This window comes from Ictalurus punctatus, chromosome 4 (assembly GCF_001660625.3).
Source record: "Ictalurus punctatus breed USDA103 chromosome 4, Coco_2.0, whole genome shotgun sequence".
In the NCBI taxonomy this organism is placed as follows: domain Eukaryota; kingdom Metazoa; phylum Chordata; class Actinopteri; order Siluriformes; family Ictaluridae; genus Ictalurus; species Ictalurus punctatus.
Window position 1 is genome coordinate 32,155,125 of NC_071284.1, and position 60,948 is coordinate 32,216,072.

At 39.2% G+C, this 60,948-nt stretch overlaps 6 protein-coding genes across 6 annotated transcripts in view; all 6 read left to right on the forward strand.

Annotated features, from left to right (window-relative positions):
- LOC108264093 (extracellular calcium-sensing receptor-like) overlaps window positions 1–663 on the forward strand; it is a 3,421-nt gene extending 2,758 nt beyond the window's left edge. Inside the window, exon 7 of the mRNA XM_053678317.1 lies at window positions 1–663. This exon is cut by the window's left edge and continues 251 nt beyond it. Coding sequence (XP_053534292.1) covers window positions 1–663 — 663 coding nt within the window.
- A 12,863-nt stretch (window positions 664–13,526) lies between these two features.
- On the forward strand, window positions 13,527–17,460 carry LOC124627821 (extracellular calcium-sensing receptor-like). Its single transcript, XM_047154570.2, has 6 exons — window positions 13,527–13,591; window positions 13,694–13,982; window positions 14,876–15,631; window positions 15,718–15,945; window positions 16,257–16,380; window positions 16,547–17,460. The coding sequence occupies exons 1-6, from the start codon at window positions 13,542–13,544 to the stop codon at window positions 17,458–17,460; spliced, it is 2,361 nt and encodes a 786-aa protein (XP_047010526.2). The 5' UTR covers window positions 13,527–13,541.
- A 2,039-nt stretch (window positions 17,461–19,499) lies between these two features.
- Window positions 19,500–24,645, forward strand: LOC124627822 (extracellular calcium-sensing receptor-like). The gene is made up of 7 exons (XM_053678318.1): window positions 19,500–19,699; window positions 20,468–20,629; window positions 20,731–21,019; window positions 21,952–22,707; window positions 22,794–23,021; window positions 23,425–23,545; window positions 23,732–24,645. The coding sequence occupies exons 1-7, from the start codon at window positions 19,500–19,502 to the stop codon at window positions 24,643–24,645; spliced, it is 2,670 nt and encodes an 889-aa protein (XP_053534293.1).
- Window positions 24,646–28,223: 3,578 nt separating this feature from the next.
- LOC108264208 (extracellular calcium-sensing receptor-like) lies at window positions 28,224–36,875 on the forward strand. The gene is made up of 9 exons (XM_017465541.3): window positions 28,224–28,794; window positions 28,976–29,106; window positions 29,170–29,366; window positions 33,270–33,431; window positions 33,561–33,849; window positions 34,234–34,989; window positions 35,075–35,302; window positions 35,652–35,775; window positions 35,962–36,875. Exons 1-9 carry the CDS (start codon window positions 28,224–28,226, stop codon window positions 36,873–36,875), a joined length of 3,372 nt encoding a protein of 1,123 aa, XP_017321030.3.
- A 1,933-nt stretch (window positions 36,876–38,808) lies between these two features.
- LOC124627823 (extracellular calcium-sensing receptor) lies at window positions 38,809–44,106 on the forward strand. The gene is made up of 7 exons (XM_047154572.2): window positions 38,809–38,897; window positions 40,081–40,242; window positions 40,468–40,756; window positions 41,429–42,184; window positions 42,269–42,496; window positions 42,864–42,987; window positions 43,193–44,106. The coding sequence occupies exons 1-7, from the start codon at window positions 38,809–38,811 to the stop codon at window positions 44,104–44,106; spliced, it is 2,562 nt and encodes an 853-aa protein (XP_047010528.2).
- A 1,775-nt stretch (window positions 44,107–45,881) lies between these two features.
- Window positions 45,882–58,785, forward strand: LOC124627824 (extracellular calcium-sensing receptor-like). Its single transcript, XM_047154573.2, has 9 exons — window positions 45,882–45,974; window positions 51,981–52,140; window positions 53,541–53,650; window positions 54,907–55,058; window positions 55,218–55,506; window positions 55,976–56,731; window positions 56,819–57,046; window positions 57,593–57,716; window positions 57,878–58,785. Exons 1-9 carry the CDS (start codon window positions 45,882–45,884, stop codon window positions 58,783–58,785), a joined length of 2,820 nt encoding a protein of 939 aa, XP_047010529.2.
- The last annotated feature ends 2,163 nt before the right edge of the window (window positions 58,786–60,948 follow it).

Here is a 60,948-nt window from a genome sequence, read left to right on the forward strand (position 1 = left end):
TTCCTCTGTTCAATTACATTCATTGGACAGCCCTCTCACTGGTCCTGTATGCTGCGCCACACAGCGTTTGGGATCACCTTCGTCCTCTGTATATCCTGTGTACTGGGGAAAACAGTGGTTGTACTAATGGCCTTCAGGGCTACACTTCCAGGCAGTAATGTCATGAAATGGTTTGGGCCTCTACAGCAGAGACTCAGTGTACTTGCATTCACTCTCATACAGGTTCTTATTTGTGTGCTTTGGCTAACAGTTTCTCCTCCTTTCCCTTACAAAAATATGAACTACTTCAAGGAAAAGATCATATTAGAATGTAACTTGGGTTCAGCTATAGGTTTCTGGGCCGTGCTGGGTTATATAGGAGTTCTTGCTTTCTTGTGCTTTCTTTTAGCTTTCCTAGCTAGAAAGCTGCCAGATAATTTTAATGAAGCTAAATTCATCACATTCAGCATACTCATATTCTGTGCTGTGTGGATCACCTTTATTCCAGCTTATGTCAGCTCTCCTGGAAAATTTACTGTAGCTGTGGAGATATTTGCTATTCTGGCCTCCAGTTTTGCTCTACTATTCTGTATATTTACACCTAAATGTTACATTATTCTGTTTAAACCAGAACTAAACACAAAGAAAAATATGATGGGTAAAATGGCATCTAAATCATTTTAAGATATTTAAATCCATACATATTTTTTCAAGTAATATGGATATAAGAACCGATGTGGATGAGTCGATATGGAAACAATGATATGATTAACCTTTACATTAAAAAAAATAAAAATAAAAACTGTTCCTTATCTCTGTTTATAGTTCTATATTTCATATTTGTAGCGCACAATATATTATAGTATAACGCAAAAGCTTAGCAAATAAACTATAAAAATGCTTGGACTAGGTGATGGATGGTCGATTCTCTACATGTATCTGCTATGGTTTCAGTCAGATTACCAGAGGGTACTGAAGACTGAAATTTAAGTCTTAAGTACACCAGCCATAATGTCTTCCACAATTTAAACAATATGCTTATTTGAAAACTCCATGTGTACCTTACACACATATTGTAATTATAGCTGAAGTATTTAATTTACAACGTATTTAATGTTGAAAATTTCACAATTTTCACAGTTAATTGTGGAGAAATATAAAGAAACATGGACAACAGAGGTTGTGCTTTAGGTGAGGACTAGCGGTACAGGTGGGAGCATGCAATAGGAACTGGTGGGCAGTTGGCTAGGGATTTAGAAGGGACAAAACCGGCACCTGTGAGAAATCTGGCAGGCAATCGGATAGATGACCCTACAATTAATTAATTAAATAATGTACATTCATAAACACTAGCATGGGTGACTTTGCTCTGAACAACAAAAACACAGCATCAGCCGTATATGATGTAATGCACGATTAAATCAGGAGTAAATGATAAATTGTTTATTTTCTTTTAACATTTTAACCATACTAACAGGCTTGAATGATCTTATGTTCAGACATGTTCCCTAATCAGAGTTGCCAAATAGTTGTCAACAAAAACATTATTATAATTGTCATTAATTCTGTCAAACAGTGAATATAATATAAATCAGTCTAATATAAACAAATCATAGGTTACAGCAGAAGGATCCATAATTCATAGTATTCACATATTTCTAATAACTATACAGGCCTATGAAACTCCTTCTTCATTTCTGAATGTACAACATGGCCACCACCAACAAAGGAAAGGAAAAAGAGACACGAAAGAAAAAAACAACAACAACAAATCATACAAACACAAAACCAGGAAGAGAAATTGAGTTCGCGTTCACAGGGAACTCAATGTTGCGTGAGCTTCATGCTGTGAGGAACGCCTCCACGTGTGACCGGTATCCGTGTGTGAAGTCTGTGTAAAATCAGGCCAATTTATGGCTTGCTGTGATCAGGTGAATTGGCATTTTGCATGTCTCATGACATAAAATGGCGTCATCAGCTTCTTTGTCTTCAGCGAAAACATTACAATCCCAATTCTAAAAAAAGTTGGGACGCTGTGTAAAATGTAAATAAAAGCAGAATGCAATGATTTCCAAATCTCATAAACCCATATGCTACTCACAATAGAACATATAAAACATATCAAATATTTAAACTTATGAAATGTATCATATTAAGGGAAAAAAAGGGAAATTTTTTAATTTGATGGCCGTAACACATCTCAAAAAAGTTGGAACGGGGAACCAAAGGCTGGAAAAGTAAGTGTTACTAAAAATAAACAGCCGGAGGAACATTTTGCAACTAATTAGGTTAATTGGCAACAGGTCAGTAACATGATTGATTAATGAGCTTTGGCCCAGAGAAGACAGTGGTGTTTCTGGACCATATTAACATATGGCTTCTTCTTTGCATGATAGATTTTTAACCAGTGTTTGTGGATGGCACGGCGAACTGTGTACACAGAAAATGAGTTCTGGAGGTGTTTCTGAGCCCATACAGTGATTTCCATGACAGAATCATGCCTGTTTTTAATGCAGGGCCCGAAGATACACAGGCACGCAATATTGATATTCACCCTTGTCCCTTGTGCACAGTGATTTCTCCAGATTCTCTGAATCTTTTGATGATATTATGTACTGTAGATGATAAGATATTCATTGTCCTCGCAATTTTATGCTGCAGAACATTATTCTGAAATTGTTCCACACAGTTTTTTGCAGATTGGTTTATCTCTGCCCATCTTTACTTCTGAAAGACTCTCTGAGATACTCTTTTTATACCCAATCATGTTAGTGACCTGTTGCAAATTAACTTCCGGCTGTTTCATTTTAGTAACTCTTACTTTTCCTGCCTTTTGTTGCCCCTGTCCAAACTTTTTTCAGACATGTTGCGGCCATCAAATTCAAAATAACCTCATTTTTTCCTTAAAATGGTACATTTCCACAGTTTAAACATTTGGCATGTTTTCTATGTTCTATTGTGAATAACATATGGGTTTATGAGATTTGCAAATCTTTGCATTCTGTTTTTATTTACACAGTGTGTACATAGTCTACAATGTTTTTTTTTTTTTTTTTTTTTTTTTTTTTTTTTTTTTCATTCAAATGTTGGTGTTAGCAATAGCTGGACTGCTTTAATATTTGTTTAATTAATTGAGCTGGCTAAGAGAGTGGCCATGGATCACTTCTGGAAATCCCCAGAATTGTGAAAAGGTGCACAGAAGCCAATGGACAAGGCACATCACCTAGAACTGACACTGTCAAGGAAGCGATATCAACTTATCTGATCTTTTTCAGCAAATGTATTCTTCACCTGGGAACATAAAACAACTACTTTCTGGTGTCAAGCCAACAGGTGGAGGCACCTGAGAACATACCTGTAAGCCTCCATCAACTTTGTTCAAGTATGTTTCCCTTCAAGTGTGTTTGAATAGATATTGTAGGTCTGCAATACAATGTTGATAATGGTCAACTTTGCCACATGCATGGGGATGAATGATGCTGGGACCTTTTGCCAGTTAATTATTTGTTCTCTAGGATTTCCCGCAGGCATCAAAGGGCTTCTCCCTTATTGAATTACTATTTGACCGATGACCCCATAGACTTCTACTGTCGCTGTAGCCAAAGAAGACTAGGAGCACCATCTATTCCCCTATTGGTCAGTAAACACATGGAAGAAATACAACATTGCAAATGGATTGGTTGCACAGTCTGAAAGCACATGCAGGCCCAGCATGCATAAGCCTACAAAAGTGGTTGAAAATAATTTGAATAATAATCTGTCCCTTAATGACATCACAAAGCTCATCGCCTCTCTGATTTGTCCAAACAGAATGATCATACCCAGAAGACACAGAACATAATTCTATAAATATCTGAAGACTATATCTGTTGAGGAGTGATGCAGCAAAAGCATCTGACAAAATCTGTGATGTTATTCCTTGTACTATTCCTTTCTCTTAGCCTGGCAAAGAGAGACAATTGCGATATTCTGAAAAACTCAGAATATCCTCAGCTGTCTAAAGATGGAGATGTGATAACTGGAGCTGTCTTTTCGATATATAGTGATAAACACATGTGGTCATTGCTTCATACTGAAAAACCTCAACCTTTAATCTGCATTAGGTTTGTTATAATGAAAAAATTGACATTGTAGTCATTTTTAGGAAATCTTTTAAGTTTCAACTTTATATCAGATGTCATTTGTATATTTCTGTGATTTTTATGTATATTTGTGGTTTTATCCTCAGAGAAGTACAATTTGCTCAGACCATGACATTTGCAATGGATGAAATCAACAGAAGCAACAGCTTAATCCCAGTTATCTCAATTGGCTACAGAATTAATGACAATTGCTGTTCAAGAGTGTTACATGTGAAGGCAGCCACAGCTTTGATGAATGGTAAGGGCATATCTGCAGATGATATCCGCTCTGGCAGTTTGGAAAACTGGTAGTTTTTCTGACAATGTTGTAAATCAATTTGGCAAACAGTGTTCCCTTGTTTGCACACAGAGGGAAATATGTCTCACACTGAAAACAACTGCAACAAACATGACGATGTGATTCCACATAAAAACTGCAATGAAGATATATCAGAATTGAGATATGCAAAAAAAATCTACAGTGCAGGTTCTGCTGTGGCACATTCTCTACACATCCTGTTGATATGCACAGAAAACCAGAGTTGGGAGAAAGACAAAACAATACAACCATGGCAGGTAGCCCAAGAGAAGTAAAGCAAGCTATGTACATAAATGGCATTGTCATGAAAATAATACTTGTTTTCTTTTCCCTATGAATATAGAACCATATAATTTGAAGGTTCCAAATAATACAACAGTCAAAATTAAAATAGATTATTACATTTTATTTTATTATATATTATATTACATGTGGATTCATTGTTACAATTGTGCCTCAAACAACTGATATTTTCTGAATTATATGTTGAAAAGTACTGATTGTAACCACAATATATTGTTCACATTAGAAGCCAAGGTCTGTGTGCAGTGAGAGCTGTCCTCCAGGAACCAGGAAAGCTGCACAGAAGGGAAGGCCTGTCTGCTGTTATGACTGTATACCATGTGCAGAGAGAAAGATCAGTAACCAGACAGGTAATTTCAGCATTACCAAGGTTGAAAGACAAGTTATTAATTGGGCATTTTGTATACTCCTTTTATTATTTAGGATACAATTCCTGAACAATGGCATTAATAAATAAAACCATAAGATACAGTTTATTTTCCTTCCTAATCAGAACCATGATTATTTTTCAGATTCAAATAACTGCGAGCAGTGTCCAGGAGAATATTGGTCTAATGCTGAGAGAGATAAATGTGTGTTAAAGGTCATAGAGTTTCTTTCATTTACAGAGGTTATGGGGATAGTACTAGTATTTTTGTCTTTGTTTGGAGTTGCATTAATTATCTTAGTAGCTATTTTGTTTCTAATAGAAAAGGACAGTCCCATTTGTAAGGCCAACAACTCTGAGCTGAGCTTCCTGCTGCTGTTCTCCCTGACTCTGTGTTTCCTCTATTCACTAACTTTCATTGGACGACCCTCTCAGTGGTCCTGTATGCTGCGCCACACAGCTTTTGGGATCACCTTTGTCCTCTGTATATCCTGTGTACTGGGGAAAACAGTGGTTGTACTAATAGCCTTCAGGGCTACACTTCCAGGCAGTAATGCACACCACTCTAAGAAACGAGTTATTCCCATTTTCAAACATAAAAATCATCATTTTAGCTGAAGAATGATAACTTGGACGGAAACACACACACACACACACACACACACACACACACACACACACACACACACACACACACACACAATGTCGAATATAATCAAGTAAATGATATGATAATTATGTCATATCATCACAGTCAATGCTAATTAATTACACTTAATGTGCATATGGATAAGAACATATTAAACTTCATTAAAAAATCACAATTGTTTCTTATCTCTGTCCATAGAAAGATATTTTGTATTCAGCAACGTGTTTGTATATTAAGAATATAGGAAAAGTATCTTATTTGCACGAAGAATCTATGATATATCAATTTTCATCAAAAAAATAAAGGTAAGAGTTATTTTCTCATATTAATAGGCCCCAATACATATGGCTATAAACCAAAAAACAAACAAACAAACAAACAAATAAAAATCTGTCATGAGAGAATAAAGAATAATACAAACAAAATATTTAAAAATGCTTGTATGAGTTGAAGCATGGTCAATTCTCGACCAAAACAAACAAACAAACAAACAAACAACAATAACAGCAAAAAACATCTGTTATGGCCTCCTTCTGACCAGCAGAGGACACTGAAGACTGGCTAAAAACAAAATCTCCTGCTCTCTCTCTCTCTCTCTCTCTCTCTCTCTCTCTCTCTCTCTCTATATATATATATATATATATATATATATATATATATATATATATATATATAAACACATCATGAGTACCTTACTTGCAGATAATAAATATTGTAGCATAAAGAGTTTCATGTATTATACATTTAATATTGAAAATCACTATTTTGCACTATTAACTATAGAAATAAAAAGAAACAAAGGCAACAGAGGTTGTGCTTTGGGTAAGGACTTTGTGTATGGGGTACTGATGACTTTAGGTAAGGCAGTACAGATAGATACCTGTTAGGGGGTTGCTAAAACAACTCACTTTTATTTAGACCTCTTTAGGTATATGTAAATAAACTTATACTGTTCTTATAAATATTGTTCATCATAATTAGACATACTGCCTGTGGGTAAACAAGAACTGTCAAACTTCTCAAAACCTTGAAGGGTGAAAGAGCATTAGAATTTTGAGAGATTAACGAAAACCTCAGTCAAAAAACTATTAATAATAATAAAAATAAAATAATAATATTAATAGCTTTTATTGGATTACAGTCACTTTTTAAATACTTTAGCCATAGCTGAAGGACTTATGGTGTATTAAAGGTGAAGCTGCATCTTGTAATTCCTGCCTACACCCAGTAAAATCCATCTCAAAAATACAAAAAGTTTATTTTAAGCATTATTATTAAGCATTTAGTAGATGCCCTTATCCAGAATACATCCTACACAAACCCATAAATTATGCCAAATAACTCTTGACAAAAGAAATTTAGACAAAAAAAAATTATGCCAAATAAACGGAGGATGGACCAGTCTGTCTATGAATAGCGGTCACGTCAAGAGAGGTGGCGTTGGATGCAAATACAGATAAGAGCTTTATTATACAAGAAACAGACAGAAAAGTCCAAATCATGAACATAGACATGGTCATACACAGGCAAAGGTCAGGTAATTGGCAAAAGAACAACATCAAAACTATGACACATGAAACGAGGAACAAAGGCTTGGTATTCAGAAAACTCACGTAATACTTTGATGAACAAAGAGACACGAGAGGTTTAAATACTAAACATAATCAGGGGTGAAACATGAAACAGCTGAGACTAATGACCCATACGGGAAACAACCAATGACAATAGAGGGGCGGAGACATCACAGAAATCACAACAAAACACATGTGTCAGAAGTAAACAAAGTCAGTGTCACTGACAAATCCGGAAGCGCATGCTAACACTGCGAGCTCATGCTTCGGGTTTCAGAGCACGTGCTCCAGCGCTAGCATGAGGTGAAATCGTGACAATAGCCATAAGCCATGAACAAATGCCAGCTGATGGAAGATTTAGTGCTTACTTATTATTATTATTATTAATATTATAGTGTATTATTAAATATTTGTATTGGCAAAGTAGTGAGTCAAAAATAATTTCCACTTCTGTTTTTCAGGCTTTACCATGATCATTTATTTCAAGTAAAAAATGGTCTGTGTTACACATTTTACTCTGTTCCCTGAGAAGGGTATGTGATGTTGCTTGAACTTCATGCTGTGAGAAGTATCTGAAGACCGGCATCTGAAGTCTGTGTAAAATCATGGCTATTTATATGCCTGCCATGGTCAGGTGATGTGGCATTCGCGCGTCACGTGACTATAAAACAGTGCCTGCAAACCATGTCATCAGGCTCTATTATCTGAAACAAAGATACAATTCACAGGCATGCCCCAGTATGACAAATCTATGCAACTTCGACGTTGCATTTAGCATAACAGTATGGGAACGGGAATACCCACTCTGTCATACCGACAATATGGCCTTTTCAAAAAGACCCACGCCCGAGGGTCACTGCAAGACACTTGAGCCCGGGGTGGAATGAATATCCAGGCTGTAATAATGAATGAATGTGTGTGGTGTAGACCATTCTGCAGCATAAAAGATACCCCTTTGGACAAAGCCTTCAAGGAGGCGACCGCCCTAGTGGAATGAGCTCTTATGCCCAGAGTCGTGGCGAGACCGCGCGCCTCATAAGCCATAGAGATTGCTTCCACTATCCAATTAGAGATGTGCTGCTTTGACACAGCATCACCTTTACTGTCGCTGCCAAAGCAGATCAGCAGCTGCTCCGACTTACGCCACAGGCCGGAGCGGTGATCGTAAGTACAGAGAGCCCTTACTGGACACAGCAGGCGCATCCTCTCTTGTTCTGGTGTGAGGAACGGAGGAGGGCAGAAAGTCTGCAACACCACAGGGTGGGCAGCCGATGTAGGCACTTTAGGAATATAATCCGGCCTAGGATACAGGAAGGCCTTGGCTAATCCAGGGGCAAAGTCAAAGCAGGAAGGGGCAACAAAGATTGCTTGTAGATCTCCTACTCGCTTGAGAGATGTCAGGACCAGTAGAAGAGTCAGAAGCTTCTCAGAGGCTGACTCTAAGGGCTCAAATGGGGCCCCTGACAGACCTTCCAAGACCACAGAAAGGTCCCAGGAAGGTATGTACAGTCTGCAGATGGGCCTCAGCCGTCTGACACCACGCATGAACCTCGAAGTTAGAGGATGTTGCCCCACAGAGGCTCCATCAACAGGGGCGTGGCTGGCCGAAACTGCGGCCACGTAAACCCTGATTGTAGAAGGAGCCAACCCTGCTGAGAAACGTTCTTGTAAGAACTCCAGGACTGTAGCTAGCTAGACTGTTGTGCAGTTCACTGGGTCTAGCTAATGTTCCTCACACCACAAGACAAAAAGCTGCCACAACTCTGGACTTCAGTTCCCATCAGCCACTGCACTGCACTACATGTCACATGACCACCCGCACCTTATTCACATTTGTTAATGAGCACACTTGTGTATATATAGCCATTGTCTGCACTGTCTTTCGTTTGTATTAGACTTCCGTCTTCCATGTTCCCGTGTTTTTATTGCATGCCACAGTGTTTTGCCTAGTTGTCGTTGTGTCTTTGTTTCGATTGTTTGTTTGTTTATATAAAACCTGTTAGAAAATCTGTGATTGCTTCCGAACCCCTACCTTGAAATGTGACAGAACGAAAGACCTACAATCGGAAGCAGCAGATCGCCAGGATGGAGAACTGGGGCGTCAGGATCCCACCGATGTTTGTGGAGTACTTTGCTACGCTACACCAACAGGCGGAGGATAAACAAGCTGCACTACGCAAGCAGCAGGTCGCCAGGAATTACCCGGGCTTCAACTTACCTCCTATGTTCACAGAGGACTATGCCATGCCACGCCAACAGGAGGAGGAGTCTGGGTACAAGTGGGAGTCTGTGGTCGGGGCTAGTACCATTTCCCACCCTCCCTCCCCTGGAATGGATCTAGCTCAGCAAACTGAGTTGGCGGTTAACGAAGGTCAGCCTCCCTGCTCGTTGGAGGATGCCGCTCAGCTTTTCGGGTCAGCTGAGGACGTCGCTCTGCTTTCCTGCACCGCTGAGTATGGCGCTCTGTTTACCTGCTCCGCTGAGGAGGTCGCTCCACTTACCTGCTCTGCCGAGGATGTCGCTCTGCTTTCCAGCACTGCTGAGTACGTCACTCTGTTTCCCTGTTCCGCCGGGGACATTGCTCTACTCTCCTGCTCCGCTGAGGACGGCGCTATGCTTTCCTGCTCCGCCGAGGGCATCACTATGCTTCCCTGCTCAGCCGAGGACATCGCTCCGCTTTCCGTTTCCGTAAAGACCGCCGCACGGTCTCCTGGTTCAGCTGGGGACATTTTGCCCAGGGGGCCGGGGCTGCCGATGGAGATGGATGTTTCATGCACTCCGGGAGGAGAACCCTTGGTGGTGGGTTATGTCATGGTTTCCCCTTTAAGCAGTGCGCTGGAGAGCATGTGGGCGCGCATGCACGAGCAAGGTGCGCGAGCACCTGCTTTTCGTATGTTGACAATCGTGACATTGTGTACATTGGACATGTGCTTTTGTTATGTTTCTGTTATGTCTCCCCCTTGTTCTGTCATTGGCTGTTATTTCACGTGTGTCTAGATTGGGGTTAGCTGTCAGCAACTGACGCTGCTTATGTTTGTATATATACCGCGTGCCTCCCATCACACAGCGCGGAATATTAGATTGGAATAGATAAGTTACTTACATATTATTAGATTAGTTTAGCTTCCATACGATAGTTAATCACAGTCACAGTCATAGTCTTAGTTATTGTCCTTGTTATGTTCCATGTTTAGATTAGTGCATTTAGTTCATGCTGGTTTCTCCGCTCCCAGTTCCTCGTTATAGTTTATGTTTCATGTTTTGAATATTGACCCTGTATTTCGTGACCGCGACCTTGATTCCTGCTTTGCCCCGTGTATGCCTGTTTGCCTGTTTGCCTGACCTTTGCATGTTTGTGGATTACGTTTCTGATCACGATTTGGATTTACTTGCCTGTGTCTCACATTAAATAAACTGTTAAACTGCATTTGCATCCGTCCTATCTTTGTTACGTCTCGAGAGGTGACAGATTGCTAAAAATAACCTAAACTTCAACTATGCTCCTAAAATTTTGATTTTCTCTTAGGTTTTTGTAATTAGGAGCACAAGTGCTACTTTAAAAAAAAATTGTAAGTGTAGCATCTACCGTAATGTGTAGGTAATTTCTGTAAAGCTAAAATATACTTTTCATTTTCAGCAACAAGACCAGAGACACAGCTGCAACAGCATGGTAACAGTGATGATGGGACAGTTCAGGCTTTTGAAGAATAAGGCTTTTTTTTTCAATACTTTGGTTACATTCATTTACAGTATCTCACAAAAGTGAGTACACCCATTTGCAGTATCTCACATTTGTGTAAATATTTGATGATATCTTTTCATGTGGCAACACTGAAGAAATGACACTTTGCTACAATGTAAAGTAGTGAGTGTACAGCTTGTGTAACAGAGTAAATTTGCTGTCCCCTCAAAATAACTCAACACACAGCCATTAATGTCTAAACCACTGGCAACAAAAGTGAGTACACCCCTAAGTGAAAATGTCCAAATTGGGCCCAAAGTGTCAATATTTTGTGTGGCCACCATTATTTTCCAGCACTGCCTTAACCCTCTTGGTCATGGAGTTCACCAGAGCTTCACAGGTTGCCACTGGTGTCCTCTTCCACTCCTCCATGATGACATCACGGAGCTGGTGGATGTTAGAGACCTTGTGCTCCTCCACCTTCCGTTTGAGGATGCCCCACAGATGCTCAATAGGGTTTAGTCCATCACCTTCACCCTCAGCTTCTTTAGCAAGGCAGTGGTCGTCTTGGAGGTGTGTTTGGGATTGTTATCATGCTGGAATACTGCCCTACGGCCCAGTCTCCGAAGCAATGCTGGAAGCACTCATATGTCTATTCATTGATGGAACCATGAATGCCAACATGTACTGTGACATACAGAAGCAGATCATGATCAGTATGCAGTATTCCAGCATGATAATGACCCCAAACACACCTCCAAGGCAACCACTGAGGGTGAAGGTGATGGACTGGCCAAGCATGTCTCCAGACTTAAACCCTATTGAGCATCTGTTGGGCATCCTCAAATGGAAGGTGGAGGAGCACACTGTCTCTAACATCCACCAGCTCAGTGATGTCATCACGGAGGAGAGGAAGAGGACGCCAGTGGCAACCTGTGAAGCTCTGGTGAACTCCATGACCAAGAGGGTTAAGGCAGTGCTGAAAAATAATATATTGACACAAAATATTGACACTTTGGGCCCAATTTGGACATTTTTACTTAGGGGTGTACTCACTTTTGCTGCCAGTGGTTTAGACATTAATGGCTGTGTGTTGAGTTATTTTGAGGGGACAGCAAATTTACACTGTTACACAAGCTGTACACTCACTACTTTACATTGTAGCAAAGTGTCATTTCTTCAGTGTTGTCACATGAAAAGATATCATCAAATATTTACAAAAATGTGAGGGGTGTACTCACTTTTGTGAGATACTGTATATGTTTAATTATTTATCAATTGATAACATTTATGAAGTTCATTTTTTGTTCTGAATTTATTTTTTATTACATTTATTTATTTAGCTTAATGTATTATCTCAGTACGTTTAGAAAAAAAAATGACAAAATGCTGATGAATAAATGGGATAAATGTGTTGCTGATTGCGGCTAATTGTGGCACAGGTGTGTCTTATGAGTACATTTTGAGATGATGGGTTGATTAGAAATTCCACAACAAATACCATTATAATTGCATTGTTTTAATTTCTTCCATGAAAACCAATACAATTTCCCTTAAAAACATTTGAATGGCAGGGAATGATAGTCAGTTCTATATGGGTTTCAAAGTAAACAAATTCGCTTGCTGTCCTTAAAGGAATGGCTCGAGAATCGCATATCCACCCCTGACCAAAGGAGTGAGACATGTTAGAAATAAAGGAGTTGAGGCTGACGAATTGTCATGGGAGACAGGTAGGCAGCCACAGCATATATTATTGAGTTGTGCTTGAAAGTATTAAATGATCAGACTCCTGGCCACGGTCGTTGGGGTCTGCTCGCTATGATACAGCAATGTACTATAAGCTATAACATCACAATGACGAATATGGGGTATCACAAGGTTATGTGGCTGGAACATTATTTTGTACATCGCTGTGATTAATATGGTCCGGTCATGTCACGTCTTCACAACATAACTGTGTTAGCTGGGGTGGTACTCATGCTGCACTTCAGATGATCAAATGAAAACACCTAACTCTAATTTCACCTTCAAATGGACTGATAATCCTAGAAGTTCACATAATTTTGCCACTCACTATATATATATATATATATATATATATATATATATATATATATATATATATATATATACACACACACACACACACACACACACACACACACACACATATGCGCACATACATGCACATACAGGCCCAACAGACACACGCCAACAATAACGGCTGTAAATAATTTGTGTGTTCTTTCTAGCATTCTGCCCCATGATGACATCACAAAGCTCACCACCTCTCTGATTTGTCCAAACTGAATGGTCCTACCCAGAACACCCAGAGCATGTCTACAAATATATGAAGACAATATCTGTTCAGGACCAATCCAGCAAAAGTGCTAGACAAAATTTGTGATGTTGTTCCTTGTACTACTCGTTTCTCTCAGATTGGCAAAGGGAGAAAATTGCCATATTCTGGACAACCCAGAATATCCTCTGTTATCTAAGGATGGAGATGTGATAATTGGAGCCATCTTTTCAATACATCGTGGTACACAGATGCAGTCAATGGCATATACTGAAAAACCTCAACCTTTAATCTGCACTAGGTTTGTTGTCGTGGAAACTTTGATACTGTAGCCATTTTGGGGACTCTGTAATTTTCATTTTATATCAAATAATCTGAAATATTTTTTTATGTATATTTGTAGCAGTGATCTCAGTGAATTCCGCCTTGCTCAGACCATGATTTTTACAATTGATGAAATCAACAGAAGCAACAGCTTGCTGCCAAATATCTCAATTGGTTACAAGATTTATGACAATTGTCTCTCAAGATTGTTATCTATGAAGGCAGCCATGGCTTTGATGAATGGTATGGACATAACAGTGGACTATGCCTGCTCTGGACAAGCAGTAGTACAAGCCATCATAGGGGAGTCAGAGTCTACTCCTACTATAGCACTTACAAAAACTACAGGACCTTTTATGATCCCAGTGGTAAGGATAAATGATTTGAATAATTATGTAATAACAATTTAATTATTAGTTATACAACACACTTGAAATATGCAAGGGATGATTATCTTTATATATATATATATATATATATATATATATATATATATATATATATATATATATATATATATATATATATATATATATACACACTATTTACTATTTACTAATCATCAATCTGCTGATTTGAGTCTCTTTGCCTCAAAAGCTAAGCGAAGCTGAAGTTTACTTTGAGACACAGTTCTAGGTTAATTATAGTAATTATGGTTAATATTTCAGAAAATGTGCATGTTTATCTTAGATACCTATTTGTTTTTGAGCAATGTATGTTATATTTATGGGAGGCACCATGGTGCAGTGGGTACCATTGGCACTTCACAGCCCCACATCACAGTCCTGTTTCAGTCATGTGCTCGGGTTACTGTCTGTGTTTTGCATGTTCTCTGCGTGTTTGCGTGGGTTTCATCTGGGTTTCCATCAACTGTCCATGAACATGCAGATGAGCAGACTACCTACATTAAATTATCCCTATGTGAAAGAGTGCATGAACAAATCGCGTGTTCACCTTATGCCCAGTGTTTCCAGGATTAGCTCTGTGTCCACTGCAAATCTGACCAGGATAGAGCAGTAAAGTTGAATGAATGATGCTTGTTCTTAATACCAGCACCATTTACATGAGTATACTTTTGAATTTATAGTGTAAATAATCCATCATCTTTGTATTCACAGATTATAATTATCTTTTGTGTAGTTGTTATTTTCCCTGTTAAACAGGCTCCTGTCTCTTCATAGGATGAAGTAAACACCTAAAAATCTTTGGTGTAAAATGCACCCAAACAGGCTTTAGTTATTTTTTTTCTTTCTTTCCTCAGATAAGTCACACTGCCACATGTGAATGTTTGAGTAACAAAAAAGAGTACCCCTCCTTCTTCAGAACCATAGCAAGTGACTTCTATCAGAGTAGAGCATTGGCATATTTGGTCAAGCACTTTGGCTGGTCTTGGGTTGGAGCTCTGTACAGTGATAATGACTATGGTAACAATGGAATGGCCATTTTTCTAAATGCAGCCAAAGAGGAGGGAATATGTGTTGAGTACTCTGAGAAGTTTGACCGGTCAGATCCTGCCAAAATAATAAAAGTGGCTGACATTATTAAGACAGGCACAGCCAAAGTAATCATTGTATTTCTGGCCTACTTTGATATGAATATTCTAATAGAGCAGCTTATTCGAAGGAATGTCACTGGCTACCAGATGATTGGTGTTGAGGCATGGATTTCTGCTGTCGATCTAGTAACACCAGCAAGTTACAACATACTGGCTGGAGCCATTGGTTTTGATGTGGGAAAATTGAACATTGATAACTTTGCTGACTATGCTGTCAATGAGTTTTGGCAAACAGCTTTCCCTTGCTTGCACTCAAAGGGAAATATTTCTCAAACTGAAAACAACTGCAGAAAATATGAAGATATGATTCACTTTAAAAACTACAATGAAGATATATCAGAACTGAGGTATGCAAATAACCTGTACAATGCAGTTTATGCTGTGGCACATTCTCTACACAGCCTGTTGAGATGCACAGAAAACCAGAGTTGTGAGAAATACAAAACAATACAACCATGGCAGGTAACACAAAGAAGAGAAGCAAAGCAGGCTATGTCCATGACTGATATTGTAATGAAATAAATACTACTTTTCTTTTCAATTTAAAGGTTGTTAAATCTCTAAAAAAGGTTAATTTTACCACCAAATTAGGAGATCAGGTGTGGTTTGACAGCACTGGGGCAACAGCTGCAAAGTTTGAAGTGGTGAACTGGCAACGGGGTTTCAATGGAGAAGTGCAGTTTAAGGTTGTGGGCTATTATGATGCCTCTTTGCCAAATGGACAACAATTTGTCCTAAATGCTGAAGATATAGTGTGGGCTGGAGAAAAACGAGAGGTACATGCATTGCTTGCTAATGAAAAATTTAAATGAAATATTATAAAAACGGTCATAAATAATAATAATAATTATTATTATATTTTCATGAATCGGGCAGTTTATGGCCCTTTAAATTGTTCTCAGAAATGTTCTACAGAAGATACTGTACATGAAACATTCCCAATGAATATACATGAAACATTTTACACCAACATACTGCCTCAAAGTAAAAAGTACAAAGCTGTAAAGCTTCTTAAATTTTTATTAGTAAACAAACAATTATATCTTATAATTCAAAGGTTGTAGCCATAATATTTTGTTCATATTAGAAGCCCAGGTCTGTGTGCAGTGAGAGCTGTCCTCCAGGAACCAGGAAAGCTGCACAGAAAGGAAGACCTGTCTGCTGTTATGACTGTATACCATGTGCCGAGGGAGAGATCAGTAACCAGACAGGTAATTTCAGCATTACCAAGTTTCAAAGACAAGTTGTTAATTGTACACTGTGTATCCTCTTTTTATTATTTAGGATACGGTTCCTGAAAAACAGTATTAATAAATAAAACCATGAGATAAAGTATATTTTTCTTTCCTAATAATAATAATGATGATTATGTTGCAGATTCAAATAACTGTGAGCAGTGTCCAGGGGAATACTGGTCTAATGCTGAGAGAGATAAATGTATCTTAAAGGTCATAGAGTTTCTTTCATTTACAGAAGTTATGGGGATAGTACTGGTAGCATTTTCTTTAGTTGGAGCGGTATTAACTGTGTTAGTCGCTATTTTATTTCTAACAGCAAAGGACACTCCCATTGTTAAGGCCAACAACTCTGAGCTGAGCTTCCTGTTGCTGTTCTCCCTGACTCTATGTTTCCTCTGTTCACTTACATTCATTGGACAGCCCTCTCACTGGTCCTGTATGTTGCGCCACACAGTGTTTGGGATCACCTTTGTCCTCTGTATCTCCTGTGTACTGGGGAAAACAGTAGTTGTGCTAATGGCATTCAAGGCTACACTTCCAAGCAGTAATGTAATGAAATGGTTTGGGCCTCTACAGCAGAGACTCAGTGTTCTTGCTTTCACTCTCATACAGGTTCTTATTTGTGTGCTTTGGTTAACAGTTTCTCCTCCTTTCCCCTACAAGAACATGAACTACTACAAGGAAAAGATCATATTAGAATGTAACTTGGGCTCATCTATAGGTTTCTGGGCCGTGCTGGGTTATATTGGAATTCTTGCTTTCTTGTGCTTTCTTTTAGCTTTCCTAGCTAGAAAGCTGCCAGATAATTTTAATGAAGCTAAATTCATCACATTCAGCATACTCATATTCTGTGCTGTGTGGATCACCTTTATTCCAGCTTATGTCAGCTCTCCTGGAAAATTTACTGTAGCTGTGGAGATATTTGCTATTTTGGCCTCCAGTTTTGCTCTACTATTCTGTATATTTACACCTAAATGTTATATTATTCTGTTTAAACCTGAACTAAATACAAAGAAAAATATGATGGGTAAAATGGCTTCTAAGTCAATTTAAAAAAAAAAAAAAACAACAACAGGTTATTCAAATCTGTAACATATACCCAGGGTTCGGAGGCTTAAGTCAAGAGAAAAGCAATATGATCTAAAATACTTTTATTTAGAGCTTATTTTAGAGCTTGTTGTTCAATTGTTCAATGTTTGGATTTGTTTAAAGAAAATAAATAAATAAAATATTACTGTCCCTGATGCAGGTAACATTACATCACAAAAGTTAGGGTGATCATATTCTGGTTTTCCAAAAAGAGGACACTTTTTTTTTTTTTTTTTTTTTTTTTTTTTCCATGTTTGAATACTGTTCAAAACTGTGTTACTTTGAATGCAGATTTTATTACACTGAAAAAAGACATGATATGAGCACTATTAGCATCACATAAAAATACATAAATTCCTACATTCTTTTGAATGTCCATGGAATAAAATAAAATATTAGATGGCATGATGTACCTTCTGCCATCATTTACACATTTGAATGACCATGTAATACAAAGCAATGTGATAACATGAAATTAAAAATGACCTTATATGGCCATGGCCATTGTTTCAACTCAGGAAAACTGTCATTTTCTGCTATTGTAAAGTAACTGTTTGATCATGTACACAACAGCACTTCACCTTCCCACATTCACTGAGAGTAGGCTAATGGTTGAGAGACAGAATTTGGCCAATAGTTGCTGCAAGCCTTTTATAATCGACCAATTGGTGTGCAAGAAGGCGGGAATTACAGAGAGGAATTAAAGCAATACAATCATGGGCACACATGCTGCCATATTAGGCCATAAGCACATCATAATGAAACTAAAGCCGAATCCCACATTTTCTCAACTTTAGAAATACTGGCCGGACCAAAAGTACCTGTAATCTGATTATTTTGTTATTTGACGTAACTGTAACGGATTACAGTTACCAGTTTTTGTATCCTAATTATGTAACACTAATACATGTATAACGTTACTCTCCAAGCCTGTTTATACATCATTTTAAGTGAACAATGTTGAACTTGGACATACGTATAATGTCAAATATAATGAACTACATAATATTTAGAAAACTTACATCTGATTAAATATTAAATCGATATGCATGAGAACTGATTAAACTAATCCTAAAAAAATAAGAACAGAATAGTGTCTTATCTTTGTCCATAGAAAGATATTTTGTATTCAGCAATATGCATGTTTGTAATCAGGAATATATGACAATTATCTTATTGGCATTTAGAATTCATGATATGTTAATTTTCATGAAGATGGATGTAAGCATAAACCAACCAAGCAATAAGACAAGTGGCTCATGCACCAGGCAAAATGTCCCCCACAATTTACACAATATGCTTATATGGAAAAAACTCCGAGTACCTTACATGCACATAATCAATATTATATCACAACATTGGAAACTTGCAGTACATTTAATGTTGAAAATCAGTATTGTGCACTGTTGACTGTGTAAAAAATATTAACAAAAAAAACCCAAAAACAAAACAAGGGCAACAGTCCTTTAGAATTAACTTGTTTGAATTTTATTTCTGCATAAATTTGAATAAATATAAAAAATATTTTTATTTTTATAAAATAAAATTTTTAAATATAAATCTAAAATTGGCTGCATACTCCCATCTTTTTTGCAGACCAGGAAATAACGTTTGTAAGAACCTCCCTCCCTCAGCGAACAGGGTGCATATTCTATGTCTCCTTTGTCCAAGAGGGATCCTACTTCCTGCACGAATGTTGGGCTCTGCTCTGTGCTGACTATTGTGGTGAGAACACCTCTGAACCAGAGGGGTCGAGCTCTGAACTGGACGCGGTGACCCTTTTCTACGGTAGACAGAACCCATGGAGACACATTTTCAGTAGTTTCCATGCTGCCAGATGGTCTCTCAGTGACGTTAATGTTTCCACATTCTATTGGAAGGAAAGCATCAGATTTTCGTTGGCTTGTGACAGCTCACAGACCAGAAAACATTGAAAACATGGGACAGTCTTGGCTAAGCGTGGCCCTACAGTAGTACGGGGGGCTAACTGCCCTAACAACCTCATGTCTGCTGATACGTCCCTCTGCAGCCCCTCAGGATCACTCCTCCTTTGTCTGCTTGGCCTTTATGACCATTCTCAGGCCTGGTCAGGCCTATTAGCAGGCTGTGACTTTGGCCAACCGGTTCCCCTGGCTTTCCGCAGGAGGAGGCAGGCTGCCACACTCGCCTTTTCTGCCTCCGTCGCACTAGCGAGGAATGAGATGTTAGAAATAAAGGAGTTGAGGCTGACGAATTGTCATGGGAGACAGGTAGACAGCCACAGCATATATTATTGAGTTGTGCTTGAAAGTATTAAATAATCAGACTCCTGGCCACGGTCGTTGGGGTCTACTCGCTGCGTTTTAGCAATGTACTATAAGCTAGAACATCACCACTACGAATATGGGGAATCACAAGGTTATGTGGCTGGAACGTTATTTGGTAGATCGCTGTGATTAATATGGTCCGGTCATGTCATGTCTTCACAACGTAACTGTGTTAGCTGGGGTGGTACTCATGCTGCACTTCAGATGATCAGATGAAAACACCTGACTCTAATTTCACCTTCAAATGAACTGACAATCCTAGAAGTTCACATAATTTTGCCACTCACTATATTTTATATATATGTATGTATGTGTATATATATATATATACATACACACGCACACACACACACACACACACACATACATACATACATGCACATACAGGCCCAACAGACACACGCCAACAATAACGGCTGTAAATAATTTGTGTGTTCTTTCTTGAATGAAGTGAACCTGAAATAACTGTGTGCAGGTAGCATTCTGCCCCATGATGACATCACAAAGCTCACCACCTCTCTGATTTGTCCAAACTGAATGGTCCTACCCAGAACACCCAGAGCATGTCTACAAATATATGAAGACAATATCTGTTCAGGACCAATCCAGCAAAAGTGCTAGACAAAATTTGTGATGTTGTTCCTTGTACTACTCGTTTCTCTCAGATTGGCAAGGGGAGAAAATTGCCATATTCTGGACAACCCAGAATATCCTCTGTTATCTAAGGATGGAGATGTGATAATTGGAGCCATCTTTTCAATACATCGTGGTACACAGATGCAGTCAATGGCATATACTGAAAAACCTCAACCTTTAATATGCACTAGGTTTGTTGTTGTGGAAACTTTGATACTGTAGCCATTTTGGGGACTCTGTAATTTTCATTTTATATCAAATAATCTGAAATATTTTTTATGTATATTTGTAGCAGTGATCTCGGTGAATTCCGCCTTGCTCAGACCATGATTTTTACAATTGATGAAATCAACAGAAGCAACAGCTTGCTGCCAAATATCTCAATTGGTTACAAGATTTATGACAATTGTCTCTCAAGATTGTTATCTATGAAGGCAGCCATGGCTTTGATGAATGGTATGGACATAACAGTGGACTATGCCTGCTCTGGACAAGCAGTAGTACAAGCCATCATAGGGGAGTCAGAGTCTTCACCTACTATAGCACTTACAAAAACTACAGGACCTTTTATGATCCCAGTGGTAAGGATAAATGATTTGAATAATTATTTAATAACAATTTAATTATTAGTTATACAACACACTTGAAATATGCACGAGATGATTATCTTAATGTCTACAATTAAGCCACACACACACACACACACACACACACACACACACACATTTTATATATATATATATATATATATATATATATATATATATATATATATATATATATATATATTTACTAATCATCAATCCTCTGATATGAGTCTCTTTAGCCTCAAATGCTGAGAGAAGCTCAAGTTTACTTTGAGACACAGTTCTAGGTTAATTATATTAATTATGGTTAATATTTCATAAAATGTGCATGTTTATCTTAGGTACCTATTTGTTTTTGAGCAATGTATGTTATACTTATGGGAGGCACCATGGTGCAGTGGCACATCACCGCCCCACATCACAGTCCTGTTTCAGTCATGTGCTCGGGTTACTGTCTGTGTTTTGCATGTTCTCTGCGTGTTTGCGTGGGTTTCATCTGGGTTTTCTGGTTTCCATCAACTGTCCATGAACATGCAGATGAGCAGACTACCTACATTAAATTATCCCTATGTGAAAGAGTGCATGAACAAATCGCGTGTTCACCTTATGCCCAGTGTTTCCAGGATTAGCTCTGTGTCCACTGCAAATCTGACCAGGATAGAGCAGTAAAGTTGAATGAATGATGCTTGTTCTTAATATCAGCACCATTTACATGAGTATACTTTTGAATTTATAGTGTACATTATCCATCATCTTTGTATTCACAGATTATAATTATCTTTTGTGTTCTTTAGTTGGATGGTAGTTGTTATTTTCCCTGTTAAACAGGCTCCTGTCTCTTCATAGGATGAAGTAAACACCTAAAAATCTTTGGTGTAAAATGCACCCAAACAGGCTTTAATAATTTTTTTTCTTTCTTTCCTCAGATAAGTCATAAAGCCACATGTGAATGTTTGAGCAACAGAAAAGAGTACCCCTCCTTCTTCAGGACCATAGCAAGTGACTTCTATCAGAGTAGAGCATTGGCATATTTGGTCAAGCACTTTGGCTGGTCTTGGGTAGGAGCAGTGAACAGTGATAATGATTATGGAAACAGTGGAATGGCCATTTTTCTAAATGCAGCCAAAGAGGAGGGAATATGTGTTGAGTACTCTGAGAAGTTTGACCGGTCAGATCCTGCCAAAATAATAAAAGTGGCTGACATTATTAAGACAGGCACAGCCAAAGTAATCATTGTATTTCTGGCCTACATTGATATGAATATTCTAATAGAGCAACTTATTCGAAGGAATGTCACTGGCTACCAGATGATTGGTGTTGAGGCATGGATTTCTGCTGTCGATCTAGTAACACCAGCAAGTTACAACATACTGGCTGGAGCCATTGGTTTTGATGTGGGAAAATTGAACATTGATAACTTTGCTGACTATGCTGTCAATGAGTTTTGGCAAACAGCATTCCCTTGCTTGCACTCAAAGGGAAATATTTCTCAAACTGAAAACAACTGCAGAAAATATGAAGATATGATTCACTTTAAAAACTACAATGAAGATATATCTGAACTGAGGTATGCAAATAACATGTACAATGCAGTTTATGCTGTGGCACATTCTCTACACAGCCTGTTGAGATGCACAGAAAACCAGAGTTGTGAGAAATACAAAACAATACAACCATGGCAGGTAACACAAAGAAGAGAAGCAAAGCAGGCTATGTCCATGACTGATATTGTAATGAAATAAATACTACTTTTCTTTTCAATTTAAAGGTTGTTAAATCTCTAAAAAAGGTTAATTTTACCACCAAATTAGGAGATCAGGTGTGGTTTGACAGCACTGGGGCAACAGCTGCAAAGTTTGAAGTGGTGAACTGGCAACGGGGTTTCAATGGAGAAGTGCAGTTTAAGGTTGTGGGCTATTATGATGCCTCTTTGCCAAATGGACAACAATTTGTCCTAAATGCTGAAGATATAGTGTGGGCTGGAGAAAAACGAGAGGTACATGCATTGCTTGCTAATGACATTTTTTATGAAATATTATAAAAACTGTCAGAAATTATTAAAAAAATAAAAATAAATCAGGCAGTTTATGGCCCTTTAAATTGTTCTCAAAAATGTTCTACAGAAGATACTGTACATAAAACATTCACAATGAATATACATGACACATTTTACACCAACATACTGCCTCAAAGTAAAAAGTACAAAGCTGTAAAGCTTCTTAAATTTTATTATTAAACAAACAATTATATCTTATAATTCACACAATTATAAAAACCTTATATTTTTTGTGTAATCACTAATATGAACAATTTATCCATAAATCTCAGACAAGCTATATTTGCTGAACTTTATGTGAAAAGTACTGATTGTAGCCATAATATTTTGTTCCTATTAGAAGCCCAGGTCTGTATGCAGTGAGAGCTGTCCTCCAGGAACCAGGAAAGCTGCACAGAAAGGAAGACCTGTCTGCTGTTATGACTGTATACCATGTGCCGAGGGAGAGATCAGTAACCAGACAGGTAATTTCAGCATTACCAAGTTTCAAAGACAAGTTGTTAATTGTACATTGTGCATCCTCTTTTTATTATTTAGGATACGGTTCCTGAAAAATGGTATTAATAAATAAAACCATGAGATAAAGTATATTTTCCTTCATAATAATAATAATAATAATAATAATAATAATAATCATGATTATTTTGCAGATTCAAATAACTGTGAGCAGTGTCCAGGGGAATACTGGTCTAATGCTGAGAGAGATAAATGTGTGTTAAAGGTCATAGAGTTTCTTTCATTTACAGAGGTTATGGGGATAGTACTGGTACTGTTCTCTTTGTTTGGAGCGGCATTAACTGTGTTAATAGCTATTTTATTTATAATAAAAAAAGACACTCCTATTGTTAAAGCCAACAACTCTGAGCTGAGCTTCCTGCTGCTGTTCTCCCTGACTCTGTGTTTCCTCTGTTCACTTACATTCATTGGACGGCCCTCTCAGTGGTCCTGTATGTTGCGCCACACAGTGTTTGGGATCACCTTTGTCCTCTGTATCGCCTGTGTACTGGGGAAAACAGTAGTTGTACTAATGGCCTTCAGGGCTACACTTCCAGGCAGTAATGTCATGAAATGGTTTGGGCCTCTACAGCAGAGACTCAGTGTACTTGCGTTCACTCTCATACAGGTCCTTATTTGTGTGCTTTGGTTAACAGTTTCTCCTCCTTTCCCTTATAAGAACATGAATTACTACAAGGAAAAGATCATATTAGAATGTAACTTGGGTTCAGCTATAGGTTTCTGGGCCGTGCTGGGTTATATTGGAGTTCTTGCTTTCTTGTGCTTTCTTTTAGCTTTCCTAGCTAGAAACCTGCCAGATAATTTTAATGAAGCTAAATTCATCACATTCAGCATACTCATATTCTGTGCTGTGTGGATCACCTTTATTCCAGCTTATGTCAGCTCTCCTGGAAAATTTACTGTAGCTGTGGAGATATTTGCTATTCTGGCCTCCAGTTTTGCTCTACTATTCTGTATATTTACACCTAAATGTTACATTATTCTGTTTAAACCAGAACTAAATACAAAGACAAATATGATTGGTAAAATGGCTTCTAAGTCACTTTAAAAAAAAAACAGGCTATTCAAATCTGTAACATATACACAAGGTTCGGAGGCTTAAGTCAAGAGAATATGATATGATATGATAAATAAAATACTTTTATTTAGAGCTTAATTTAGAGCTTAAAAACATGTTCAGTGTTTGGATTTGTTTTACGAAAATAAATAAATAAAATATCACTGTCCCTGATGCGGGTAACATTACATAACAAAAATTACGGTGATCATATTCTGTTTTTCCAAAAAGAGGACACCTTTTTTTTTCTTGTTTGAATACTGTTCAAAACCATGGTAATATCACAGTCTAAAACTGGATTTAAAGTGAAGCAAATCAATAAATGAATCACATGAAAATGAATCCCATGTAAATGAATTATACGTAAATGAATCACATGAAAATGTATCACATGAAAATGTATCATACATAAATGAATCACATGTAAATGAATCACATGAATATGAATCACATGTAAATGAATCATATGAAAATGAATAAATCAATTAAAAGACAGAAAAAAAAAGAAAAGTCGTCCTGGCCTAGATGCAGCAAAACAGTTCCAAACCATGATACTACCGCCACCATATTTCACAGATGGGATAAGGTTCTTATGCAGGAATGCAGTATTTTCTTTTCTCCAAACATAACGCTTCTCATTTAAACCACAATTTCTATCATCCATTCACCAAACTTTTTTCCAATACCCTTCTGGCTTGTGCACATGTTTTTTCAGTGCCTTCAGTAGCAAACTGCAGACAGGCAGCAATGTTCTTTTTGGAGAGCAGTGGTTTTTCCCTTGCAACCCTGCCATGCTCAACAATGTTGTTCAGTATTCTCCTGATGATGGACTCATGAACATTAATATTAGCCAATGTGAGAGAGGCCTTTAGTTGCTTAGAAATTACACTGGGTTTCTTTGTGATGTCACTGACTATTACATGTCTTGCTCTTGGAGTGATCTTTGTTGGTTGACCTTTGATAGATCCCTGTTCTTTAAATAAATCAGGGTGCTCACTGACACCTGATTATCATCACATTTATTGGCTAATTTCACCTTCAAATGTACTGCTAATCCTAGAGATTCTCATACTTTTACCACTTATTTCTGCAATCATTTTCCTCAATAAATAAATGAACAGCTATAATATTTTTTGTCTCATATGTTTAATAGGGATCTCTTTGTCTACTTTTAGGACGTGTCTGAAAATCTGATGATGTTTTAGGTAATATTTATGCTGATATATAGATAATTCTATACAAACTTTCAAGCACCATTGTAAGCACAAAGATCCATAATTCAGAGAATACACACACTTCTCTTTGTCCTAATAATTACTAAGCAAGCCTTAATTTGAAATAGGTGAACTCAGTCACCCATTTAAATGGCTGCATAACCCCAGCATAACCCTCACACATACCCACATACTAAACATAAACACAGCAAAGGCTGAAGTTAGTCTGGGCCAGGTAAACCAACTTAAAACTCCAAGTTTTCCAATAAAAGAGCAATATCTCACCACCAAGTGCACAGAGAAAAACATAACAGCAATAACCAAAAAGACACAGCAGTATCAACTAACAGTAGAGTATCCTGCTAACACACACACACATTATGTATATATTGAATGTATATATATATATATATATATATATATATATATATATATATATATATATATATATATATATATATATATATATATATACATTCAAAAAATAATATCAATAAAAAATAAACAATAAACATGACCGAACTTTCCAGATCATGATGTACCTTCACATACATGACTCAATTAGCTCAATATATCGCACAGTATTCAAGGCTGGGAACAAGGACTTCAAAAAGAACAAATAAAACAAACTACATAATTGTAACAAACTCACCCAGAACACAGGACACAGGCCTCAGAAAAAAGCACAGCATAAGCCCATTCCAGAGCTCTGCTGGACATGCCCTAACCATGCCGGACCAAGACAGCAGCATTGAAGAATGCTACAAATTTGCCTGAAAGAATGAAATACAACCAAGCTATTTTACTGTGCACCATGTCCGCATAACAGTTCACATACTGTCAGGTTGGTGCTACAGGCGTAAATCCTACCCCAACTTGAAGGCCAAAATCTTCCCACATGCTGCTAAAATACCAAGCTTTGGGTAGAGCAAACTAGTGGAAAGCAGCTGGCAACCCATCACATCAACAAACATTCCCACAAGGCTGAAACTTTAAGCAAAAATAAGAAACTCAGATTGAAAAGAAACTCAACCCATACATATTAACATTATGGGACCAGGTGCGTCAGATCAAAGGGGACGACCTGAGTTTGGACCAGAGACTCCCCTCCACCTACTTTCTAGTTAGGAGAGGCCTGCTTTACCACTGGACCAGCCGCAGAAGGGAAATTGTGGACCTCTTGGTAGTCCCCAAGACAAGAACCCAAACATTTATGCACCTGGCCCATGCCCATCCACTCGGTGGCCACCTGGGGGCACGAAACACCCTGGAAAAGCGGAAGGACCACTTTGTCTGGGCGGGACAGTTCCCCTAGTGCCAACACACCGCCCCGAGGAAGCCCCCGCCGGCACCCCTTATCCCTCTTCCCATAATAGACATCCCCTTCGAGAGGATCGGCATGAACCTCGTGGGGCTGCTCCCAAAATCTGCCCGGGGTTATGAATACATACTGGCCATCGTGGACTATGCCACCCGGTACCCCGAGGCAGTGCCACTATGCTCAGCCACCTCCCGCAACATTGCTAGAGAACTGGTGCTCCTGTTCAGCCATGTGGGAATCCCGAAGGACATACTGAAAGACCAAGGTATGCCTTTTGTGTCAAAACTAATGTCTGATCGGTGTCAGCTGTTGCAGGTAAAACACCTGAAGGCGTCCGTCTACCACTCACAAACTGATGGGCTCAATGAACGGTTTAACCAAACCCCGAAGTGGATGCTGCGCCAGGTGGTAGACAAGGAAGTGAGGAACTGGGACCTCCTCCTGCCTTACATCCTCTTCGCTGTCCTGGAGTGCCCCCAAACATCCACGGGCTTCACATCCTTCAAGCTCCTCTTCAGACGGCGACCTCGAGGACTGCTGGACGTGGCACGGGAAGCGTGGGAAGAACAGCCCTCCCCTTTCCACTCGGTCATCGACTTCGTACAAGAGATGCAGGAAACGATCGACCGAGTGGCTCCGATCGTCCAGGAACATATGAGAGCCGCCCAGGAGGAACAGAAAAGAGTGTACAACTGCACAGCACAACCCCGGGAGTGCCTGGCAATGATAGTGCCAAATAGCTCCTGTAAGTTCCTAGCCCAGTGGCAAGGCTCATATACAGTCCTCGAGTGGAAGGATGCTGTGAACTATCACCTGCAGCAGCCCAGTAGGCGAGCGGAGTCAAAAACATACCATGTAAACCTGCTGAAGAAGTGGATGGAGCCGGCACTAGTATTGTCTGCGTTCACGGCCCTAGACACAGATCACAACAAGGGTACCTTGATCCAGCTGGGTGAAGACCTCACCCCCACACAAAGACAGGAGCTGACAGAGTTGGGGGCCAGTTCACTGATGTCTTTTCCACCTCCCCGGGGATGACACAGCTGGTCCACCACGAGATTAAGACCCGTCCGGGAGTGGTGGTAAGACCACGGCCTTATTGTGTCCCAGAGACCCACCACAAGGCTATCGAGGAGGAGCTCGGCTGGATTCTGCGGGACAACATCATAGAGGAGTTCGCCAGCCCCTGGTCCAGACCCATCATAGTTGTGCCGAAGCCCAATGGAAGTATGCACCTCTGCAACGACTTCTGGAAGCTGAGTCAGGTCTCACAATTTAACAGGTATCCCCTTCCCCAGGTGGACAACCTAATGGAGCGATTGGGGAGGGCCTGGTTCATATCCACACTGGACCTAACAAAAGGTTACTGGCAAGTAGCACTGGCCCCAGAGGCAAGACCAAAGACAGCCTTCAGCATGGTAAATGGCCACTGGCAGTACCGGGTTCTCCCCTTCGGGCTACACGGAGTGCCCGCAAGGTTCCAGCGACTAATGGACACTCCTCCACTTGGTCAGATCACCTGTTCCACTGGGGGAGGTCCTGAAGGAGGTCCGGAAGGCTGGGATGACAGCCAACCTCAAAATGAGCCACCTGGGGCTAACCGAGGCACAATAACTAGGTTACCATATTGGCTTGGGCCTACTAAAACCACAGACAAAGAAAATTGAGGGGGTCAAAGGCTACCCACGGCCTACATCAAAGAAACAGGTACGTGCCTTCTTGGGGTTGGCGGGGTATTACCACAGGTTTGTACCTAATTTCTCCTCTATAGCCTCCCATCTTTCAGATCTCACGAAGAAGGGCCAGCCAGACTGGGTGAAATGGTCTGAAGAGGCGGAGCGGGCATTCCAAGCCCTGAAGGATGCTCTCACCAGCGCCCCAGTACTGCGTAACCTGGACTTCACCCTTCCATTCACAGTACACACAGATGCATCCGAGACCGGGCTGGGTGCCGTTCTCTCGCAGACCTTCAGAGAATAGCACCCGGTCCTCTTCATCAGCAGGAAGCTGTCCCCAGCTGAGAGGAGATATGCTGCTGTGGAGAAAGAGGCCCTGGCAATAAAGTGGGCCATCGAGGAGCTGCGCTACTACCTGACCGTTCGGCACTTCATTCTGGTTATGGACCATGTCCCACTGCAGTGGATGGCCATGGCCAAAGATACTAATGCCAGGGTAATGTGATGGTTCCTTTCGTTGCAGGACTTCTTGTTTCAGGTCCAACACCGGGCAGGAGCCCAACATGGGAATGCAGATGGTCTCTCACGGCGTGATGCACTGTGGGCCCAACATACAGTGGCAGTAGGCTTGGAGCTGAGGGGGGGTTACTGTGGCAACAGGCTGGCATCTGACGCACAAAAAGGAAAGAGAGCTCCTCCCGCAACTGCCGCTATGGTGCTGAAGAGACAGCTCCGCTTCAGCACCACCAATGTTTTGGACAGCCAGAGAGTGCATGGCTGCGGGGAGGGGCCGCCGACACACACACACGGCTGGCGGCTGATAATCAGTGCAACCACTCTCCACTATCCAGCAGTTACCATCATGTAATCTGGATCTGGAGCTGCTCACCCTGTCCGCTTGTGCCGTTTACCTCCCAAGGGAGTTCTCGACTGTTGTGCTTAGCCGTGTTTATATTCCACCAAGCGCTAATGTCAAGGCAGAGGCTGAGCAGATAGCGAATAATACACAGACTATGCTCAGCAAATAACCAGATGCTCCAGTACTACTTCTTGGTGACTTCAACAGCTGTCGGCTTGATTATGCATTGCCAGCCTTCAATCGATATAGTTGTAGATGTAGATATAGTAGATGTACCAACAAGATTTAATAAAACTATCAATTTATGTTACAGTAATATCCCGGAAGCCTATAAAGCTAGAGCTCTCCCACCGCTAGGATTAGCGGATAATAATGTTAGCCATTTACTTCCTGTTTACAAACAACGGCTGAAACAACGGAGGCCGGTAATACACAGTGCCCCTCAATGGTCGGAGGATGCTATTGCATGCCTTCAAGGCTGCTTTGCGTGTACAGACTGGGAAGTCTTTGAGGGAGAGCTTGATGAGCAGACTTCAGTTATTACTGATTACATTAAATTGTGTATGGATTCCTTGATACCGGTAAAGACTACCAAAACATACCCAAATTCAAAACCTTGGATCAACTCATCTCTAAAATCTCTTTTCCAGCAGAGAAAACTTGCATTTAAGCAGAAGGACTTTGCTGGTCTGAAAATCATATACCAGAACATTGTAACTCAAACATTTAAGGCTAAATAGAAGTATAAAAACAAATTGGAGCAGGACTTATGATTAGTTAGGACTGTTACACCAAACAGGCATTTCAGTGAGTCAGGTCTCTTAGTGGACAAGCCGTTAAACAGACTGTTTTTGTACAAGATCCCACCACCTTTGCTGCTAATCTTAATTTCTATGCCCGTTTTGATACCTCTGATTTTTTAGCAGAGTGTGATAGCCTTTTGGATTCTTTGCCTTCTCAAGAGCTGGATTATGAGTCCCTTCTAACTAAGCAGGATGTCTATTTCCAGCTTATTAAGTGCAAACTGAATAAGGCTCCCGGGCCAGATGGAATTCCAGGTCGGGTCTTGAAAAACTGCACTCTGGAATTAATCCCCTTTCTTCATTGTCTTTTTCTTTCATCACTTTGTACTTCAACAATACCAGTCACATGGAAAACATCAGTTGTTATTCCTGTTCCCAAAAAAACTCATCCAACAGAGGTAAATCACTACAGGCCGGTATCATTAACTTCAATCATAATGAAAAGCTTTGAGAAAATGGTTCAAAACATTATGCTTCCATATGTTTCATCCTTTTTGGATTGCCACCAATTTGCATATAAACAGAAGAGAGGTACAGATGATGCAGTGGATTGTCTCTTGCACTGTCTACTTCAACACCTGGAAACTATACCAGACTTCTTTTCATTAACTTTAGCTCCGCCTTTAACTCAATTCAGCTTCATCAGGGAATCAAGAAACTACAGTGTCTACAAATCCCATCAGCACTAGTACACTGGATTTATAATTTCCTTTCTAATAGACCACAAGTGGTAAAGGTGGTCAATGTATTATCGCCCATTATTGTTCTCAACACTGGTGCCCCTCAGGGGTGTGTACTTAGTCCACTGCTTTATATTTTCTATACAAATGCCTGCCAGAGTCCAGTCACCACCACTCATTACTTTAAATATGCAGACGATACCGCCATTCTTGCAATGCTTAATAAGGACAATGATTATTTTTGGACTATCAACGCTCCAGAGCTCATTTTAGTACATAGTGTGAGGATAACTTTCTCAACCTTAATATTGAAAAGACTAAGGAACTGATTTTTAGCTCTTCCAAAACACTGACCCATCCTTCCAGTATTACCATTAATGGAGAGATGGTTGAAAGGGTGGAGCATTTCAGATATCTGGGCATTACATTGGATAAACATCTCAACTTCAATCAGCACACCCTAGGTATTTACAAGTGCTGTCAACAGAGACTCACAGTTATTCTTTAATTATCAACAATCATAAACAGTTATTATCAACACTGCATTGGCTCCCAGTGAAATCTCGCATTGATTATAAAATACTATTATTAACCTATAAAACACTAAATGGTCTTGCGCCACAGTATCTAAGAGACCTTTTGGTTTTCTATGATCCACCACGCCTACTTGATCAAAAGATGCAGGCTATTTGACGGTACCTCGAATAGCAAAGGCTGCAGCAGGGGGAAGAGCTTTCTCTTATAGAGCCCCACAGTTATGGAACAGTCTTCCAATTAGTGTTCGGGACTCAGACACAGTCTCAGTGTTTAAGTCTAGGCTTAAAACATATTTGTTTATTCAAGCCTACCCTGACTAGACTTTCCGTTACACTAAGCACAGTCCGAATAATCTTTTCTCTCCCTCTCTCCTTCAGTCGAGCCACACACAATTTTATGGAGATACTAGATATCCTGATCCTCTCTGCTCTCCGGACCTGCCTGATCCGTTTCGGATCTCCTACCTCTGGATGGAGTTCTCATCTACTCCAATTCCAGATTGCTGGGACTACGGCTGCTTCTAAGGCCAAACAGACTTCATATAAATCCATAATTAACTTTTTCAGACTATCTGTTGTTACCCAGATGAGGATGGGTTCCCTTCTGAGTCTGGTTCCTCTCAAGGTTTCTTCCTCTTAACATCTTAGGGAGTTTTTCCTTGCCACCGTCGCCACCGGCTTGCTCAGTTGGGATAAATTTGCACTTTTAATATCTGTATACCGTGTTGATATTTCTGTAAAGCTGTTTTGAGACAATGTCTATTGTAAAGTGCTATACAAATAAAATTGAATTGAACTGAATTGAATTTGTAAACTTAAATATCTGTCTGTTCAGCCTAGTCTGCTTCTTCTTCTGTATCAAAGTATTATTGAACCGGTTCTTATGTATAGTGTCATTTGTTTTTTCCATAAGCTAACAATTACCAATAACAACAAACTCTTGAAAATAACTAATTTAGCGAGAAAAATTATTGGTATTCCCAACCCTAATTTATCGGACTGTCATTTCATATACCCTTCGGAAGGCACATACAATTTTAAATGGTCCAAACCACCCACTTTATCAATATTTCAACCCCCTTCCTTCTGGCCGCAGGTATAGACTACCCATGTGCAGAAAGGAGGGCTATGGTAGGAGTTTTGTTCCTATGGCTATACGAGCATTAAACACATATGTACTCAGCCACTGTGATGCCAGATGCATTTGTTGTATGATGATGATGATGTTTTTCTTTATGTTCCCTTCTCCCCTCCATGCCTGTGATTGTTCATGATGGCGTATATGTATGATGTTATGTTTTTCTTTTTCTACACACCCATTAGTCTTTGAGGACCAATAAATTATCTATCTATGTCCCTTAATGACATCACAACGATTAACACCTCTCTGATTTGTTTAAATTAATGGTCATAATCAGAAGACCCAATATCAATAAATATCTGTAGTATATCTGTTGAGGACTGAGCCAGCAAAAGCATTGGCAAATCTTTGTGATGTTATTCCTTGAGCTACTCCTATGTTTTAGCCTGGCAAGGGGAGAATATTGCCATATTCTGGAAAACCCTGAACATCCTCTGCTGTCTAAAGATGGAGATGTGATAATTGGAGGTATCTTTTCAATACATGATGGTACACAGGCTGGGTCAATGCCATATACCGAAAAACCTCATCCTTTAATCTGCATTAGGTTTGTTTTTATGGAATATTTCCATGATAATATTTTTTTAGGAAACCTGCATTGTATTTGGGATTCTTTTAGTTTTCATTTTATATTAAATATTATTTGAAATTTCTTTTTTGTAATGTATATTTGTAGATTTAACCTCAGTGAATTACGCCTTGCACAGACCATGATTTTTGCAATTGATGAAATCAACAGAGACAACAGTTTGCTCCCAAATATCTCAATTGGTTACAGGATATATGACGTTTGTCTATCAAGATTGTTATCTATGAAAGCAGCTATGGCTTTGATGAATGGTATGGAAATAACAGCAAATGGTGATTGCGCTGGACAAGCCGTAGTACAAGCCATCATAGGGGAGTCAGAGTCTACTCCTACTATAGCACTTACAAAAACTACAGGGCCTTTTAAGATCCCAGTGGTAAGGATAAATGATTTTAATAATTATTCAATAACAATTTATTTCATTGTTACAAGACACATGAAATATGCATGAGATGATTATCTTCATTTATAGAGCAATATCCATATCTGAGTTTCTACCCACTATCCATAAACATGCAGATAAGCAGATTTGCTATACTAAATTGACAAAGGTTTGAAAGAGTGTGTGTGTGTGTATTCAGGGATTGGCTCTATGTCCTTTGCAACTCTGAGCAGGATAGAGCAGTAAAATTGAATGAATGAATGTTATTACAAATTATAAGTTTTCTTTAGTTTGATGCTATTGATTTTCTCCATTAAAACAGGCTCCTGTCATCTTGCTAGGAAAGTAAAAAAGTTTTACCTCTCTTTCTGTCCTTAGATAAGTCATGCTGCCACATGTGACTGTTTGAGCAACAGAAAAGAGTACCCCTCTTTCTTCAGGACCTTAGCAAGTGACTACTACCAGAGCAGAGCACTGGTATATTTGGTCAAGCACTTTGGCTGGTCTTGGGTGGGAGCTGTGAACAGTGATAATGATTATGGCAACAGTGGAATGGCCATTTTTCTAAATGCAGCCAAAGAGGAGGGAATATGTGTTGAGTACTCTGAGAAGTTTGACCGGTCAGATACTGCAAAAATCATAAAAGTGGCTGACATTATTAAGACAGGCACAGCCAAAGTAATTATCATATTTCTTGCCCACTTTGATATGAAAATTCTAATAAACCAGCTTATTCTAAAAAATGTCACTGGCTACCAGATAATTGGTGTTGAGGGATGGATTACTAATGTTAATCTAGTAACACCAGCAAGTTACAACATATTGTCTGGATCCATTGGTTTTGCTATAGGAAAACTGAACATTGGTGGTTTTGCTGACTATGTTGTTAATGAATTTTGGCAAACCGCAATCCCTTGCTTGCATACTGAGGGAAACATTTCTCAGACTGAAAACAACTGCAGCAAATATAAAGATATTATTCAATTTAAAAACTACAATGAAGATGTATCTGAACTGAGGGCTGCAAATAACCTGTACAATGCAGTTTATGCTGTGGCACATTCTTTACACAGTCTGTTGAGGTGCACGGAAAACCAAAGTTGTGAGAAAGACAAAACAATACAACCATGGCAGGTAACATAAGGAAGAGAAGTGAAGCAGGTCATGTCCATGACTGATACTGTAAAAAAAAATAATTCTCTTTTTTCCCCCTTTGAAGGTTGTTGAGTCTCTAAAAAAAGTAAATTTTACCAGCAAATTAGGAGACCACATTTTGTTCGACAGCACTGGAGCAACAGCGGCAAAGTATGATGTGGTGAACTGGCAACGAGGGATCAATGGAGAAGTGCAGTTTAAGGTTGTGGGCTATTATGATGCCTCTTTGCCAAGTGGACAACAATTTGTCCTAAATTCTGAAGATATAATCTGGGCTGGAGAGAAAGTAGAGGTACATTATTTACTTATTTTTTAATTAAAAATATATCTAAACTAGATTAGATCATTGAACTAATAATAATAATAATAATAAATCAGGCCTTATGAGGTTATATTATAAGGAATATCCATGAAATGTTTTACATTAAACTAGTGCTTCAATATATATATATATATATATATATATATATATATATATATATATATATATATATATATATATATATATATATAAACACAAAGCTTTGAAGCTGTCTGGATTGTATTGATAAGTAAACAATTATGGCTCATCAGCTGCATGGAACTGTCAGATAGAACTTTATAATTCCGAGATTGTAGTTATAATGTATTGTTTGCATTAGAAGCCCAGGTCTGTGTGCAGTGAGAGCTGTCCTCCAGGAACCAGAAAAGCTGCACAGAAAGGAAGGCCTGTCTGCTGTTATGACTGTATACCATGTGCTGAGGGAGAGATCAGTAACCAGACAGGTAATTTCAGCATTACCAAGTTTCAAAGACAAGTTGTTAATTGTGCATTGTGTATCCTCTTTTTATTATTTAGGATACAGTTCCTGAAAAATGGTATTAATAAATAAAACCATGAGATAAAGTATATTTTCCTTCCTAATAATAATAATAATAATAATAATAATAATAATCATGATTATTTTGCAGATTCAAATAACTGTGAGCAGTGTCCAGGAGAATTTTGGTCTAATGCTGACAGAGATAAATGTGTGTTAAAGGTCATAGAGTTTCTTTCATTTACAGAGGTTATGGGGATAGTACTGGTAGTATTTTCTTTAGTTGGAGCGGCATTAACTGTGTTAGTAGCCATTTTATTTCTAACAGCAAAGGACACTCCCATTGTTAAGGCCAACAACTCTGAGCTGAGTTTCCTTCTGCTGTTCTCTCTGACTCTGTGTTTCCTCTGTTCAATTACTTTCATTGGACAGCCCTCTCAGTGGTCCTGTATGTTGCGACACACAGCATTTGGGATCACCTTTGTCCTCTGTATCTCCTGTGTACTGGGGAAAACAGTGGTTGTACTAATGGCATTCAGGGCTACACTTCCAGGCAGTAATATCATGAAATGGTTTGGACCTCCACAGCAGAGATTCAGTGTACTTGCCTTCACTCTCATACAAGTTCTTATTTGTGTGCTTTGGTTAACAGTTTCTCCTCCTTTTCCATACAAGAACATGAACTACTACAAGGAAAAGATCATATTAGAATGTAACTTGGGCTCAGCTATAGGTTTCTGGGCCGTGCTGGGTTATATTGGAATTCTTGCTTTCTTGTGCTTTGTTTTGGCTTTTCTAGCTAGAAAGCTGCCAGATAATTTTAATGAAGCTAAATTCATCACATTCAGCATACTCATATTCTGTGCTGTGTGGATCACCTTTATTCCAGCTTATGTCAGCTCTCCTGGAAAATTTACTGTAGCCGTGGAGATATTTGCTATTCTGGCCTCCAGTTTTGCTCTACTATTCTGTATATTTACACCTAAATGTTATATTATTTTGTGTAAACCTGAATTAAACACAAAGAAAAGTATGATGGGTAAAATGGCATCTAAATCACTTTAAGAAAAAAAAAAAATTCAAATCTGCAAACATATAATTTTAGCTGAAGAATGTTACACTTGTACACGTAATGTCAAACATAATCAAGTAAATAATATTGAGATATGTTACATCTAATTACATATAATATAAATATGGATGAGAACTGATTAAACTTATCACAAAAATAACAATTGTGTTTTCTCTCTGTCTATAGAAATATAATTTGTATTCAGTAACAAGTGTTTCTAATCAGGAATATAGAACCATTATTGTCATTATAAGTATTGATATTAAGAATTTGTGATGTAAATAAATAAGATTTTATAAAAGTTAAATAATAATAAAATCAAACAAATAAATAAAGACATAATAAATTATAAACTCCACAAACCAAATATAAAAATGTTTGTACTAGGTGATGGAGAGTCAATGCTCTACTTTTAAAATACATCTGTTATGATTTCTATCAGCAGAGGGAACTGAAGCTTGGAATTTGAGATCACAAGCTTGTGCATGTTGCAAAATATCTTCAACAATTTGCACAATATGCTTATTTGGAAGACTCAATGAGTACATTATATGCATATAATACATATTACCATAAAGCATTTAACCTGCTATGCATTTCATTCTGAAGATCATTATTTTGCACTGTTAAATATGTGGAAATATGAAGAATCAAAGGGAAATGGAGGTTGTACTTTAGGTGAGGACTTAAGGGAGGCAGTACAGATGGGATCATGCAATAGGAAACTGGGGCTTGGTGGCTTGGCTAGGAATTTAGATGGGACAGAACTGCGAGAATTCATTCACTTGCGAAATGTAGCCCTACAAATGCTGTAACTGAAGGAGATAAGAAGGATGGACAGAGGCCTCCAAAAGGGAAATAATAACTAAGCTCAGGTCAACACACTCCATACTGGTTATGGAAAAAAGTAACAAACTGAAAAAAATTACTCTCCTAAAATAAACAAATAAAAGATCACCCAGAGTCAAGCTCACAATGCCTGGTTTAGAAAGCAAGCATGTTACCAATGCACCAGGAGGACTGACCTCAAAAGGAGAGCTAGGTCTAAGAGTTATGAAGCAGCACACAGGCCAAAATACTGATGCTGATTTAGTCTTGTCCTCACATGGTGAGCTCCCTGTAAGCACTGCTTGAATAGGCCATTCACAGGTGGAGCCAGTTGCCAATATTTACCGAGATGCAGCTCTCAGTCTCCCTCTGTTGGATGGCTGGGGCCATGGCAACCTGCCCCTTACGTGCCCCTTAGGAACAGCTCCCAACATCCCTTGCCAGCCACGAGACATGAAAGGTGTGGTTCACTTTCATGGACCAGGGAATTTGAAGATGGTACAAGACAGGGTTGACCTGTCTCAGCACCTTGAAGTGGAGCTAACTTCCTAGAGTCCCCATGCAAGGGGTGATCTATAATTGACAGCCATACTTGCTGACCAGGAATGGAAAGAAAGCCCCAGGCAGTGACATTCATTGGTGTTTTGCTCTCAAGTGCAGGAGGCTGTCGACAAGATAGCAAGAGCTTTCTTCCAGGAGCCTCAGCAGCAATGCTTCAGAAGTGCCATGACAGGTACCCCATTTCAGTCTCTTGCTCAGGAAACGGTGGTAGCAGATACCAATATTAGCAACAAATGGGTGACATACTGACGGAAGAATGCCAAAGGGAATTGTGGGCATATTCCTCCTAGAAGAGGTGGTTGGCCCAAGAGGTGGGATTGGCCAATATGAGGCAATAAAGGTTTACTGTAGATCCTAGTTAACCCTCTCTGCCTGGCCATTAGACTGTGGGTCATGCCCTGAGGACAGACTTACAATGGCCCCTAAAAGCTTACAAAAGGCTTTGCAGAATTGATAGCAAACTGGGGGCTGTGATCAGAGACCAAATCCTGGGGTTTCACATGGATCCTCGCCACATTCTGCAAGAGCAGCTCAGCGATGTCTGGTCAATCAGGAGGCATGCCCTTACCTCAAGACCCTGGACCTGGCTGCAGATGGGAGATACAGTTTCTGGAGTGGAATGAGAGGCAGGTATCACCAATCTGCATGGGCTGCTCATAAGACTCAAAGTGCCCTGTGACTACCATGGCAGGGGCCTTGGGTGGGGTTCAGTGCTCTGAAAAAGTATTTGCATGATTTCTTCTATTTTTGTGTACATCTCATTTTAATAGTTTCAGAAATTAAAACAAAATCTAAGATAAAGGGCAACCTGAGTAAACACAAGATACAGTTTTCAAATGATAATGATATTTATTGAAGCCAAAAAGTTATCCAATACCAAGTGGACCTGTGTGAAAATGCATTTGCCCCTATAGTTACTAATTACCCAAATCTATAAAATTGCATTCATAATTATGTTCAGCTGGAGTAGACACAACCAGGCCTCATTACTGCAAACCCTGTTCAATCAAATCAAGACTTAAATAGAACTTTTTCAACAGCATGAATTTGGTTAAATGTTCTTACCCAGTAACACACTTTGCCAAAATTGAAAGAAAAAACAGAAATCATGGGAAAGAAGGTGATTGAAATTTATCAGTATGGGAAGAGTTACAAAGCTAATTTAAAGGCTCTGGGACTCCAGATATCCCCTGTGAGAGCCATTATATCATTCCTGGCAGCTCAAACCAATCTGGCCATTTTCCCCGGGCCTCTCTTATCAACAAGGGGTTTATACCCACAGAACTGTTGCTCACTCATTGTTTTTCACACCATTCTGTGTAAACTCTATAGATTGTTGTGTGTGAAAATCCCAGGAGATCAGCAGATTCTGAAATACTCAAATCAGGACATCTTGCACCAACAACCATGCCATGGTTAAAGTCACAGAGATCACATTGTTCCCCATTCTGATGTTTGATGGTACAGTATGCATCAAACCAAGCACAAAATTCAAAACATTACATCAGTGATGCGACTGTCAGCTGCCTCCATAAAAATCTTCTGATACGTGCAGCACGATTAAGTGAAAATCACTGCATGGCATAAGTGATTAATCTATTACACAAACTATTGGGCATTTGAGAGTTAACATCCTGTCCCTAAATGACATCACAAGGATTAACACTTCTCTGATTTGTTTAAATGAATGGTGATACTCAGAAGACCCAATGTCTATAAATATCTGTAGTATATCTGTTGAAGACTGAGACAGCAAAAGCATTGGCAAATCTTTGTGATGTTATTCCTTGTGCTACTCCTTTGTTTTAGCCTGGCAAAGGGAGAATATTGCCATATTCAGGAAAACCCAGAATATCCTCTGCTGTCTAAAGATGGAGATGTGATAATTGGAGGTATCTTTGCAATACATGATGGTACACAGACTGGGTCACTGCCATATACTGAAAAACCTAATCCTTTAATCTGCATTAGGTTTGTTTTTATGGAATATTTTACATTTATATACATATATATATATATATATATATATATATATATATATATATATATATATATATATATATATATATATATATATATATATATTTGTTTTTTTAGGAAACCTGCATTGTATTTGTACATGTGTGTGTCTTTTAGGTTTTATTTAATATTAAATATTATTTGAAATTTCTCATTATTTTTTATGTATATTTGTAGATTTATCCTCAGTGAATTACGCCTTGCTCAGACCATGATTTTTGCAATCGAAGAAATCAACAGAGACAACAGCTTGCTCCCAAATATCTCAATTGGTTACAGGATTTATGACAATTGTCTCTCAAGATTGTTCTCTATGAAGGCAGCCATGGCTTTGATGAATGGTATGGAAATAACAGCAGATGGTGATTGCACTGGACAAGCCGCAGTACAAGCCATCATAGGGGAGTCAGAGTCTTCTCCTACTATAGCACTTGCAAAAACTACAGGGCCTTTTAAGATCCCAGTGGTAAGGATCAATTATTTAAATAATTATTTTAAAACAATTTATTTCATTGTTACAAGACACTGGAAATATGCATGAGATGATTATCTTCATTTATAGAGCAATATCTACAGTTAAATCAAATATCCATTCTTATCTATTTAGACTCCTCTGAGATGAGTCTCTTTAGCCTCAACAGCTAAGGGAAGCTGAATTTTACTTTGAGACACAATTTTAGTAATTATGTTTAACATCCCATTTTTTTTTTTTGATTGAGGAGTCATAATTGCATGATTACTCAAGATATCTGTTTGTTCTTGAAAAAGGCATGTTATTCTTATGGGTGTCACGGTGGTGCAGTGAGTATCATTGTTGTCTCACTGCCCTTGGTTCAATAGTGTACTTGGGTTACTGCCTATGAGGAGTTTTGCTCTGTGTTCTCTCTGTGTTTGTGGGGTTCCTCCGAGTATCTATAAACATGCAGATAGGCAGAATGGCTATAGTAAATTGCCCCTAGGCTTGAAAGTGTGTGTGTGTATTCAGGGATTGTAAAAGCTGCAGTAAAGCTGAATGAATGAATGTTATTACAGATTATTATTTTTCTTTAGTTTGATGCCATTGATTTTCTCCATTAAAACAGGCTCCTGTCATCTAGCTAGGAAAGTAAAAATGTTTTACCTCTCTTTCTGTCCTTAGGTAAGTTATGCTGCCACATGTGACTGTTTGAGCAACAGAAAAGAGTACCCCTCTTTCTTCAGGACCATAGCAAGTGACTTCTACCAGAGTAGAGCATTAGCATATTTGGTCAAGCACTTTGGCTGGTCTTGGGTAGGAGCAGTGAACAGTGATAATGATTATGGCAACAGTGGAATGGCCATTTTTCTAAATGCAGCCAAAGAGGAGGGAATATGTGTTGAGTACTCTGAGAAGTTTGACCGGTCAGATACTGCCAAAATCATGAAAGTGGCAGATATTATTAAGACAGGCACAGCCAAAGTAATTATCATATTTCTTGCCCACTTTGATTTGAAAATTCTAATAAACCAGCTTATTCTAAAAAATGTCACTGGCTACCAGATGATTGGTGTTGAGGCATGGATTACTTCTGTCAATGTATTAACACCAGGAAGTTACAACATACTGTCTGGATCCATTGGTTTTGCTATAGGAAAATTGAACATTGGTGGTTTTGCTGACTATGCTGTCAATGAATTTTGGCAAACCGCAATCCCTTGCTTGCATACAGAGGGAAACATTTCTCAGACTGAAAACAACTGCAGCAAATATAAAGATATTATTCCGTTAAAAAACTACAGTGAAGATATATCTGAACTGAGGTATGCAAATAACCTGTACAATGCAGTTTATGCTGTGGCACATTCTTTACACAGTCTGTTGAGATGCACGGAAAACCAAAGTTGTAAGAAAGACAAAACAATACAACCATGGCAGGTAACACAAAGAAGACAACAAAAGCAGGTCATGTCCATGACTGATATTGTAATGAAATTAATTCTTTTTTTTTCACCTTTGAAGGTTGTTGAGTCTCTAAAAAAAGTAAATTTTACTACCAAATTTGGAGACAACATTTTCTTCGACAGCACTGGGGCAACACCGGCAAAGTATGATGTGGTGAACTGGCAACGAGGGTTCAATGGAGAAGTGCAGTTTAAGGTTGTGGGCTATTATGATGCCTCTTTGCCAAGTGGACAACAATTTGTCCTAAATACTGAAGATATAATCTGGGCTGGAGAGAAAATAGAGGTACATAGTTTACTCATTTTTTTTTAATTAAAAATATATATAGAATATATTTAAATAATAATAATAATAATAATAATAATAATAATAATAATAATAATAATAATAATAATAAATCAGGCCTAATGAGGTTATATTATAAGGAATATCCATGAAATGTTTTACACCAAAATAGTGCTTCAATATATATATATATATATATATATATATATATATATATATATATATATATATATATATATAAAGCACAGAGCTATAAAGCTGTTTATTGTTTTGATAAGTAAACAATTATGGCTCATCAGCTGCATGGAACTGTCAGATAGAAGCTTATAATTCCGGGATTGTATTCATAATGTATTGTTTGCATTAGAAGCCAAGGTCTGTGTGCAGTGAGAGCTGTCCTCCAGGAACCAGGAAAGCTGCACAGAAAGGAAGACCTGTCTGCTGTTATGACTGTATACCATGTGCCGAGGGAGAGATCAGTAACCAGACAGGTAATTTCAGCATTACCAAGTTTCAAAGACAAGTTGTTAATTGTGCATTGTGTATCCTCTTTTTATTATTTAGGATACAGTTCCTGAAAAATGGTATTAATGAATAAAACCATGAGATAAAGTATATTTTTCCTTCCTAATAATAATAATAATAATAATAATAATAATAATAATAATAATAATAATAATAATGATTATTTTGCAGATTCAAATAACTGTGAGCAGTGCCCAGGAGAATTTTGGTCTAATGCTGACAGAGATAAATGTGTGTTAAAGGTCATAGAGTTTCTTTCATTTACAGAGGTTATGGGGATAGTACTGGTAGCTTTTTCTTTAGTTGGAGCGGCATTAACTGTGTTGGTCGCTATTTTATTTCTAACAGCAAAGGACACTCCCATTGTTAAGGCCAACAACTCTGAGCTGAGTTTCCTGCTGCTGTTCTCTCTGACTCTCTGTTTTCTCTGTTCAATTACTTTCATTGGACAGCCCTCTCACTGGTCCTGTATGCTGCGCCACACAGCATTTGGGATCACCTTTGTCCTCTGTATCTCCTGTGTACTGGGGAAAACAGTAGTTGTACTAATGGCCTTCAGGGCTACACTTCCAGGCAGTAATGTCATGAAATGGTTTGGACCTCCACAGCAGAGATTCAGTGTACTTGCCTTCACTCTCATACAGGTTCTTATTTGTGTGCTTTGGCTAACAGTTTCTCCTCCTTTCCCATACAAGAACATGAACTACTACAAGGAAAAGATCATATTAGAATGTAACTTGGGCTCATCTATAGGTTTCTGGGCAGTGTTGGGTTATATTGGTGTTCTTGCTTTCTTGTGTTTTGTTTTGGCTTTTCTAGCTAGAAAGCTGCCAGATAATTTTAATGAAGCTAAATTCATCACATTCAGCATACTCATATTCTGTGCTGTGTGGATCACCTTTATTCCAGCTTATGTCAGCTCTCCTGGAAAATTTACTGTAGCTGTGGAGATATTTGCTATTTTGGCCTCCAGTTTTGCTCTACTATTCTGTATATTTACACCCAAGTGTTATATTATTTTGTGTAAACCGGAACTAAACACAAAGAAAAGTATGATGGGTAAAATGGCATCTAAATCACTTTAAGAAAAAATGTTCAAATCTGCAAACATATACATCATTTTAGCTGAAGACTGTTACACTTGTACACAATGTCAAACATAATCAACTAAATAATATTGAGATATGTTACATCTAATTACATATAATATAAATATGGATTTGAACTGATTAAACTTATCACAAAAAATAACAACTGTGTCTTATGTCTGTCTATGGAAAGAAATTGTTTTCAGTAACATGCATGTATCTAATCAGGAATATAAGCCAATTATTGTCATTATTCCTATTGGCATTAATAATTTGTGATGGACATAAATAATATGTTATAAAATAAATAATAAAATCAAACCTAAATAAAGACACAATAAATCCTAAACTCCACAAACCAAATGTAAAAATTCTTGTACTATGTGATGGATCGTTATCGCTTATTTGGAAGACTCAATGAGTACGTCATATTCATATAATACATATTAAAATAAAGCATTTAACTTTCTATACATTTCATTCTGAAAATCATTATTTTGCACTGTTAAATATGTGGAAATATGAAGAATCAAAGGGAAATGAGGTTGTACTTTAAGTGACGACTTAAAGGAGGCAGTACAGATGGGATCATGCAATAGGAAACTGGGGCTGGGTGGCTTGGCTAGGAATTTAGATGGGACAGAACTGTGAGAATTCATTCACTTGCAAAGCAATCTGATATGTAGCCCTACAAATGCTGTAACTGACGGAGATGATAATGATGGGCAGAGGTCTCCAAAAGGGAAATAATAACTAAGCTCAGGTCAACACACTCCATACTGGTTATGGAGAACAGTAACAAACTGAAAAAAACAGGGAACAGTTCCCAATGTCCCTTGCCAGCCACGAGACACGGAAGGTGTGGTTCACTTTCATGGACAAGGGAATTTGAAGATGGTACAAGACAGGGTTGACCTGTCTCAGCACCATGAAATGGAGCTAACTTCCTAGAGTCCACATGCAAGGGGAGATCTATAACTGACAGCCATACTTGCTGACCAGGAATGGAAAGAAGGCCCCAGACTTGATTGGTGTTTTGCTCTCAAGTGTAGGAGGCTGTTAACAAGGTAGCAAGAGCTTTCTTCCAGGAGCCTCAGCAGCAATGCTTCAGAAGTGCCATGACAGGTACCCCCATTTCAGTCTCTTGCTCAGGAAACAGTGGCAGTGAATACCAATATTGGCACCAAATGGCTGACATACCCAAGGTAGAATGCCAAAGGGAATTGTGGGCATATTCCTCCTAGAAGATGTGGTCGGCCCAAGAGGTGGGATTGGCCAATGTTAGGCAACATAAGGTTACTGTAGATCCTTGTGAACCCTCTCTGTCTGGCCATTAGACTGTGGGTCATGCCCTGAGGACAGACTTACAGTAGCCATTAAAAGCCTACAAAAGGCTTTGCAGAAGTGGATAGCAAACTGGAGGCTGTGATCAGAGACCAAATCCTGGGATTTCCCATGGATCCTCACCACATTCTGCAAGAGCAGCTCAGCAGTCTGTTTGGCCAATAGGAGAGCATGGAGGGGTGAGAACCAAAAGGCCTTAGAAAAGTAATTGACTGCACCTAGGATCACAGAGTTGCCTTGAGAGATCGAAAGATTCTAATAAAATTGGTGGTCAGGTGGTATGATGAGAAGGGAAATGGAAGGGCTCACCACTACTTTTTGCTTTGGGCACACACCTGGCAAGCAGATACATAGTAGCAGAGACCCTGATTGATGGTTGGCAACCAGAAGTGTCTGCATAAGAATTCTACAGTTTTGCTGATACAAGAATGTCCAGTCAATCAGGAGGCATGCCCCGACGTCAAGACCCTGGACCTGGCTGCAGACAGGAGATACAGTTTCTGGAGTGGAGTGAGAGGCAGGTATCACCAATCTGCATGGGCTGCTCATAAGACTCAGAGTGCCCTATGACTACCACGGCAGTGGGCTTGGGTGGGGTACAGTGCTATGAAAAAGTATTTTCATGATTTCTTCTATTTTTGTGTACATCTCATATTAAATAGTTTCAGAAATTAAAACAAAATCTAAGATAAAGGGCAACCTGAGTAAACACAAGATACAGTTTTTAAATGATAATATTTATTGAAGCCAAAAATTGATCTAATACCAAGTGGGCCTGTGTGAAAATGTATTTGCCCCCATAGTTACTAATTCCCCAAATCTATGAAACTGCATTCATAATGGGGTTCAGCTGGAATAGACACAACGGGCTTGACTACTGCAAAACCTGTTCAATTAAAATCAACTCCTAAATATTACTTTTTCAACAGCATGAAGTAAGTTAAAATGTCTTACCCAGTAACACAGACTTCCAAAATTGAAAGAAAATCCAGAAATCATAAGAAAGAAGGTGATTGAAATAAGTCAGGGAAGGATTACAAAGCTATTTCAAATGCTCTGGGACTCAAAATAACCACTATGAGAGCCAACATCTCCAAATCTCACAGTATTGAACCTTCCCAGAAATGGCTGACTTTCCAAAATTCCTCCAAGAGCTCAGTTACTACTCATTCAGGAAGTCACAAAAGACCCAAGGACAACATAAAAGGACCCACAGGCCTCTCTTGCTTCAATATAGGCCACTGTTCAAGGCACTGGGCAAGAAATGTCATCCATGGAAGAGTGGCGAGGTGAAAACCACTGCTAACCCAGAAGAACATTAAGGCCTTTTTGAATTTTGCCAAAACACACCTAGATGATCCTTAAAATTTTTGGGATGATGTTCTGTGAACTTATGAGTCAAAAGTGGAACTGTTTGGAAGACAGGGATCCCAATGCATATGGCATAAATCAAACACAGAATTCTACAAAAAGAACAATCATACCTACACTCATGCATGGCAGTGCAAGTGTGATGGTGTGGGGATGCTTTGTTGCTTCAGGGCCTGGGAAGCTTGCAATAATTGAGGGAAACATGAATTGTGCTCTAGACCAGAAAATCCTAAAGGAGAATATCTGGTCTAGAGTCCGTAAATTGAAACACAGGCCCAACTGGATTATGTAGCAAGACAATGATCCAAAGCATCGGAGTAAGTTCTAGTCCTAGAAGTAAGTGATTAATTATTGGAAGCTTTTGGTTGCAGTTATTGCTGCTAAAGGTGGCAAAATCAGATTTTAATTTTAATTTTAAGGGAGAAATTAGTTTTTCACATGAGTTATAGGTGTTGGATAACTTTTTTTACGTCAATAAAAAAATTAAAACTGTATTGTGTGTTTACTGAAGTTGCGTTTGTTCCCTTTCAAAAGGGAACTCCACATTGCCTTTAGCATAACACTATGGGAGCACCCTTACACACAACCGGCATCTGAAGCTTGTGTAAAATCATGCCTATGTGGCAATGTAGCTCGATTCATAGAAACTATGCCACCCCGAGAAAACGGGAAAAATAACCCAAATAAACACACAAATATGTTCCACTTAGAACAGGCAAGAGGCATGGGTTTCAATCTAAAAAATAAAACAGCAAAACAAAAAGCAAAACAAAGCAGAATAAAACCAAACAAGCACAAAGTAAAAGCCAAGCAAACCGAAGCAGCAAAACCAATCAGAATCAACCAGGCAGCAATGTGGCTCCGCGAGTGAGGGGGAGGAGCTATAAAGAAACGACCACATCTCACTCAGTCCGCTTTAATGCATGCAAAATCGAGGACCCTAAGAACAACAAACAGGTGTTACCACCTCAATTTGGAATGCATGCAGGATCATTTAGCTTGAGTAGTACAATTTACCTACCATGATCCAATGACATAGTACTCACGATGGCACATACGAAAATCATGATAGCTTCTTTAATAGTTGTGATGGCAACAGTTGGCGCTCCGACCCGGGGCTCCGTTAAACTACCATGCTACACAAATGGGGTCCTTGATGGCACACCGCACTGAGAGTGAGCAGCACACCACACCTGCACACAGTCTCGGTAGCCCAATGTCACACTAAACAAGTAAATCACATTGTAAGTGGACAACGCTGGCATCAAACAGCTAAAGGACAAAGCTAAACACACATACCTCTGTAGTCCATAGCAATGAAAGGAAGGGGCGGGTTTTCAACCATGATGCATTCAGGGAAGGCCTAAACCAATGGTTTTCAAAGTGGGGGCCACGGCCCCCTTGGGGGCTGCCAGGGGGCGCCTGTGGGGCCTCAACAATTTGGTATGAAAAATAAATAAATACATAATTTTTTCTTTCTCACTCTCAGACAACCACACACACATGCACACACAATCAATTCCTAATCTAATGTAATGTAAAGATGCAAGATGTAATTATTAATAAAAAAAGGGGGGATATATTAAGAAGTCTGTATTTTTAATGTGTTTTAAAGACGTCTTGCAAAAGGGGGTCCTCGGTCAGATGTTATTGCCATTTGGGGAGCTTTGCCCTGGAAAAGTTTGGGAACCACTGGCCTAAACAATCAGTTATATACAGTGGTAGGAGGATAGCTCACTGGCCACGTAGTTAATAAGGGTGACGTTTTAACGACACACACCCCACTACACCTATTTATAGGCCTGCCATGACCAGGTGACATGACAATTAAGCGCATCGCAATATATATGGTACCTGTGAACCACGCTGTTAGCCTTATTATCTTCCGCGAGACTGCATATCGGTTGTTTGTGTAAAGAAACAAAAAGATGCTTAATTTCCTCTCTATCTTTTCTCAAAATCTCTGGACTTTTCTATACCTTTAAAAAAAAAGACAGGAAAATAAAAAGGAATAAGCGAGATAGAAAAATATGAGTGAGAGAATTCAGAAAGTGTGTTACACCTTGCTCCGGTTTCATCACTGGGATTAGTGCACACTTTCTGTGTGAAGTGTCTAACGATGGAGCATGCGATGGCTCTCTTCTCGAAAGCCGAAGCGAGTTGGGTTTCAGAGGGTCGCGGATCTGGGTCGGCCACTGCTGAGGCAGCTAGCTGTCTCAGGTCCAGGGGATCCCATGGATCCGGAAGAGGAGCTGGAGACGAGTGCTGCTCTATCTCTTGCTCTGTTTTCCAGGTCCGGCTGTACGTTGGATTTTGGAGCTCGTGTCACGACTCCTCCTTCCTCTATGGACAGCCAAAAAAAAAAAACACAGACAAAAATAGAAGTAATAATGACTCCAAGCAGCCAGAAGGATGTGCTAAAAACTGAGAGCAGCATATAAAGAGCTGCTTGAAGTGATTACTAAAGCTAGATGAGCTTTTTCTCCCCAGTGAAAGTAAATCCCTCACACTGCAGAAAACTCCCCTTTCTTCCAGAAGTGCATCACAAAATATCAGACTTCTGGGGGAAAACCATGCATGAGCCGTATTTATAACCCCACGATGTAAAATTATTCGGCCATTATGGGGAATGAACGGCATGGCTATTTAGCTAAGCTGAAGGTGAAGGTGCTTGGGAGCTACCTCTCTCAATTGATGGCAGGTAATTTGTGGGGGCCGGCTTTGCCATCCAAGTCACCATGTAAGGCCACTGTGGCATTGGTGGGCAAGGCCTATGCAGTAGTAGTCTTGCTTGTGGGTCACTGCAGACAAAGACAGTGTTGCAGGCCTACCAAGCAGACCTGCTGAGTGAGCTCGACATATGGCGGCATTCCGCCAGTTCCTTCCCTGGTGTGTCGAGTTCACCCAGGCTTCCACAAGTGGAGCCCGGGCCAGCACTAGTGTGAGGGAGACACAGAAGGTGAGTATGGCAGCCTACCAATCCCCGCAGACAGCCAGGGAACCACACGGCCACAGTCGCAGCCTGCTACTAAGCCTGATCTGAGAGTGGTCATAAAGGCCAAGCAGACAAAGAGGAGCGGTCCTGAGGGGCCTGGCGGGACGTGTCAGGGGACATGGGGTTGTTAGGGCAGTTAGCCCCTAGTGCTACTGTAGGGCCTTCCCTAGCCAAGGCTGTCCCAAGTTTTCAGTGTTCTTTGGTCATCGAGTTGTCAGAGGGCAAATAAAATCTAATGCTTTCCCTTCAATAGAATGTGGAAAAGTTAACATCACTAATAGACCATCTGGCAGCATGGAAACTACTGCCAAATGTGTCTCCATGGGTTCTGTCTACCATAGAAAAGGGTTACCGGGTCCAGTTTAGAGCTCAACCGCCCTCGTTCAGAGGTGTGCTCAACACAGAAGTCAGCACAGACCAGAGCCCCAGCATTAGCACAAGAAGTAAGATCCTACTTGGACAAAGGGGCCATAGAACATGTACCCTGTTCCCTGAGGGAGGGAGGTTTTTACAACCGTTATTTCCTGGTCCGCAAAAAATAGAGGAGTATGCGGCCAATTTTAGATCTGCGTCATCTGATCTGTACTCTTCGGACATACGGGTTCAAGATGCTGACGCCCAAACTTATCGTTCCACAGATTCAGTTTGAGGATTGGTTTGTGACGATAGATCTAAAAGGTGAATATTTCCATGTATAAATATCGCTAGCTTTATCCCCTTGCTCCTTCACAAAGTGCATGGATGTCATTCTGGCTCCATTGTGACTCCAGGGCATCCATGTACTAAACTACCTGGTTAACTGGTTAAATCTAGCATGATCCAGGGAACTGGCGGTTCAACATCAAGATGTTGTTCTTGCCCACATGAAGAGCATGGGGCTCAAGTTGAACCTCAGAAAAATATGCTTTTTCCAGTGCAGTGGACAACTTTTCTAGGGGTTATAAGGATTCTACTGTGATGAGGGCATTTATATCCCCAACATGCGTAGGGTCAATCCTATCAACATTGAGCAAGATAAAGCTGGATCTTGGCATCCCCTCCAGTCTGTATGAGAGACTGTTTGAGTTTATGGCAGCAGCAGCTAACATCATACCATTGGGCCTTTTGCATAGGAGACTGTTTTAGTGGTGGCTGAAAAGTTGGGGGTTTTGTCTGAGGATGAAAGCTCTGAGTATAATCAGTGTCATGCAGCAATGCCTACATGCTCTGAGAATTTGGAATTGTCCCAGGGTTCTAACCTTGGGTCACACTCTAGATGTGACCTTGGCCACATGTGCACCATGGTGTCCAGCCCTAATGGTACGAGAGGAGTGAGGGCAAACCACAGAGTGCAGTGTGTTGTCTCCTCGGAGGCGAACACATCCACTTGTGCTTGGCCAAACCTCCACCATATGGACTCCACCACTTGTGGATTGAGCCACCAATACCTGGGCCTCAGCCCCTGCCTCAACTGGATGTGTTCCCCCACATTCCAGTTGCCCAGAATGTACATTGCACTCACTGACAAAAACTATCCCTTTGCCCAGAGAAGAATTAGTTGTCCCTCCCTGAACAGGGGGCACGAACATAATCCTCCCTGGTGGTCAATATATAAGACCACCACTGTGTTGTCTGTCATTTGAGCTGTGCTGACCTCTCAATTGATGAAGAAGGAATTTCAGTGCTAGAAATATGGCCCAAATTTCTAGGCAATTTATATGCCACTCCAGATGAGGGCTGCTCCAGAGACCATGACAGCCATCTAAGACTGCGCCCAGTTCATGAGGGAGGTGTCTGCCATTACTGTCTTGCGATAAGGAGACACCCCTATATGCTTTTCCCCTGATTGCTCTGCTCCCACAAGTTCTAGCGAGAGTTTGCCAAGATTGTCTACGTCTCCTACTAGTAGCACCTTACTGGACAGCTCGAATATGGTTCTCAGAGACAATATCCCTGCTAGACAGCACTCCTTCGGAGATTCCCATCCTCAGGGATCTACTGTCTCAAGCCGAAGGGCTGATTTATCACCCTTGGCCAGAACTATGGAAACTGTGGGTCTGGCCCCTGAGGGGCACCAGCCCATAGATTCTGGTCTCACAACTGAGGTTATAGAGACCATATAGAATGCTAGAATGCCATCCACAATGAAATTGTGTGCGCTCAAGTGCAACTTTTTGTCTAGTGGTGTGGAGAATGTCAGCTAAACCCAGCTAACTGTGCAATTGCTACAGTCCTGGAGTTCTTACAAGGACGTTTCTCAGTGGTGTTGGCTCTTCCTATAATCAGGGTCTATGTGGCGGCCATTTCACCAGCCATGCCCCTATTGATGGAGACTCTGTCAGGTAACATCCTCTAATTTCTAGGTTTATGCATGGTGTCAGATGGCTAAGGCCCATCTGCATACCACGCATACCTTCCTGGGATCTTTCTGTGGTCCTGGAAAGTCTGTCAGGTGCCACATTTGAGCCCTTAGAGTCAGCCTCTGAGAAGCTTCTGACTCTAAAGATAGCTCTTCTGCTGGCCTTGACATCTCTCAAGCGAGTACGAGATCTACAGCTCTCTGTTGCCCCTTCCTGCCTTGACTTTACCCCTGGATTAGCCAAGACCTTCCTGTATACTAGATCGGCTTATATTCCTAAAGTGCCTACATCTGCTGCCCAACCAGTACTGTTGCAGGCTTTCTGCCCTTCTCCGTTCCTCATACCGGAACAAGATAAATTGCACCGACTGTATCCAGTAAGGGCTCTCTGTACTTACGTCCATGACTCCGGCCAGCGGCGTAAGTCAGAGCACCAGCTGGTCTGCTTTGGCGACGACAGTAGAGGTAATGCTGTGTCGAAGCAGCACATGTCTAATTGAATAGTGGAAGCAATCTCTATCGCGTGTGAGGCACATGGTCTCACTATGCCTCTAGGCATAAGGGGGCTCATTCCACTAGGGGGGTCAGCTCCTCGAAGGCTTTGTTCAAAGGGGTATCCTTACATGATGTGTCTGTTGTGGCAGGATGGTCTACGCCGCACACAATAATTCGATTTTACAGCCTGGATATACATTCTGGCCCGGGCTCAAGTGTCTTGCAGTGACCCTCGGACTTGGCTCTTTTTGAACAGGCCATACCCTCGCTATGACAGAGTTGATATTTTCGTTCCCACAGCGTTCAGCTAATGCAACGTGGAGTTCCCTTTGAAAGCAAACGTCTGGTTATGCGTGTAACCCTGTTCCCTGAGAAGGGAACGAGATGTTGCATAGTTTTGTCTTACTAGGGCATGCCTGTGAATTGCATCTTCGCTTCAGATAATAGAGGCTGACGGCGCGGTTCCCAGGTGTCATTTATATATCACACGACGAGCTTAATTGCCATGTCATCTGATCACGGCAGGCCTATAAATAGGCATGATGTTACACAAGCTACAGATGCCGGTCACGTGCGAGGGCACTTTCCACAGGGTTCAGCTAAGGCAACGTCTCGTTCCCTTTGCAGAGAACAGGTTTACTTGCGTAACCCAGATGTTTTTTTAATATATACTTCATGTTTTCATTGTCCTGAAATTCTGTCCTAGGGCAGCAGTTCAAACAGGGATTGTCCGGGGTGGGATGGATCTTTTAATATGTTCTGGTCTTTTTTGGATAGATGGAACTGTAAAGATTTTCCAGGGAAGGGAGAGAGCAGCCAATAATCTTCTGGTGACTTTCTGGCAGAGTAACAATCCTCTGGAGCACTATCCTTTCTGTTTCTGTGCAGCTGGCAAACCACACACAGATATAATAAATCAGCATGTTCTCTATGGAGTAGTGGTAGAAGGACAGCAGTACTTTTTGGGTGAGGTGGTTCTTCCTAAGGATCCTCAGGAAGTAAAGCCTCTACTGTGCCTTCTTTATCAGTACTGTTAGTGTTTGTTAGTGATCCAGGTTACATCCTCCTCTATGTGCAGGCCCAGGAACCGGAAGTCCGGGACACTATTCACATATTCCCAGTAGTGAAAAGGGGCTGAATATCCATTTTATTTTTCCTGTAGTCTATTATCAGCTCCTGGGTTTTGCTGGTATTGAGGACCAGGTTCTTATCTGTGCACTAAACATACAGCTGCTCCACCTCATCCTGATAAGCAGACTCATTCCCCCCAGAGATGAGCCCCACTATGCTGGTGCCACCTGCAAATTTAATGATGCTGTTGCTGGAGTGGGTGGGAGTGTAGTCATGGGTGTACAGGGTGTAGAGTAGGGGGCTCGGCACACATCCCTGTGGGGATCCAGTGCTGAGACTGATGGCTGAGATGATGTGAGGGTCAAGTCTCACCCTCTGGGAATGATCTGATAGGAAGTCCTTAATCCAGAGGCAGATTGGGTGAGGTAGTGCCAGGTTTACCTGTTTGGTCACCAGTCTGTGAGGGAGTATAGTGTTAAATGCAGAGCTAAAGTCCACAAAGAGCAGCCTACCATAGCTCCCCCACTGCTCTAGGTGGGTCAGGGCAATGTGGAGAGTTGTAGTTCTGGCATTAGCTGTTAGCTCTGTAAGCAAACTGGTGTCAAGTGTGGGTGGGAGGTTTGAGATTATGTACACATACAAGAAATACAACAATGCAACAGTTAAAGACCCACCTCTTCTGTGAAAAAAAAGAAAAAACACCTTACTCTGGCTCTTACAACTTTACTCTGCACACTTTATTTTTTTCTAGAATTCAATTAAAGATCTCTTATAGTAGCACTACTTGTATTGTTCTCTGCTTCATATATCACTTTGCTTGTATTTCATCATTTGTAAGTCGCTCTGGATAAAAGTGTCTGCCAAATGAATAAATGTAAATGTAAATGCAAACAGAAGTTTGACAGCACGTGCACTGGGCCCAGCATGCACAAGCCTAAAACAGTGTTGAGTGGGAACTGTTGACTGAATTAAGATAGGTGCAGCTAACATCTATCCCTTAATGACATCACAAAGCTTACGTACCTCACTGATTTATCCAAACTGAATGTTCATACCCAGAAGACCCAAGGCATGTCTATAAATATGTGAAGAGTATATCTATTGTGGACTGATCTAGCAAAAGCCTTGGACACACATTGTGATGTTTTTCCTTGTACCACTCCTTTCTCTTTGCCTGGCAAAGGAAGAAAATTGTCATATTCTGAAAAACCCAGAATATCCTCTGCTATCTAAAGATGGAGATGTGATCATTGGAGCTATCTTTTCAATTCATAGTGGTACACAGATGCAGCCACTGCCATATACTGAAAAACCTCAACCTTTAATATGCATTAGGTTTGTTGTAGTGGAAATATTTCATATTAACACTGTATATTTATCTGATTTTATTTTAGGAAAACTATATACTATATTTGTGCTTTTGAAGGGTTTTATTTTGACTTTACATTAAATATGTGATTTATATTTTCTTATGCTTTTTATGTATATTTGTAGATTTAACCTCAGAGAATTTCGCTTTGCTCAGACCATGATTTTTGTAATTGAAGAAATCAACAGAAGCAACCATTTGCTGCCAAATATCTCAATTGGTTACAGAATTTATGACAACTGTGTCTCAAGATTGTTATCTATGAAGGCAGCCATGGCTTTGATGAATGGTATGGACATAACAGCGGATTATGCCTGCTCTGGACAAGCAGTAGTACAAGCTATAATAGGGGAATCAGAGTCTACTCCTACTATAGCACTCACAAGAACTACAGAACCTTTTAAAATCCCAGTGGTAAGGATAAATTATTTTAAGAATTATTTAATAATCATCTTTTATAGTTTTAAAAAAAGGACTTTAAATACATACAATAAGTGTCTTAATTTATAGAAATATGTGCAGTTAATTCTAAAATTGTAATTATTATGTTTTAATTGCTATCAGATATGCATGTTTACTCTAGATTGCTATTTGTTTTTGAGCAATATACAGTATCTTATCAGCATTGTTAACATAAGTACACTTCTGGATGTATAGTATCATATAAATCCCATGCAATCATAATATATAAATATTGTTTTTAAAGATTATCATTTTTTTGTTTGTTTTCTATTTGATGAATATACATACAGTATATGAAGTGTATTTGATGAAGAATATTTGATGAAGATAAATATTCAAAAACTTGTAGTAAAGACTAACTAGTAGGAGTAAAAACTAACAAAATGTGCATTAGACATTTTGTCTGTCCTTCTCTACTCAGATAAGTCATGCTGCCACATGTGAATGCCTGAGTAGCAGAAAAGAGTACCCCTCTTTCTTCAGGACCATAGCGAGTGACTACTATCAGAGTAGAGCACTGGGATATTTGGTCAAGCACTTTGGCTGGTCTTGGGTGGGAGCTGTGAACAGTGATAATGACTATGGCAACAGTGGAATGGCCATTTTTCTAAATGCAGCCAAAGAGGAGGGAATATGTGTTGAGTACAATGAAAAATTTGACCGGTTAGATCCTGAGAAAGTCATGAAAGTGGCTGATATTATTAAGAAAGGCACAGCCAAAGTAATTATCATATTTCTTACCCAAGTTGATATGAATATTCTAACAGACCATCTTATTTTAAGGAATGTCACTGGCTACCAAATGATTGGTGTTGAAGGATGGATTACTGCAGTGAACCTAGTAACACCGGCAAGTTACAATATATTGGCTGGATCCATTGGATTGGATGTGGGAAAAATGAACATTGATGGTTTTGCTGACTATGTTATAAAAGAGTTTTGGCAAACATCTTTCCCTTGCTTGAACACTGTGAGAAACATTTCTCAAACTGACAGCAACTGCAACAAATATGAAGATATGATTCCATTTAAAAATTATAATGAAGATATATCAGAATTGAGATATGCAAATAACATCTACAATGCAGTTTATGCTGTGGCACATTCTCTACACAGTCTGTTGAGATGCACAGAAAACCAAAGTTGTGAGAAAAATAAAACAATACAACCATGGCAGGTAACACAAAAGAAGAGGCACAAAGAAGGTTATATTCATGAACGATATTGCCATGAAATGAATACTTGTTTGCATTTTCCTTTGAAGGTTGTTCAGTCTCTAAAGAAGGTCAATTTTACCACCAAATTAGGAGAACAGGTTTGGTTTGACAGCACTGGGGCAACAGCTGCAAAGTATGATGTGGTGAACTGGCAACGAGGGTTCAATGGAGAAGTGCAGTTTAAGGCAGTTGGTTATTATGATGCCTCACTGCCAAGTGGACAACAGTTTGTTCTAAATTCTGAAGATATCATGTGGGCTGGGGAGAAAAGAGAGGTACATGCATTGGGCCTCATTCATCAATCTTTGAGTAAATTTTAGTAAAGTAAAGCATTTCCATAAAATATGGAGATAAATTACAGAGCTGTATTTGTACATTGTTTGCTAATTGTAGTAATTTTAATTTTAGAAAATAAGACTAATTCCACAAATACAGTGTTTTTTTTGTTGTTGTTGTAAAAATTTATGCTCTAAAATGTGATATACATGCCATTGAATATATATGAAATGCTTTCCACAAAAATAGTGCTCTCTAGTTAAAAAAAATTCTCTCTCTCTCTCTCTCTCTCTCTCTCTCTCTCTCTCTATATATATATATATATATATATATATATATATATATACAAAGCTGAAAAGCTTGTGTGTCATCAATGAGCACATTATTGTTACAACAGCTTCATGGAATTGACAGATAGAATGCTATAATTTGAATGTACGGAAACATTTTCTAAATTAAAATAGATTAGTAATAAGTAGATACAATTATTACAATTAATAATGTGAAAAGTACTGATTGTAAGCATAATATTTTGTTCACACTAGAAGCCAAGGTCTGTGTGCAGTGAGAGCTGTCCTCCAGGAACCAGAAAAGCTGCACAGAAAGGAAGGCCTGTCTGCTGTTACGACTGTATACCATGTGCAGAGGGAGAGATCAGTAACCAGACAGGTAATTTCAGCATTACCAATTTTCAAAGACAAGTTGTTAATTGTGCATTTTGTATCTTCCTTTTATTATATAGGATCCAATTCCTGAAAAATAGCATTAATAAATGAATCATGAGATACAGTTTATTTTCCTTCCTAATCAGAACAATGATTATTTTGCAGATTCAAATAACTGTGAGCAGTGTCCAGGAGAATATTGGTCTAATGCCGATAGAGATAAATGTATCTTAAAGGTCATAGAGTTTCTTTCATTTACAGAAGTTATGGGAATTATACTGGTATTTTTTTCTTTGTTTGGAGCTGTATTAACTGTCTTAGTAGCTATTTTGTTTCTAATAGAAAAGGACACCCCCATTGTTAAGGCCAACAACTCTGAGCTGAGTTTCCTGCTGCTGTTCTCCCTGACTCTGTGTTTCCTCTGTTCACTTACATTCATTGGACGGCCCTCTCAGTGGTCCTGTATGCTGCGCCACACAGCGTTTGGGATCACCTTTGTCCTCTGTATCTCCTGTGTACTGGGGAAAACAGTAGTTGTGCTAATGGCCTTCAGGGCTACACTTCCAGGCAGTAATATCATGAAATGGTTTGGGCCTCTACAGCAGAGACTCAGTGTTCTTGCTTTCACTCTCATACAGGTCCTTATTTGTGTCCTTTGGTTAACAGTTTCTCCTCCTTTCCCTTATGAGAACATGAACTACTATAAGGAAAGGATCATTTTAGAATGTAACTTGGGTTCAGCTATAGGTTTCTGGGCCGTGCTGGGTTATATAGGAGTTCTTGCTTTCTTGTGCTTTGTTTTGGCTTTCCTAGCTAGAAAGCTGCCAGATAATTTTAATGAAGCTAAATTCATCACATTCAGCATACTCATATTCTGTGCTGTGTGGATCACCTTTATTCCAGCTTATGTCAGCTCTCCTGGAAAATTTACTGTAGCTGTGGAGATATTTGCTATTCTGGCCTCCAGTTTTGCTCTACTATTCTGTATATTTACACCTAAATGTTATATTATTCTGTTTAAACCTGAACTAAACACAAAGAAAAATATGATGGGTAAAATGGCATCTAAATGACTTATTCAAATGACTAAAGTTATTCAAATTTGCACACATATACATAATTGTTTAAGCTATGCTAAAGCTTGTTGAACCTGGACACTCAATTGAATATACTCAACTAAATAATATTTTTATGGTAAATCACATTATGTATATATATAGTCTGTACATATAATTGAACAGATTGATTCTACATCTACTATCGTTCAGAACAGATTAAATTTACCATAGAGACTCACAATTGTTTTTTATCTGTATCCATAGAAAGCCATTTTGTATTCAGCAAAATGCATGTATGTAATCAGGAATTTAGGAAAATGATCTTACTGGCATTAACAATTCAACAGTGATATCATATTGATAGGCCCAAATGTATACTGTATAAACATAAACCAACCTATCAGTCAATATATAAACAAACAAATAAACAAGTTTTGCAATAACAGAAAAAATAATAAACTTCACAAACAAAATCTTAAAATTCTTGTACTAGATGATGGTTTGTCAATCAATGGCTATAAGGAAGCTAGTCCCATGTTAATCAGTGACAGCAGTCAGCACCACAGGAAAGCCTAAGAAAAGAGCAAAGCAATTGACTTTGCCATTTACAACAGCTTTGGATCATGTAGGGCCGGACTGGGACATCATTTCAGACTGGGAGTCTCACACTTATGTAGGCCACCCCATATTCCCACAACAAAATTTTTAATTATAGCCAACCCATAATAACAAACAAGCAGCTTAGAGGTAGTGAAGCAGTCCTGATTTATTTCAGCTTACATGGGTCTTCATAGAACATTTTAATAAGCATTTAAACACCAGAAGTACAAAGCTGCCAGTAATTATCTACTTCTCACTCACAAAAGTACATTAAATGCAGAAGAGAGATAAACAAAAGACTTATCTTAGAAGGTCAGCAGGTAACGCAAGACTTCACTGTTATCAGCAACTTCATCAATAATGTTGTCAATGTCAATTCCAACAATTATCACCCTTTTTGTTGACATTAACATGTAAGCCTCAAGGTGTTCTTGATTAATAGAGGTCCTAGGTCCAGAACTGTCTCCACATTATTGGAAAATTACACCTTTTTAACCTCAGTCTAATTTGTGAGCACAGAATCTAATTTTCTTTTAGTTCAAATTAAAGTATACCATTAGAGCAATGTGTTGTTTTTGTAGACTTAAAAATACTTAAAATACCTGAGTATTTAACCATCCTATATTTCTTACAAATATATTAAAGAATATTTCATTTCTCTTATTTTACTTCTAACTGACCACTGCACTGAGCTAGTGCCAGGTTGACTCTCTCCACCTTATTGTGAAAAATAGGAGAAAAAAGTTTAAAGTTTTTTTCAACCTCACTTATGGGCAGACACAACTTTCTAAATTGCCTAAATATCTTAGTACAATAACAACCACATTATGACAATTAAAAAAAAAATCTAATAAATCTAATACCATGATATTACCTTTTATGGCTCATAGCTTGGAAAAGTGGTTGTTGTTGTTGTTGTTGTTTTTATTTGCCTTAGCTGTATTTGCAATTTCAAAATTTCAAATAACAACATGGAGGGTTCCCTAAACATACTGCATGTCAATTTGGATATTTGATATAGCGTAGCATTGAGATAGTAATATATATATATATATATATATATATATATATATATATATATATATATATATATATATATATATATATATATATATAGCATTATAGATTAAAGATAATGCCTTCCTTTAGCATATTTAGAGTGATGACAGTAATAGTCATAGTAGTGGAAATGTGGTTAATACATAATTACTAAGATAGAAAACACAAAGCTACAGTATTTACCGATGAGACTGACCTGCACTTAAAGCCCTGAACTGGTCAGTAATTTTGTTACATTTCATGGCTTCTTTTTAGATGGCTTTCCTTTTGTGTACCCTTTCCCTCTCTGCTCCACCTCTTCATCCTCATTCTGTGCATTGATGACTATGTTAGAAACCATTCACTGGAGCTGAGGTGAATATTAGTGTTCATGGTTCAGATATATGATTTATTATTGATTTATTTTCAAATGCTGAATTTGTAAATGATCATTGAGTACATCAGACACGCAATAATATAAAATAATAATCATTATATAAATGTAAAAAAAAAATTAATGAAGATAATTAATGCTATGTC

Excerpts from the sequence above, each read along its gene's own strand:
- LOC124627821 (XM_047154570.2), top strand. The coding sequence starts at position 13,542 with ATGCAGTCAATGGCATATACTGAAAAACCTCAACCTTTAATCTGCACT. Across the intron at positions 13,983-14,875 it reads GACCTTTTATGATCCCAGTG|ATAAGTCACACTGCCACATG; the intron begins GTAAGGATAAAT and ends TTCTTTCCTCAG. Across the intron at positions 16,381-16,546 it reads AGAGATCAGTAACCAGACAG|ATTCAAATAACTGTGAGCAG; the intron begins GTAATTTCAGCA and ends ATTATGTTGCAG.
- LOC124627822 (XM_053678318.1), top strand. The coding sequence starts at position 19,500 with ATGTCTGCTGATACGTCCCTCTGCAGCCCCTCAGGATCACTCCTCCTT. Across the intron at positions 23,022-23,424 it reads GGGCTGGAGAAAAACGAGAG|CCCAGGTCTGTATGCAGTGA; the intron begins GTACATGCATTG and ends TCCTATTAGAAG. Across the intron at positions 23,546-23,731 it reads AGAGATCAGTAACCAGACAG|ATTCAAATAACTGTGAGCAG; the intron begins GTAATTTCAGCA and ends ATTATTTTGCAG.
- LOC108264208 (XM_017465541.3), top strand. The coding sequence starts at position 28,224 with ATGACACAGCTGGTCCACCACGAGATTAAGACCCGTCCGGGAGTGGTG. Across the intron at positions 29,107-29,169 it reads ACTTCACCCTTCCATTCACA|CACCCGGTCCTCTTCATCAG; the intron begins GTACACACAGAT and ends TTCAGAGAATAG. Across the intron at positions 34,990-35,074 it reads AAACAATACAACCATGGCAG|GTTGTTGAGTCTCTAAAAAA; the intron begins GTAACATAAGGA and ends CCCCCTTTGAAG.
- LOC124627823 (XM_047154572.2), top strand. The coding sequence starts at position 38,809 with ATGTCTGGTCAATCAGGAGGCATGCCCTTACCTCAAGACCCTGGACCT. Across the intron at positions 42,185-42,268 it reads AAACAATACAACCATGGCAG|GTTGTTGAGTCTCTAAAAAA; the intron begins GTAACACAAAGA and ends TCACCTTTGAAG. Across the intron at positions 42,497-42,863 it reads GGGCTGGAGAGAAAATAGAG|AAGCCAAGGTCTGTGTGCAG; the intron begins GTACATAGTTTA and ends TGTTTGCATTAG.
- LOC124627824 (XM_047154573.2), top strand. The coding sequence starts at position 45,882 with ATGTCCAGTCAATCAGGAGGCATGCCCCGACGTCAAGACCCTGGACCT. Across the intron at positions 45,975-51,980 it reads TGGAGTGGAGTGAGAGGCAG|TGGTGTGGAGAATGTCAGCT; the intron begins GTATCACCAATC and ends CTTTTTGTCTAG. Across the intron at positions 55,507-55,975 it reads AACCTTTTAAAATCCCAGTG|ATAAGTCATGCTGCCACATG; the intron begins GTAAGGATAAAT and ends TTCTCTACTCAG.